The 70,089-nt window shown below is 50.8% G+C and overlaps 2 protein-coding genes across 2 annotated transcripts; one reads left to right on the forward strand and one right to left on the reverse strand.

Annotated features, from left to right (window-relative positions):
- The first annotated feature begins 1,068 nt into the window (after positions 1 to 1,068).
- LOC119695076 (gamma-aminobutyric acid receptor subunit gamma-4) lies at positions 1,069 to 38,558 on the forward strand. The gene is made up of 9 exons (XM_038122918.1): positions 1,069 to 1,401; positions 7,129 to 7,277; positions 7,480 to 7,547; positions 25,391 to 25,611; positions 26,003 to 26,085; positions 27,626 to 27,763; positions 29,214 to 29,366; positions 32,622 to 32,824; positions 33,939 to 38,558. The coding sequence occupies exons 1-9, from the start codon at positions 1,346 to 1,348 to the stop codon at positions 34,230 to 34,232; spliced, it is 1,365 nt and encodes a 454-aa protein (XP_037978846.1). The 5' UTR covers positions 1,069 to 1,345; the 3' UTR covers positions 34,233 to 38,558.
- A 25,617-nt stretch (positions 38,559 to 64,175) lies between these two features.
- LOC119695077 (zona pellucida sperm-binding protein 3-like) lies at positions 64,176 to 67,054 on the reverse strand. The gene is made up of 9 exons (XM_038122919.1): positions 66,677 to 67,054; positions 66,189 to 66,307; positions 66,002 to 66,105; positions 65,655 to 65,832; positions 65,456 to 65,576; positions 65,260 to 65,351; positions 65,008 to 65,186; positions 64,509 to 64,616; positions 64,176 to 64,309 (listed from the first exon to the last, which is right to left on the reverse strand). The coding sequence occupies exons 1-9, from the start codon at positions 67,052 to 67,054 to the stop codon at positions 64,176 to 64,178; spliced, it is 1,413 nt and encodes a 470-aa protein (XP_037978847.1).
- Between the last annotated feature and the right edge of the window lie 3,035 nt (positions 67,055 to 70,089).

The following is a 70,089-nucleotide window of genomic DNA, read 5'->3' on the forward strand; positions in this document are numbered from 1 at the left end:
GAAGTAAAGGCAACATCATCTGTAGCTGCTTCATTCCAGGGAAATGCCATCTCGGAGCCCTGGTGCCTGCAGCTGCCTCTTGTGGCTTTGGGGCCCACTCAGATCTCAGCTCAAGGGCTTAAGGTGATCATTGCAGCAATCAGCAAGGGAGAGAGCCTCGAAAAACCACCCAGCTGCGCTGCTGTTACTGCTGCTTGTGCTCCCGTGGCGTCCCCACCGCCACCCAGACTGGTCCTGGCTGCGAGGCACTGGGTGTGCCTGGGAACGGGGATCTCCCCACCCCGAGTAAACCAGGCAGCAGCACCAGAACGCTGCTGATGGAGAGCAGGGGAGTGATTTGCCCCCTGCTCGTGTGACAGGCCCAGGCGTGAGAGGAGAGTGTGAGCTCTCAGTAAAAGGGATGGTCCTGCTCTGGTCCAGAGGAGCTGGATTTGCCATCAGAATTACCAGAGCTCTGGGAGAGGCAGGGCCAGGCCTCCCTGGGGGCCAGCTCCTGCACCTCAGCCTGGGCTAAACACTAAGGGACAATTCTTGGTACCTCGTGTAGGTCTGACAAACTTTGTTCTGAGCAGCTCTCACCTAGAGCTCCCCAGGAAGGAATCTGTTATTCCTGTTTGCCACTCGGATGTCAGTAAAGAAATGCCCGAGGGCAGCTTGGCAATCCCCGAAGGCAAAGAGAGACAGGCTAGGAGCCCACGGCCCACCCGCGATCCCCAGCTGTCCCACAGCTCCTCCCCACACACGCTGCTGGCTGTTTTTGCGGGGCAGCAGCCCCAACAGGTGGGAAAGGACCCTCTCCGGGCTGCGTCTCGCTGGCAGCTCAGCCCAGCGGGGCCTGACGCCTTGCGTAATTTAGCAATAATTACCCACTCCTTCTTTTTTTAGACAAACACCCTAACTGTTGTACATGGGAAGGGGGAAAAAAAAAAAAAAAAAAGGCGAGTATTAAGAGAAATCAAACGCCTTGTTACGCAGAGGGGGAGCGAGAGCTGCTCGCACCAGCTGACGATGCTCGCTCCCCGGCAGCGCGGCTCCGGCAGATGCGCGGGTGCCTCTCGGCGCGCCCCCCCGCCGCCGCTCAGCCCCGGGGGTGCGGGGGAGGCCGGCCCCTGCGCGGGGAGGCAGGAGCCGCCGCCGGCCCCTCCCCGCCGCGGACCGGAGAAGAGATGCCCAACTTTGCGGTGCGCGGCGGGCGGCGCGGAGCGCGGGGCCGCGCGGGCGGCGGCGGGGCCGGAGCGCGGCGCAGCGGGCAGCGGGGGGGCCCCGTCGCCGCCCCCGGCCCGGCCCCGCGCTGAGCCCCGCTCGGCCGCCGCCGCCCCCCGGGGCCGCTGCTCGCCTCGCAGAGATGCCCCGGACGGTGCTGCTGCTCTGCCTGGCCCTCGGGCCGGTCCTGCGCGCCAGGTGAGTCCCCCCCCCCACCCCCGCCGAGCGGGACGCCCCCTCCCCGCCTCAGTTTACCCGTCGGGGCAGTGGGAGGGAAGGGGGTTGGAGTCGCAGCGCCTCTCGCCACGCTCGCCCGCCCGGCTCCAGCGGGGATTTGTCACCTCCGTGCCCCCGGCCGTGACTTCCAGCGGGTCCGGGTCCACCTGTGCAGCCCGGGCTCCCGCTCCGCATGCCGAATGGAGAGCACATCCCGGTTTCCCCCCCGCTGGCTAATCCTGCCGGGGGCCGAGCCCCTTTGGGGGTGCCCGGAGCAGGACCGGAGCGAGCTGGGCACCTCCGGGGAGCTCCATCCACCACCGGGGCATTCCCACGTGGAGTCGGGCTGGGTGGGAAGGAGCTTGCCTCCCCTTCCTCGCACTCCCTCCCGGGGCCCCCGAAGCCCCCGCCGGGTGTGCCGCCTGGCAGCGGGAGGGCAGCGCGGGCTCCTGCCCTGCCCTGCTCTACAGGTTGGCCGCAGGTCGCGGCTCGGGGAGCCCGGTGCCAGCCCGGTGCCCCCAGCGCGCTGGGCGAGGAGGAAAGCGGAGGCAGGGGCGGGCAGGTGGCAGTGCTCTCCCAGGGCCAGCCGTTCGTAGCGCTTTTCTGTAAACAGCGATGAAAGGGCCCACGCACAAGGGGGTTTCAAGTTTCTTTTTCCTTTTTTTTTTTTTCTCTTTTTTTCTTTTCTTTTTTTTTTTTTTTTTTTTACAATTCCTAGCCCTGCTGATGAGTTTAATGGCTAGATGGGGAAAGAACATGTTGTCAGCAGATTGTTACCCCCAGGGCTTGGGGAAAGAGGGATTTTACTGGCTGAAGCTAATTGGCAGAATAAGCCGCCTTAAAGCCGATCAAATCCCATTACAGATGCAGTCAGGGACAGGGAGCATGAATCCTGCTACTAATGGTCTGCCCTGCCAGTGCTTCCCGACCCCGGGGATGGGCACAAAGTCCGTCCCTGCCATGGTCCTGCGTGGCTTGGCCTTCCCAGGCTCGAGGAGCAAGAGCTGCCCCACTGCTCGTGCCCTGACACCCAGCCTCTGCCGTGCCCTGACACAAAACCTCCCGGGAGGAGATCCGTGCAGGTGCCAGGGGGCATTGGAGGGCTGAGGGGGGATGGATCCGTGCTGGTCCCGGTTCCTGTGCCCCACCGTCCTTGCAGTGCATTGCCACGAGCCCTGCGTTTCCAGAGGGTGAGTTGTGAGCTGCAGGATCACACGGCGGAGTAATTAAATCATGTATTCACATACCCTTGAGCGGGAATGTTCACCCCACAGCTGGCCCAGCCTCTCTTCTGCCCAGTGCCTCAAGCCTGCCTCTACCCTGCTTTGCCAGGAGCAGTGGCTGTAGAAGTTAGGGGGTGGGCATGATGGAGTGGGAGAGGAATCCTGTCAGAGGAGAAAAAAGAGCAAGTTATATCAGGGACTTGCTCTGCATTTGCTGCATTTTTCCAGGGTGCAGTTGTGGAGGGTGACTCTCGTCTTCGCTGTTCCTCATGGTGGGTGCTGTGGTGAGGAGCTCTGTGAACAGAGCTGTGTATGCGAGCTCTTCTCCTGGTACAAGCAGCATGACCCTTCCCCTGGCACTGGAGCAGGCTGGATGCTTTTTGCCAGGTGATTCAGCACTCCCCAGAGGGTGCCCCCAGCACAGAGGATCATTCACCAGCCTTTCCCAGGGCACTGCCTCGGCTGGGACCAGGGCAGCCAACTCTGAGCCCTGAAGGCAGGATCCCTGCACAGCATCACACCAGGTGCTGGGCTTGGCAGGTGGTTCAAACTGCACAGATTGGACCACCGGGGCTTTATGGAGTGTGTTGTCAGAGGTAGGAAGAGATGTGAGATGGGTAGGGGGCAGTTAGACCCCCCCATCCTTAAATCTTCTGCCTGCTTCTAATTCAGAGTCATCTGCCTCAACACCTCTGTGCCTACAACCCTAGGAGGCATTGGGATGGGTGAGTAAGGACACATTAGCATGTGGTAATTAGAATTGACCACAGTGCTTTTCAACCAAGGGAAATGTTGCTGTTGCATTTTGCTGCTCTCTTTTTCTCGGGAGCAGGGAAAGCTTTCAGCTGTGTTTGCAGCAGGGCTGGATGCAGCCCGGGGATCTGCATCTGTGCCGGGAGGTTTCTGCCTCAGGGCCACCACCAGCAGTGAATAACAGTGGGTGTGCAGCCCAGCCAAGCACCGCCAGCTGCCCCAGCAGGCAGGGAGCAGAAGTTTCTTCAAGGGCTCGTGGCTCTTGTTGTTCTTCCCTCCTCCTGCCAAGGGAACTCCTTGGCAGACAGCTTGGGCACAGGGGGCACCAGGCACCAGGCATCAGCTCTTCAGGTGACTTTCCCCAGCAGTGTGTGTTTGGAAGCCTCAGCCAAACAGGTGTCTGCTTGAGTAGGAGGGAATCAGGGAGCTGAGGCTCTGTCCTGCTGTAATGCCACGGGCTGCCCAGGGAGAATTGTCCAACCTCATCCATACGTGTGATCACATCCGAAAGGACACCTCCCTGCCGTGCCAGCCTCCGGCTCGGGGCACCAGCAGGAGCTGCCATGGCCCCAGCTCCTCTGTCAGGGCCAGGGATTTCCTTGCAATGCCCCCAGTTCTGCCCTGCTGTCACCCCCCCTGCCCACCTCCTGCCCACACTGTGGCTGTGTCCCAGCCCCCTGGCCCTGCTCTGAGGAGGATGTTCTGGCGTCTCAACGTGCAGAGGTGAGGAAACACGGCTCTGCCTTTCCCCCTGGCTGCACAGAGACAGATGAGAACTGGCTGTCCCCTGTCACCAAGCCAGCTGCTTTGTGCCTGGAGACGGAGCTGCCAGGCCAGCCAGTGTTCACAGCACGTTGGGGATCTCTGCAGGCCTGCAGTGTGACATTTCCATTAGCAGCTGGAGGGGGGATGCACGTGTCACCTTAACACCTCTTCTCTGTCATAGATCTTGGCCTCTTCCCTTCTCACTTTAAAGTGAGGCCACCAGGAAGAGAAACCAGGGAGGAGGTAGTGGCTTGCATAGGGTGGCATGAGAGTTACACTCTTGACCAGCAAGTGCTGATGTGTGTCTGTGTGTGCACAGGCACTCAGAAAAAGCATATTTTCTCCAGCAAAAGCTGGCTTGCTTATGCTAAAATGGCTTAGTATGGTTTAGTGGACTGGGATTAGCTGCATTAGCAAAAAGCGTATTTTTGGTAGTGTCCCTGCATCTGTAATAGGGATGTGACTCCCTGGAAATGCTACCCCAAGCCTTGGTGTGTTAATCAGTGACACTAAATGGGGGGAAACCAGAAGTCTGAGAGCAGGGTAAGCTCAGACAGGGTTTGCTCAGCCCCCAAAGGGATGTTTCGGTTTCTGTTGTAGCCTTACAGTTTCTCAGAGGACCAGGATTTTTGGCAGGGCAGGGCAACGTGCAAAGTTCAGTGCTGGCAGGTGACTTCAAGTAAGGTCAAGGGAACACGGAGAGAACGTTTCGGTGTAGCTGCTCCCTCTTTGCCAGAGGCAGCCTCCATCACCCAAAGCTCTGGCAGAAGGGAAAGCAGTTCGGATTGCAGTTCGGATTGCTTTCCCTCGCCCTGAGCTGCGCTGCGGGCACACGTTCCTGGCAGGAGCCGGGCCAGCCCCCGCTGTGAGCCCTGTGCCAGCCTGGGGTGGGCTGACGGTGCGGCCCGTGCCCCCTGCGGCTGCTGGCTGCCGCAGAGCTCCCTGCTCGCCCGCCCGTCGGAGCCAGCGCCGCAGCGAGAGCCCGGCGAGAGCGCTGCCTGGCGCCGCTCGGCTGGGAAGCGTCCTGCCAGCGCTGCTTAACGCTCCTTGAGCGTGGTGAGAAAGCGCAGCGCAATCAGACGGGAAACAATGCGCTGATGTAGCAGCACCTAATGCGCGGCGGCAGGCAGCCAGCTGCGCGCAGCAGCCCGGCCCTTGGCGGGGAGCACGTCCCGGCGCCCCGGAGCCGAGGAGATGCAAAGAGTTTTAAAGCGATTGTGAAAGCGAGTTTTGTCTGGGGTTTTGGAAGAGGAGCATCTGACAAATCGGCCGCAACGTGTCAATTTAATGCTTTTTCGCCCCCTCCGAGCGCCTCGGCCAGGTTGTGTGTGCCTCCCCAGGCGCTGGAGGGAGATGGGGATCTGTTAAAAACGAGAGCAGGCTCCCGGTACTAAAGTGATTTCAGCATTTATTAAAAGGAAAAGAAAGGCCTGAAGCGTGGGGCCCGTGGGCCGGGCAGGAGCGTTCCCGTCGAGGATGCTGCAGCGCCGGCGCTGGGGCTGCTCAGCGGCGGTGTAGCGATGTCCCCGATGTCCCAGCTGGAGCGGCACAGGTTCAGTGGGTCAGAAGCCCCTTTTTATCCCGTGTTTTGTCCCTTTGGATTGGTTTCTGTTTGTATCCTCCATTTGCATGAAGGTTTAAGGCTCTTGATTGGCCATTCCAGCTCTGTCCAGGCTGGCTCGTGTCGCTGGGGGTGGTGCACTTTGCTCAGGTGTTACGGTACCTGAGTACCGGATTTCTTATAACTACCCTTTAAACCCCTTCTACAATATAATAATCAAACTAACAGTACATGCTCAACGACCTATCAACTATTTTACAACAGTTTCTAACCTATTCTTAACAGATCCGTGGTGCCTGGTTGCACCTCGGAGCTGCGAGGCTCCAGCTGGGAAGTGTCAACACGGTGACAGCTCCCGCTGAGAGACCCTCCCTGTCGCTGGAGCAGGTGACACGCTGACATGGCAGACGTGGAGGGGGCTGTGCCGGCAGTGGAGCATCCTCTCCCACATATGGCTGTGGCATTCCAGGGACAGCCTTGTGGATGAGCTGCCCGCAGCGGCGGCAGGTGGTTAGAACTTCCCGGGTGACCTTGTGGACCTAATCTAATTAGACGGTTTAGGAAAACTCCTTCAGGAAAGGGAGGAGTGTGAAAGGTTTAGAGAGGGCAGGTTCGAAAGGCAGCGAGAGAAGCTGTTGCTAAGTGTCCAAAGGAGGATGGATACGAGCTTTCCTTGCCTGGCTTGGAACTGGGAGATTGGGAAGATGGGACATCCTTAAATGGGAGCTCACGCCACAGGCTGGGGAGGAAGGGTTGGTGAGTGCAGGGAATGGGTTGTGGCAGGTCTTGGCCTGGAGGCAGAGGAGTTTGCATAAGGCTTTAATTTCCAGGGATCTGTGCAGGGCAGATGGCTGGCTTCCTGGCATGCCAGACGTGCAGGATGCCTGTATGGTAGATTAGGACCTCTTTTCTCTGGAATGCATTTATTGCAAATGTCTTGCTCCCCAAAAACACTGTTTTGTCACTGTCTGTTTCCTCAGAGGAAGCCTGCTTCAGGTGTCAGCAGCAGGCAGAGTAGAGGAGGTATTTGAGGTGAACAGGCAGCTCTGGCAGCAGGAGCTGCTGGGTGGGATGAGCAGGAAGGCAGGGAAAACAGGGACTGCCTCCCACACCTCAGGGGTGCCTTCAAAGGGAGCTGAGGAGGAGGTGAAGCACTCCTGCTAGTCTTTCCCACTGGTGGCAAGGCCCCTGCATGTCTGGTGACCCTGAAGTGAGCAAAGGTGCCAGGTGCATTGTGACTTCTTGGCACTGTGGCTGAGAGGAGATCCCTGAGCTCCTCATGCTCTTCCTTTTAGCTGCACTGCATCCTCCTCCTTTGGTATCTCTGGAACACAGTTGTGCCCCGCTCCCAGGGAGTGCCAGAGAGCTGCCACAGCCACGTCCTTACCCTTTGTCTCTCCTCTCCAGGTGTGAGAGCACAGAGGAATACGATTATGATTACCTCAGCATCAATAAAACCTGGGTCCTCACGCCCAAGGCACAAGAGACTGATGCCACACAGATCCTCAACTCGCTGCTCAAGAACTATGACAACAAGCTGAGGCCTGACATTGGCAGTAAGTGTCCCCTGAAGCTCCCTGTGGCCACAAGTGGTGACCTGGCCTGGCCATATCTTGTGTTTTCCGTGCTTTGGTGCCTGCTGTAGGTGGGATTTCTGTTGTGGTAAAGCCATGCTCATCCCAGATGTTCCCCTTGTCTTCATCCCCCTGCCACTGCTCCTGGCCCTAGCTGATGGTGCCTGTTTTCTTGTCTTTCCAGTCAAGCCCACGTTCATTGATGTGGATATCTACGTGAACAGCATTGGGCCGGTGTCTGTCATCCAGATGGTGAGTGCTCGCGTGCCTGCAGGGCACGGTGTCCCCTCCCTGTGGTGTCCCCTCCCCACGGTGCCTGCAGGGCACGGTGTCCCCTCCCTGCGGTGTCCCCTCCCCAGCAGGGCTGGCCCAGCTGGGGCAGGTTGTGTCCTGCCGCCTAGACCTGGTGTGAAGGTGCTGTTGGCATGAGAGGAGGTTTCCTTTCCCTTGATGAGAGGTGCTCTGGCGGGCTGGGAGCGGGAGCTGGAGAGACCTGAGCACCATCTCTGGTGAGGAGCAAGGTTCTCAAGCAGCCTTGGTGAGCTCACAACCCTTCCACGGTGGGATGATGCTCTCTTTGGTCTCTGCTGGCAAGGGCTGGCAGACACTTCTGCCTGGTGGCTTTGCCCTCTCCTCCCTAGGAAGTGTGTGGGCACCAGGATACTTAGGGCAAGGTGGAAGCAGGGCAGCGTGTTCCAGGAGGACTGAGAGAGGTACCTGGAGATGGTTTCCATGGCAGTGTGAAACCTGGGTGCTCAGGCCTGGCCTGTGGTGCTGGGCAAGGGGAAAGCAGGAGGGCCTCAGGTCCAGTGTTTCTTTTTCATAGCGTAGCAACTTAGAGAGATGCCACCAGGACTGTGACAATTTCTCCTTATTTATGGCTTAGGACCCAGCAGGACCCAGCTGTACCAAGAGCTGTGAAAACACTTAACAGAGACACTCTTTGATCAGGAGAGGAATTGTTCGCTGTTTAATTTTCACAGGAAATTCCTTTATTATTATTATTTTCCCTGCAAAGTCATCTTTTTCCCCTTTTCTAGCAAGGAGCAAACCTGACTGCTGTCAGGTTTTGAAAGACTTCTCCAGTCCACTGGGCAGTGAGGTTGAGGGGACAAAGGGCAAGGTACAGCCAGGACAATTTGGCTTTTTTAATTTCTCCCAATGCAAAACAGAGCAGGAACAAAACCAGCCCTCTTAAACTGAAAAAAAAAACAAAACCAAAAACCAAAAACCAAAAAACCCAACCCAAAAAAACCCACCAAGTTCCCAGGATGGGCAAGTTATTTTTACTTTCCAAAGTACAACATTTCCAAGGAACAAACCCCTCTGGGGATGGAGGGATGGTACAGTAGCTGAAGTACCAGTTCCACTCCAAGGAGCATTTTGAAGCAGCCCTTCTGGCCAGCCACCACCGAGGATGTGCCCCTGGCAGCTCCTGCTCACGAGCCACCAGATGGGCACCTGCCTGGGCACTCACTCTCGCGACGAGGGCACCATCAGGAGGCCCAGCAGGGATGGCCTCAAGGCTCAGAATTTCTTTGCGTTGCTCCAGCATGCCCAGCTCGAGGAGAAGAACCACAGCCCGAGCTGTGTGGGTGTCACCCCCTGCCAGGAGCCCCTGCAGCCCATGGGGCTGTGAGGCCAAAGTGGCACAAGAGCAGCAGTGCAGGGGCTGGGTGTGCTCACCCCTGCAGGTGAGCCTGCACTAGAGCACAAGGGTCATGTTACAGCTGGCTGCTCTACCTGCTTTGCACTGCCCAAGGATGTGCCAAGAAACCCACACAAAACCCAGAGCACATCCCCATCCTTCTCTTTCCCTCTCATCCATTCCACCACCCTTTTCCAGCCCTGCTGGAAGCTCTGCTCCCCTCTCTGCCTCGGGAGCACTGCAGAGCCATGCAGGTGCTAGCAGCAGAGAGTGGTTTCTAAAATCCAGTCTGCATCCCGAGTTCATCTTTCCTCCTAAACAGGGATGCTGCTGCTAGGCTGGTTTCCTAAGAAACACAGCTTATGCCATGGTGATGGGGATGTGAGAACGTACGTCCGTCCATCCCAGGCTTTCAGGATTTTTGATCTGCTGGGCTAGCACCAGCCATAAATGGCTGCAGGTACAGGAGCTTCCAGCACATTCAGTATCTCCGGTAATTTTGGGAAAACAAGATGCCAGGCAGTGATAACAGCCCCCTCCCACTATGGGGAAAAGCTGTTGTGTGAACTCGGCCCTTACTAGAGACCAGGAAATCATGTGGCAGAGCTCAACCCATGTGTTCAGCTCTTTCTGAGAGTCAGAAGAAGCTTTTTCTCTTCGTGAAATGGGGCTCCACAAGTGCACAGGACCCCTGGGGTGGCTGGCACTCTGAACTGCCAGCATCTGCAGGGCTGTGCTGGGGAAACTCCTACCATGGGGCTGATCCACCCCTCTGCAGCCTTCCCGCCTGAGGAGGGGATTGCTCCTTGTGGGAACGGCCAGGAGCTGCTCAGGCAGGGAGGAAACTGCTCAGTGTGGACAATTTTGAGGGGTTTTATTGCATCAGTCACAACTGGCTGTGCTGTGCCTCTGAAGTGTCTTGGTGCTGCCAGTCCAGGGGTCCTCACGGGGTCCCAGAGGTCACCTGTGGTCTTGAGACTCCTCCATATGACACCTCAGGTAGACTCTCCAGGGATATCTCTATTTCCTTGTTCCCTTAGGTAACTTCCTAAGCTTGAACATGTGATGCCCTTGAACTGTGAAACCTTTTCCCATGAGATTGAGGTGATACTAAAGGTACTGAGGGCATCTAGACCCAGGTTTCAAAGCCTCAGATTTCTGCTATCTGTATCTTGTATACTTCCCCCTGCCCTTGGGAGAGGCTACATCCTGCTCCATGGCCTTCTGAAGCAAGAGGAAAGGGCAATGACAAAGCTGCCACAGTGTCACCTCTAGACTTGGCTGCTTCACCCAGTTGTTTGGTGTTTGTGTGCTTTTCCATGCTGATGAGGTGAATTAAGTCATTCTGTGGGTCGTGCCAGCCCCTGGCAGGCTGGCACCAAACACCTGATAGATGGGCTTTGCTGGGGACATGCCATTCCCACTCTGTCCCTGTTGGTACAGCTTCTCCCAGCCTGAGAAGCTCTGCCCTCTCCCAGCTGCCAGGCCCATCCCACGTGCCTCATCTTGCCTTTTTCCCATACACAACCTGAGGAAATGCACATTTCCAAGGGAAGGGAGCTAGAATTTGTCTCAGAGCTGGATGTCTCTTGAGCCCATGGTGACATTTCACCCTGGCACAGACAGAGAGGCTTGTGTAGGCTGGAAGGGCCACTGGAGGGGAAATGTCCCATTGATCTCTTTTACGTGCATTGCCATGACAGTGCCTTATGTAAATATTTCTCTCTCACACAGGCTGTGTAGAAGACACAAAAACCAAGTTCTGCTTTTAAGAGATACAGCAGCATTGCTGTGGTTGTTAGCCTGGACCACTGTGGCCTATAAATCTGCAGCTGAAGGCTACAGGATGGCCTGACATGCTGCTGGAGTAGAAGGCTCCAACTTCAGCAATCTGGTTTAAATCCTGGTCTCCTGTGATGCCCTGCTCACCCTCAAAGGGTTAATGTCTCACTGCTGTCTTCATCCTGCTGGTGCTCTGTCAGGGATTGGAAGCTGGCCTGCGTAGCCACTGCCCAGCCTCCAAATGATAAATCATGTCAGGATACAAAACTGATTCCGGTCCTTAAAAATGAATAGGTGATTTGAAAATGCCCTGTGCTGGGTGTGAATTCTGCGTCTCCCTCATCAATCACTTGTCATAAATAACATTAACATTCAGGAGTCAGCAGAAGGTGGGCAGCTTTGGAGCGGGAAGAAATGTAAAGTGATTTCCTGATACCTTCTGTACACCAGAATGGCAGTCTTGTCTCCAGTTTAGGTGGCTGAGCAGATTTTATTCTGAAAAATATTCAGAATATTCTATTCAGATTGTATTCCCTCTTTCTGAGGAAAAGGACCCTCTGTGCTCTCCAAGCAAAATGTGGCAGTGACCAGAAGCAGAGCTAGAAGATGGTTCAAGGATAGGAAGTGGGATGGGGGGAAAAGTGGGACCCGATGGTCCCACAGCTCTTTGCTCCAATCACTGCATGGACTGGGATTTCCTCCCCACCCCTGTGAATCTTTGGGTGGGATTGTGGCACTTGGCACTTCTCAGGGTGGTGGGAAGCTGTGTTTACACCATCAGGGGAAGGATGCCCTGGGCCACGAGCCCTTCCAGAGCTCTGGCTGCCACTGAGCAGTGGCCAGCAGCCCCTGGAGCCAAATGAGTTATCACCCATGGTGCTGCAGCTTCCCAAGCTGTGTCTGGAGCTGGATGCCCAGTTAGATTCCCATTAACACAGTGCTGAGGTGTCTCTGGCTTATCAGAAGCTCAGCCTGATGCAAAGACCTGCCTTCATTCCCTGAGCATGTTTGTGGGAAGAGGTGCCAGCGAGGAGACTTTGGGTTCAAATTTTTCGCTGACTGGTTGTTTGCTGGAGGGATTTGTTCCTGGTTTTGTTTTGTAATGGCTTTATTGCTATAGATTATAGCTTTAACTGGTGTCAAGGGCACCTAGAGCTCTGGATCACCTTCCTTTAGGGATGCTTAACTCTCAGGAAATGAAAGTAAAGCAGGTGCCAGCTATTGGGGCTGAATGTCTTTCAGTCCTGAGGACGTCCCTGAAGTGTCCATGAGGGACCGCATGACTGAGAGGAGGAGAAGTGCTTCTCTTCTGAGTCTGGGGATGGGGCAAGTCTTGCCCAGAGCTTCTCAGATTCCTCCCAGAGGCCAGAGCTGAATGTCCTTTTCTTCCTTTCTTACACAAAACCAGGAGTGAGGCTCAAGGAGCCAAAGACTGAGAGCATGGTCCAGACACTGTGGTAACCTCCTGGCAAAGGTGAATGGAGACATTTCAGTTACCCTTGGTTACCTGCTTCAGATGTCTGGGATCAGAGGCACTGCACTAAGGGCTGGTTTGGGTACTGAGGACTCCCCTGTTTGCTGTGTGTGAGGAAGAGATGCCCTTGTGTGCCAAATTTTGTAGCAAAACAGAATGACAGCTCTTTTGCTGGTGTTGTACACCACCTCAATCTCATTACTTAATGATAATAAAGATGGAAAGAGCAGAATTGGCCTCCATCATTCACCAGGGGCCAGGTTCTGCTGCCTCGGAAGTGCCTGTGATTTCCAGTGGGGTTTCTGAGCTCCTATCTCAATTGTTACAGCAAATTGTTTTCTTATCTCTGCCTGTGAGTGGAGGGCTGGAACCTGAAGAAGTTGATATGTCCAAATACAAGTGCTGGCCTTTCTCCCCTTGCCTCTCTAGGAAGGAGAAGCTGCACACTGTTAAATTCATAATTTATAAATAAATTCATAATGCGTTTCTACATTAGTTACCGCGCAACACACCACAAAATTGAGGATGATATTTTCCCACATCTGGAGTACTGCAGAAAGCATTTCATAGATTTGCACCTAGGGTGCATTTGTGGAGAAACTGTGAAAAAGGAGGAGGGAGGGAAGAGGGAAAAGTTTATTCGTTATCAGCTGATGAATAATTAATTTACAAACATTGTCTTGTTAAATATAAATTAAATCCTCATTTGACACACTTTATAATTTAGAAGTATAAGCCCAGCATGAATGAAGAGAACCCCCCACTGACTCCTTTCATGTAAATCCCGAGGAGGCAGGGAGGGAGGCTTGGCTTTCAAAGTTAAAGCTGACAAGGGCTGGTGCTTAGGAAAGGGGCTGATGCGACAGAGAGAGCTTGGGGACCTCGGGCACTTCATCTTGGCTCGTGGGAAGCTGGCTGAGCGGGCCAGGGAGGCAGTGGGTGTCTGCAGAGCCCTTCTCCCAGGCTGCTGCACACTGGGGGCTGCGGGTGGCTGAGCTCTGGATCGCAATCCCCGCCTTATCAGAGAGAGCAGCGAGGCAGCGGCTGCTTGGGAGCGGCTGAGCTCCCCCAGCAGCAGGAGCAGAGACCCCCCGAGAGGCTCTACAGGAGCTAAGCCACCCTTGCAGAGAGCCTGGGGCAGCTGGAGGCTGAGGAAGCTGAGCCACATCCCAAAAAGTGCTCTGTTAAAGCAGCTCGTGTGACAGCCCTGGGTGACAGCCCCGCTGTCCCGCTGCAAGGCTTGGGTTAATTCCTTCCTTTCTCCCTAAAAGACAGGGAAACCAAGATCAGTAATAATTGTCTGGCCCTGAGGAACACTTAAGTCTTGATTATACTTAGCTTTGGCTGCTTTGGAATAAGTAGGAAGGAAATGAATTGAAAATGGCACGCTGTTTAAAATGCTCGACTGTGTTGCTCTGGAGCACAAGATAAGCCTATAGGTAAAGGAAATTTGCTACCTCCCCCCTCCTTCCCTGATAATAATAGGTTCCAGCAGTTGCACAGCACTTCTCAACTGAAAGGACTTAAAAATCCTTCACAAATCATCTGTCTGGGAGGCAATAGCCCAAATGCACCCACTTTAGGGTGGATTGCAGTGCCGAAAGCACACTGCAGTGCTCTGCCGAGGACTGCACGCTCTCCTCGGCCTGCCCGGCGTGCAGGAGAGCTGGCCACCAGCATAAACCCGGCGGGTTCTGCAGGACACACTCATGGGCTAGGCTGGGCTTTGGTCCCTGATAACGATGTGGATCACAGAAATTTAAAGTGTTGGGAAGTGGTATTGTTCACTAACAGCCCCAGTGCTTTTTCTGGCTGTTATTTTCCGTGCCTGAGTGATGGCTCAGAGCTGGTGCCGCATTTATTGCGTCTTCACAAATCCTCGTGTGCTTGGAGAGTGCTCACATCTCCTGATTCCTTGATGTTCAGGAGCAGTCACTGTCCCCCTTGCTGGTGTTCACACAGCAGTGAGGTCAGGTACAGAAGGGCAGCAGCTCTCCTGAAAAGTTTGTCTTTCCCTACAAACCCTCCCCTCCCTGGCCACTGAGAAATGACACCAACCACGTGTGACTTGTGGGACAGACCATGGGCTGCAGCAAAAGGTCTAATGAAATAAATAAGTTGCTCCCATCCTAAACATATCCCAAGAGCTTCCAGAATTGTCAAAGTTTGCTTCCAAAACGGAAAAGAGCTGATTTATTCACTATGAATAATTCAGCCAGCTCCTTTTATTATCCAGAACATACACTAATCCCCTCCAGATATTTTCGGTGTGACATCCATGTTGGTATTTTATTTACAGGCTGTGCAGAAAACTCAAGGAGTCTGTTATCAGGGAAAACGAGTGAAAAGCTGGAGGTTTGCATCTGAAATTTGGAGCTAAATAAAACATGAAAATCTGGACAGTGGCCTCCTGGGGGCAGGGAAGGAGCTTTTCCTCGGAGGCATTTCTGGAGAGTAAAGCCCTAAAGTTAATTAACATCTGTGCTCGCAGCCTGGTGCTAAATGGGGAATGTGGCTGTACTTAAAGGTTTCTTAAACTGCAGCATCAGTGCTGGCACACAGGTGCCTCCCGCAGCCACAGTCGGGGCAGCCTCTGGCCCTCGGGCAGCACGGGATAAATCAACATCCATAATGAAGTAATCGGCTCCTGTAAATTCCTTCACGGATCCCATTTCCGCCCTTCTGCTGGCAGGAATGACTCAATCTCTCATTCATTTCGTGCCAGCCTTTGGAGAAAACTCGAATTTCTTCAGCTGGGCTGAATGCAGAAGGGATTTGCTGGCCCTGAAGCTTTGCAGGCAGCCTGGGAAGGATGCACCAGTGGGTGCTTCCCAAGGAGCTGCTGTGCTCGCTGTACCTGACCCGAGAGCATTAATTCCTCACCCTTACCCACAGAAAACCTTTCCTACAGTCTGGGGTCACAGCAGCTGCACCCAGTCCCCCTTCCCAGATGTTTCTGCCAGCAGTGGGGCTTCCTGCTTGTTAGAGGGCCACAGGGACACTTTTCCAGTGACCAGGGGAGTGTCCTTGCGGGGGTCTGGCCCAGGCTGGAGGGATGTCCCTGCCCTGGCCACCCTGGCTGCTGGCTCTCAGCTTGGCAGGGCATTAAAAGAGGCTCTGCTGCGATGCAGAGGCTGCATTGCTGCATGGTGGGCACACACCTTTGCCCACTGCACTGGAGGGGGTGCAAAGCGCTGGTTGCACCTCAGTCACCCAAAGGAGCTGCCCTGCAGATCCCCAGGCTGTGCTCATGGAGCGGGCAGGAGGCCTGTGTGTGTGATCCAGCTACTGATCTGTGCTCTGACCCTCATTAAATTGATTCTTCCAAGTCAAAGGGAGAGCGCTGCTGTGTCAAATTTGAAAGATACATAGACTGAGCTGTACCAATAGTTGTCACTCAGTGGGCTGAATGATTTTTAAGGTGGAGTTGATTTATGTGAACTGAAGGCCTTAGATGTCTCTGCAGGAGAGGATGGGATATTTCAGGTGGTGAGAATCAAGCCCAGGAGCTGGTCAGAGGCCAGGGTTTGAGGCCAAGGTTTCTGGTCTAGGGCAAACAGCAGCATCACAGGAGAGATAGGCTCATTCTCCCCTTCCACTTGGGACAAATAGCCAGAATTCTTCAGCACTTCCCAGGAGAAATGGGTTCAGGGACAATCAAAACATTTACATTTAGTTTCATCAGATTGTTTTGATTTGCTCTTCATATGGTGATAAATTCTGTCCTGCATAAGTAAAGCAAGAAAATGAGTATTTGGAAATAAACGTCAAAGTGAAGTGCATCAACTAGATAAGGGTAAAACGAAATATTTTGTTAGTTTACTGAAGAAGAAGAAGGTTTTGAATGAAATTATAACGTTGAGGTAATTCATTTTGGGGTTTGACAATTTTAATTTATTTTGAGCAAAACACCTTTTTTTTTTTTTCCAGTATAAATCAGTTCTATTTATTTCCTGCATTCCCAGATGAAGCCATCCTACCATTTCCCTTAAAAGGCTGTTGTGAAATCTGCCTGCTATAAATGTGTCACAAAATGGAGACCATTTCTCAGAATTCAGTGGTTGTGGGTGACCACAATCAATATGCTTCGAGGACCTCTTCATGCCTCAGTGCTAAAAGCAGAATATTCCAATTATTGCATCCCATCTCCATGCACAGGAAGGGTTTAATTGCCCGTGGTACAAAGTGGAAGCGAGAAGCCAGCGTGAGAAGCCTTCCTGGGGCTTTGCTTCTCCTCACATCTTTTCAAATTGCCTTGGTGTCTCTGTGGCTCCAGCTTGCTGAGATATGGTCAGGGAGCGGGCAGGTGGACACTGCAGCCATTTCACACCAGCGCCGCTGACTGCCCCACCAACCCCAGCTGCCAGCTTTCCAAAGCCCCAGAGGGATCCTGCTGGCTGCTTGGGGCACTGTGGGTGGGGGAATAAAGGGGCATGATGGCTGGAGACCCTGGCATAAGCCTTGTGTGTCCATCTCCACTCCAGAGAACTTCATGGTGAGGATTTGTGTGTTTGTTCCCTGACCTGCAGTTGGAATTTCTGTGTTTGTTCCCTGACCAGGAATGGCTCCAACCATCTGATCAGCTTTGTTCAACAGGGGTATTGCAGGTGGTGGTAAAGGCTCCCCCCAGGCAGATGCCCGTGGGAGGTGTGAACCAAAACACTCGGGAGCGTGGGTGGGGGAACACCTTGTCTCCATGTGGCTGGGAACAGGGGAGGTCAGAGTGGGGATTCTCCAAATGCTGGAAGCTTTGTTTCTGACAGTTCCCCTCAATCAGCTTCTCTCTCCCTCCAAATTTGCCACCTGTGATGCCTGCCACAGCAGACTGTGGCCTTTAGTCTGTCATTCTCCTCCACGGTCACCCAGAGCCACCTCAGTAGTGTTGTAAAGGCAAGGAGAGGAAGCAGAGCAGCAGGGTAGAGTGGGAGAAGCTTCAGGGAGCTGGGTTGGTTGTTCCTACAGCCATAGGGGTGAAGTTAAGATGATAAGTGGGTGATCCTCATTTGGTTCTTGAAAAGAAAAGCTGAAGGCAGAGATACCTGTAACATTCAGGATAAACCATTTCCTTCCATGACCTGGCATGTCCAGGGATTGCAGCCTCAGTCTCTCACATGACTCTGTACCTTGTGAGAAGGCACAATGGACCTCTCTCACAATGGTTCCTCTCTCTGGATCAGCAAGATGAAAATACCTCGCTGTTGCTGCTCTCACAAAAAGCCAAAGCCAAGTCCAGGTGCTGGAATTGGTTAGGGTCAGTTAAAGATGTGCTGTCCAGCTCCTCGGAACTTTGGACTAAGCCAAAGACCCCAAATTGTTCAGTTTCTTTCTGTGTATAATTCTGGGATAGACAAGATCTGCCAGAATATTTCTTACACCGCTGTGTAGAAAACAGAGCCTTTATATTTTTCACCACTTCCCAAAGATATTCTAAAGTCATCGAGGGGAGCTGGGGAAGGTCAAGTGGTTGAGTCTCAAAGGAGGCATCTACAGCAGACAGAGATTGTACAAAACAGTTTGGAGCTGGAAAAAAGGCTGGGAATATCGATCCCTCGTTTCTGATGAGAGTGGTTTGCACCCACCAGGTGCCATGGGAAGTGAGCAGCCCTCAGGAGCAGAGCTCAGCGGGTCCTGCTTGCCCAGGGCTGGTGACCTGACTGCCAAATGGCCACCCCACTTGGCCCCAAGTGTGGATTTGTGCCTGGAGAGGGGCACAGCTGGCCTGGTAACCCTTCTGCAACTGCACTCCCGCTGCTTTGCCTTCCCAGTACCCAACAGGGGAGGCAGAGAGAAATTGTTCTTTTTTTGTAACCTGATTAGTTTCTCCCAGCTGCTTTCCACAGCCTGGTGCTCCCTTGAAATCTCATTAGGGCTGGGCTGTGATTGTGTGGTGGCTTGAAAAGAAGAACTGCAAAAGGAAAAACAAAATGAGGCAGAGAGAAGGAATATCAAGGAACTGGCAGGGCAGGAAGAGAGAGGTGGTAAGCACAGCGAGGGGGCATGAGAGACAACATGAAACAGATTTCCTTGAAAGAGTTGGTGAAGCAGGGTATACTGTTCCTATCTCCTTCACCTGGGGCCAGGAGAGAACAGGGTCAGGAGTGAGGATCTCTGCAGAGGGCACAAACTGCTCCCCTTTTGTGAAAGCAGAACTTTCTCAGATGTTTTGAATGTCCTTTTTCACCTTGAGGGTGAGATTTAGACAGGGATTTATACAGGTGGTTTTTCTCCTGGCCAGTGCAGGCATTTCCATAGCATGGGTGGCATCCCAGGGACGTGGGTGCACTGTGCTTTCTCAGCCCAGGTCTGGGCTCTGCTGGATCCTCCACCCTCTCAACATGCTGCCAGCAGAGGTGGTTTGCCAGAGCTCAGTGCTTGCTGGCAGTGAGTGGTTCTCACAGAGCAGGGCTGCAGCAGCTGCTCCCCCAGTCCTGGGCAGTACTGCACTGCCCATCCCAGAGTTTCGTTTCAGTCACAGTGGGTGGCACGGGAATGGGAAATGCAGTTAAAGAAATTCCAGCTTCTCATCTGAATCTTGTCAAGCTGTTCTGGGGGAGCAATCGCAGGGAGTTAATTGTATGCAGTGAGAAGGTTTGTTTTCCAGCCCTTCCCAAGGAAATTTCCGTTTGTCTCCTCAAACACCCCGTGAGCCAGAAGGACAGATGAGCAACAGCCCCTGCCCGAAGTGCAAAATATTCTCCTCCAGTTATCCTATGTGCTTCCATCCTCACCTCTTCTCTTTCCCCACCTGCTTTCTTCTTCTGCACAAAGTTCCTTTGACATTGTAGGGAGCATTTAGCAGTGAGGTGTGACATGAAGACAAGACTTTGGACAAATCTGGCTTTGCTCTGCCCAGATATTTTGCAGAGACTGTGGAAACTGGGCTACATCTTTATTTGCATCAGAAGGTGCTTCCACGTGACTTTGCACCCAAAGCAGGTCTTCTCCTGAGAGTGGAGGAAAAAAATTCAATTTAAAAGGAGGTGGCTCCTTCCCTGAGGTGCTTTGCATAATATTTCAGTGTTCAGTACCTTCCCCTTTAATCAATTCTGCCCCATCTGCATAGAGCATCCCATGTCCACATCTCTGCCTTCTCAGTAATAACCTCATCAGGGACAGTGCAGACAGACCTGTGCTTCTGCAGAGCAGAGTCTGGCTGATGTCATGTCTCGCCTCAAGGACTTTCCTCAGTCCTCTGGGTAATGGCTGCTAACAGATGCTAAAACACACACTTGTAGGTCTTGTGCCCCTGGGGCTCACAGGGAGAGGCTCCCCATGCCAGCCTGTGTTCCCATGGAAAGAGGAATGGGCACCCTGGGGCTGCCTGGGAGGAGATAACAGCACTGCAGGGCAGGAAGGGATGGCACGAGGGAACATCTCTGAAGAAAGGATTTGGGGTGGTTGGCTGTCAGGAGTGTAAAACCTGCTCTTAGATGTCCCCACCTGCACATCCATGGCAGCAGGAAGGAGCAGAGGTGCAGGGAGCAGGCAGATGGGGCTCTCAGAAGGCAGCACAGTTTTGAAAGCCCTGTCCAGTTCCCATCTGCCAGCTCCAGGGGTGAGCAAGCCGTGACTGGGGGAGTTTGCATTTGACAGAGCAGCATTTATAGCATGACTTGTTTGACAGCTCCTGGCATGAGCGCAGGACATGGAGATGGTTTTTAATAGCACGTTTGTATTATAAAAAGAACTCTGTTTCAACTGAGATTCCCTGGACAGAGGCGAAAGACATTCAGGCAAGGACAGCACTGCCGGTGTTGCTGCAGAAGTGAAACAGATGGGAAGTTCAGTGTGTCACCTTGAAAACAGAGATCATCACAGCTCTGCTCCTGCTGTCCTTGAGAGCTCCCCTAGCCACTCCAGCACCATGTCTGGAAATCTCTCTGGGGTCCGATTTCAAGGGAAGAGGACCTTGGAGGTGGAATTAAACTTATATTCTCATTGTTTTGGTCGTTGTGTTGGAGAGACAGATCTCACCCAGAGCAGGGCCATGGAGGTGGCCACAAGTGAGGTGTCCCACGCTACTAATGGGAGAACTGGGAGAAGCCTGGCACTGCCCAGCCAGTCCCTGAAGTGTCAGTGTTGGGCACAGCACGTGCTGTTGGTACCTGTCCCCTCTGCTGGCTGCCCTCAGAGTGCTCACACACGTCATGCTCAGGAGCACATTCCTGCCCACCAGCTGTGGGGACAAGAACGGGTGCATTCAGATGTCAAGATTATTCTAAAATACAGTTCTGTTATTTGGGTTATTTATTTAGTCTTGAAGGCATCTCCAGACTTTTTACTATTGTTGAAAGTGTTGAATATTGTTGAATACTGTTGAATCCCATCTCCCTGAGGTGTGGAGACACATGTGTGGTGCAACCCAGGATTTGTCTGAGATGTTTGCAGGCTGGGAGGGTGTGTGGGGTGTCCTGGAGAGGAAAATGCTCACCTGGGCAGGGCTGGACATGGTGAGCACAGAGTGTCCTACCAGCCCTTGAAAAAAACCCACCCCATTCCTGGGCCTCCTGCAAGAAAGAACTTCTGAGAATTTCCTGAATTGCAGCATCCCTAAGAGTTTGCCTGTGACATTTGCTTTGCTTGGCTGTGTGATTGACAGCGTGGCCACCTCACATTCACGTCAGAGCACCTGAAATGCTGTCCCTGCTTCCCAGGAAAGCAGCCTGCTTTATTGGACTGCAGCGAGGGATTTGCTTGGAGGTGAAGAGGGAAGGGAGCTCTGTGAGTAAAAACAAATATCAGAACAATGAAAGCTAGAAAGTGACTGTCTAGGAGATTAATCTCTCAGCCCCACTGTCATTTAGGGTTTTTCACAGGGTATTCTGAGTTGGAAGAGACTAAACTATCTCTCCAGCAGAGGAAAATTGAGGAAGGTGTTTCCAGGTCTCTGAGCCCTCTGTTCAGAGGTTTTCTTGTTGCTGTTGAATACAAGTGAAGTTGCAAAAAACACATTTAAATACTTCATTTTATCCTAATTAAGGAGGCCATCTACAACATGTTTGTCTCATGGCTTTGCTCCTCTCTTTGGCATTTAGCAGAAAGCTGAGCTCTTAACACATAAAAAGCAGCTCATAAATGGAACAGAGGAACCACAGGGTCCCAGCCCCTCTGATTCCCACTAATTACACTCTTGAGAGGGGTCAGCTGAACTGAACACACAAACTTGCTAAAAGCCATTTGGAAAGGATGCTTTGGCAGAGCCCAGCTGTGTTTATTTGGTGTGTAAGGTAACCTGAAAACACACACTGTTTGTTTCAAATCTTGTCATGCAAACCCTGTGAGTTGAAGCTGTTGTTCTGAAACTCAGTAGCCCTAAATTACATTTGCTCTGAACCCAGGGTGGAACTTGGTCCAGAGCAGAGTTCCTAAAGCCAAATCTGCCTGGAAATATGGGCTCATTCCCCATGTGTGAGGGCAGAGCAGCAGAGATAACCCCAGGAGCAGAGATAACCCCAGGAGCAGACCTCAGGGCAGCACACGAGGGCATCCAGCTCTCCTGTGCTGGGGACAGGCTGATTTCTGAACAAGTCTCTTCTCTTTTGGAGTGAAAATGTTTGGGGTTTTCTTAGAAATTAATTTTCACACAGAAAGGTCATAGCTTTTGAAAACTGAAAGGCTTTGAGAGCACAATAAAATCTTTTTGTTGTTATTGTTTTCTTCCAATATGAAATACCCCCATCAGCTCCCCATCCTTTTATTTCTCAAAAATGTTCTTTTACAGAACACCATTCTTTCCTTTAATTGTTTTCAGGTCATGCCATTCTCTGGAACTGTGTTTCCACCAGCATCTGTGCTGCCCACATGAGGAAAACCAGGGCTGATCAGGGGTGTGCTGCAGTGCCAGGTGCTGACAGTGCCCAAGGGCCAGCAGGGACACGCTGAAAGGCTGGGTTGGAGCACACTCAGCCAGCAGAGGACACGCTGCAGGGCATCCCTTAGCACAGGATAAACTCATGTGACAGTATTTAGGGCAGGCAGCCCTCTGGGTTTGCCTCATGGGGACTTTGATTTATTATTTCATGACTGAAATTTGATGTAATATTGCATGTGTGCCAACATGTGTGTGCTACCCCACGTGTGATCCAAATGGTGTGGCCAAACTGTTAAAGCAATTCCTCCTTCCTTCGTTAGCTCCTTCTGTTAAAACCACTAAAAATGCTTGTGCCTTCACAGAGGAGTTAACAACCTCCATGTGCTGCACAGCAGATGGTACAGTAATGGTGGAGGCGTATTTTACAATAACCCTTTTCCACATGGGGAAATCGAGGCATTGAGAAGCCTCTTTCTGATGGCTGAGTGTCAGGGGCAGAGAAAAACTACAGGGGTGCAGGAGATGGAGAAACAGTGCCCTGAGTTTTAGGGGCTGAGCTCATCCTGCCAAACTCCAGCTGCTCGGCTTTGATCAGTGGACTCTCCCAAGGTCAGGAAGAGCAAGAGGTATTTCCAGAACACAACCTGGACTGCTTCATGTTGAGATCCCCCTCCAGCAGTCCCTACCCCCCTCTAAAAGCTATAGGAAACTCATGGCCAAGCACCTCCTGTTTTAATCACCTTGGCAGATGCCTACAGCTAAGCGGGATCTCAATAACACCCAGAGAGGGGTCTGAGCACCATCCCACAGCTGATCAGTGCAGAGCCCCAGCCATGCAAGGTTCCTCAGCATCACTGGGGGGTTCCTGGTGGGAATTGGTGCTGAATTCTTCAGGAGCTGCTGTGGTTTAACCCCAGTGGGCAGCTCAGCCACACAGCTGCTCACTCACTCGGCAGCATGGGGGAGGAAGTTGGAAGGGTAAAAGTCCTCCCAAAGGCCAGAACACTTTTGTATAAATCTTGCCTCAGATAATTCTGAAAGAAAATATATTTGTAAATGCCAGAATTTCCCAATGGGCTCCCTACAGAGAGGCAAGGGAGCCAGCTCAGCTCCTAAGTTCTGCCTCGTGAGTAGCTGTGCTAATAATAGCCACTGAAATGAGATCAAACCACAGGACAGTGACAATAACAGCTCAGATTTTTTACAAGAGCTGAATGACTTGTGCACCACACCTTTTGCAAAGGCTGGCTATGAATGGCACAAGAGGAGCTCTTTAATGCTGATCCCTCCTGAAAATCTGGGCTTGACAATAGATGCTAAGCCCCTGGGATAGCTGACCCTCCACTCTTCCAGAGTGTTAGCATTGATTATCCCAGACTTGAGTGCTGAACTTTAAGGCGGGATACAACTGAGCAGCCAGCCCAGAAGTGAGATGTCACCAGTGACTCCAGTGGGGAGTTAAACACTGATAGTGACATCAAACATTAATTCATTACTGCAGTTTAGGTTGCTTTCTCCTATACCAGAGATATTACTTAGGAGGAGCTATGTAAACTCACATGAACTCAAACGGGGTGTGCAGTGATGGGGGAAAATATGTCAAATATTGTGCTATTTTGGCCCAAACGCTGCACCAATGCTACTTTTATTTCACATTTTTACATGTCTCCATCACCACATACCCTATATCCGAGCAGTACCTGGTGTGATCCAGCACATTCAGGTGCTGGGATAGGCTCTCCCAGCCCCCTGGGTCTGGGCAGTGGCCATGCCTGTGCACTTGGCTGTGAGGGCTGCTGCTGTCCTTAACTCTGTGTCTGCTCATGTCTGCTTTGAATGAACTGTGGAGGCAAAGCCACCCCTCTGAACGTGCTGCACCTGTCCCCATTCTCCCCCCTTGGACATCCATTAGGACCCTGTCCCTGTCACCTTTGCTCATCCTCGTGTCTAACCAGGGTGGAGCCTCAGCCCGGAGAGTGACTCGGCTGCCTGATGGCAAAGCTCTTCCCTCACCGTGTCATTCCTGTGCGAGGGACATGCTGGGGACCCATCGCTCCTCTCTGCTGGCTGCCAGGGGAGGAGGATGGAGCGAGGCCCGTGCTGTGCCCTGCCCTGCCTGCCCCTCGCAGGACACGCTGTCCGGGGGAGTGCTGCAGCTATTTCAGCAGCGCGGTGAAGAGCCGGCTCTGAACCAGCAGCGAGGGCAGCGCGGGGAGGATGTGCTGCAGTCATAAAAATTCCACCGAGATAAATCAATAGAGGGAGGAGGAGAGTGAGAGGGAGGGATGGCAAAGTCAGACTTTCTTCATCTCTGCACACAAAAGAGAGGGAGGCAGTGGGGGTCGTTTGGGTTCAACAGGAGTGAAAGGGACCAAAAGTCACGTCAGGAGCTACCAGGAGCAGGTGACTGATGGTAGCATGCACTGGTGGAGCTGGATCTGGGGTCTGGTTCAGACAGCTGCTGAGTGCCAGACTTGTTCCTGCATGGCATTAATTAGCACCTTCTCAGGCAGGCTGAAAAAGAGTTTAAGGAGCAAACTGAGTTGCAGCAGTGAGCAGCAGAGTGGTGGGCTAATGGTGTGGGCTACTGCCAGTCCAATCCAGGCAGGAGCTGCCTCTCAGATCTGCCAATTATCCATGAGCTAGGACACACTCTCTTACCAAAACTGGAGGTCCTTATTATGGTGGAAAATCTCTTTTCTGTCAGTGAAAGACTCGGGATTTTTAACTGGTTTCACCCAGAGCACCATGCAGCCCCAGCTTTCTTTTCTAATCTCCAGCAAGGGGTATTCACCCAAGGAGCCAGAGTGCTCTGAGCTTTCAGATGAACCCTTTTCAGTCCTGTAGCAAGAGGTGGATTGCCACTAGATTTATGCACAGCACTAGTATTGGTCTCTGTACAAATGAGGAGTGTGGAAAAGGGCTGGGCTATACCCCAATAAAAACAGAAAGAGCTGTCTGCTTGCCTTCTCTGCTAAGCTGGGGAGCAGCTTTCCCTGCCTGTGATTGAAAGGTGGAGCTGAACTTCCAGCTGGATTCAGCCAACGTCCACACTGCCCCTTCATGCCTGTGCTTAAAAGGAGTATTGAGTTGTCTGCCAAGAGGAAGCCCAAGGTCTTGTTTGTATGGTCCTGGTTTCCCAGGCAAGGGCCAGGCTCAGCCCAGCAGTAAACACAGAGTCTTTGGCTCTTGCTGAGTGTGCCATGGATGTCCTGGCTGTGAGCTACTGGTGAGCCTGGAAAGGTGTCAGAGGCCACCAACATCTGCTCCCAGACCGAGAAAAGAAATGTTCTGTCTGTGCCTGCCTGCAGACCAGAGGAACAGGCTCTGCTTGGCCTGAATCCCTCTCAGAACATCCCATTCTTCCCTGTCCTTCCCAGGAATACACCATTGACATCTTCTTTGCCCAGACGTGGTACGACCGGCGCCTGCGGTTCAACAGCACCCTGAAGGCTCTGACACTGAACACCAACATGGTGAGCCGCATCTGGATCCCCGACACCTTCTTCAGGAACTCCAAACGGGCTGATTCCCACTGGATAACCACTCCCAACCAGCTCCTCCGCATCTGGAATGATGGAAAAGTGCTCTACACTCTCAGGTACATCCAGCAGGTTCTGCTGAGGGGAGGGAACAAAGAGATGGTCAAGTGGTTCCCTAAACTAAAATCCTTTAAATGTTGTCTTGGTCAGTCCAGCTGTTTTATTCTGTTAATAAGCATCTGGTTCTTTGTTCCCATAACTTCTCACTTTCATAAGCGGATCTGAAAAGTTGTCTAAACAGAAGGGCTTTTCGAAAGTGAAATTTACATGTTTTTCCTCACCTTGAAAATATCCAAACATGTATTTTTGGTTTGGAACGTTCCTGCAAACAGACTGATCTTCAGCAAATTAGTTCTCAAGGAAGTGAGAATGCCTTTGTCACATTTAGGTGTTGGAATTTAACCATCTTCACCAGCTCAAAATCTCTTTTTCTCTCTCCCCCTGTCTCAGGCTGACAATCGAGGCTGAATGTCTGCTCCAGCTGCAGAATTTCCCAATGGACACTCACTCCTGCCCTTTGGTTTTTTCCAGTTGTGAGTACACATATTTTAAAGATAGCTTTAGGAGGTAAGCAGAGAAACCTCAGTGGAGGTTTCTTTTCTGGGGAAGCCACCCTCCCTTTTGGCTACATTTTTTCACCTAATTTCTATGGCACCCTTCCTGACCCATTACCCTTCATGGCCTGAAGCCTCTCCCACTCCTGGGCTAGCAGAGATCGTCAGGAACAGATTCACAACATCTCTGAGTTTCTCCTTAATTTGGGTGAATGGTTGGAGGAGATTATTTCACTGATCTTCTGGGCACTCCAGACAGAACATTGCGAATTGCACCCATCCTGCCTTGCATCTTCCCCCTTCTCCCAGTCTCTGAGTGAGGTCTGGAAATGTTCTGCTCCAAAGGAAGGTTACTCAGACCTCCCCTCTCAGTCACTACTCATCCAGACTCTTCAGCAAAGAGGGCTTCTGATGTTATCACATCTCCTCTGGTAATTTTGCAGGAAGCCTTTCTGCACCAAGAGATCCCTGTCCTCGTGCGTGGGTGGGAAATCTGACTTAATCATCTGAGCTCGGGTTCTCCTGCTTCCCCTGCCACTGAAGAGATGCAGCTCAGAGCTCTGAGGTGCTTCAGGAGGAGGCAGCGTGCTGGGGAGATCTCATCCCTTCATCTCCCACCACCCCTCATCTTTGCTAATTAGTGGCGGTGCATGCCGTACATGCTTGATAATTAGAAACACACTGTTAGTTAGCTGCCAAGCTCTTACTCCATCCTCCTCCAAGGGACTTTCTCTCAGGTCCCAGCTTCACAACAGGGTTGTTTCTTTATCAACAAAGCCAGAGGCAGGAGAAGCAGCCTGCAGGGCCAGGTTTTCTTCTCCATGGAGAGTGCACCCCTTCTTTTCCATAGATCAGCTCCCAGGGCACGAGGCACAGGGAGCACACAGAGCAGCCAGAGCCATGCTGGCAGCTTTGTATTCCCGGTGCACTCATGGCTGGGATGGCACTCATGAGGCACCAGCTGCCCCAGGGAACTAAAACCCTTAAAGATTTCAGGCTGGTTGAGTCACAGAATTGCAGAAGAGTCGAGGCTGGAAGGGGCCTTTGGAGATCTTCTAGAACAGTCCCACTGGCAGGCAGTGTCACCTAGAGCATGTTACTCAGGAATGCAGCCAGGTGGGGTTTGAATCCAGAGTTTTGACTCCAGAATCATGGGAGGGAGACTCCACAACCTCCCTGGGCAGACTGTTCCATTGATCTGCCACCCTCAAATGAGTTCTTCCTCAAACCAGCGGAGTCCTCTTGGACCAACCCACATCTCATTCCCAGCAGTGCAGTCCTTAGAAAGGCTCTATTTCTGGCATTGCCTTGTTTCTGAAGCAGCCACAACGGGAGATGCAGTCCCTACTCCCATTCCATGTGGGAATGCCTCAGGGAATGTAAACAAAGGGCACCTGAAGGGTGCCTGAAGGGCTGGAGTTTGCAGAACAGCTCTGGTGAGATGCCCGTGCTGTTGCAGTCAGGGTGGTGCCCGAGGTGGGGGTAGATGGCATTGTGTGGCACTGATGGATTTTCCCAGATGGATACCCTCGGGAGGAGATCGTCTATCGCTGGAGACGCTACTCCATCGAGGTTTCTGACCAGCGCACCTGGAGGCTCTACCAGTTCGACTTCACGGGGCTGAGGAACACCTCGGAAGTCCTCAGGACCGGGGCAGGTGAGGCAAGGGGAGGCAGCCCGCTGGAGCACCACTGTGCTGGAGACCCGGTGGGAGGCAAAGCAGTGGGGAAGGGAGGTTACAACAGCATGGTCAGAGAAAAAAGCTAAAAATGAAGGGATGGAGCTTGGCTAGAGGGAGCAGAAGTGATAGGGATGAAGGGTGAGAGGAAGATGGAGCAAGGAGAGGAGAGGCCAGAACCACTGACAGCTGGGGTGACAATGCCAATGTGAATGAAGCTATCCCTAATTGAAAGGTCAGGAGGGAGAGGAGAGGGAACTTAAATCCCCTCTTCTTGCAGTGTGTGCACGCCTGTGTAATCTCTGGGTGATGCTTATGATTGGAACGGGGCTGGAGAAATCAGAACTTGCAGGCCTCGATCTTTCCTTCTGTAAACTCGTGTCAGGCTGATGAACGCCTGAACTGTACTTTAAGAGACAGGGACATGGCTGCATGTGTGAAGAAACTAGATAATGGAAGCCCTTCAGCTCCTCCTCCTCATAATAGCTCACATCCCCTTTCCTTCCCACTGACAACTGAGGAAAGCCTCTGGATTCCCGAAGGTGGGGTGAGCTCATACTTCTCAGCCCTCTGAAACAGCCAGGAGCAGTGCTTCTCCCACTCTGCAGGAAGCTGCTGCTCTCAACAGTGGCAGCCAGGGTAGAAAGGCAGCACAAACTGGGACAAGAAATGAAAGTGTCTTGAATGCACCAGTGGCCCTCTGATGTTTGTAATTCTCTTTTTTTGGTAATTGCTTGCAAGCTCCATCTTAACCCCAGAGCTGTCAGGTGGCTTTCTTCCAATACTCACTGTGAGCCTCTGAAAAAAGAAAGAACCACCACTGTAAGTTGCCAAATGAGCAATTAGGATGTACAGCACCACATGCCTTTTCCAGAGGCAGAACCAGACTCTCAGTGGAAGTGATTGAAGGACACCTCCTTTGTCACAGCTCAGGTAGTTCGTTAGCAAGCCAGGCCATGCAGCCTGTTACAGCCAAAGAGCTTCTATAGAAAAGAAACCCTTGCAGCAATCAGCTGAAGATAAATGCTGTCTGCAGTTCCTTCCCTGAAACTTTTCCAGACTCTCTGCTTTTCAGTGTCCTTAGCCAGGCCTGTACAAATGCAGCTTGGTGGCCATATGGACAACCAGGCAAACAGCCAGTTGGGCAACCATAAAGTCAGCTCTTAAATTAGTCACAAAGGCATCAAGCAGGACAGCTACAGAGCCAGCCATGTAGCCACAGAATCCACTAGCTACAAAACCAGACAGTCACCAAACGTACTCAGCCAGCCACGTGAAGTTAACAGTCTGGGCAGCTACAAAACCAGATGGACAGGCACTTAAAGCAATGAAAAAGCCTCATCAGAAACTCCAAATTCTGAAACTTTGCTGATTTTTCTGCCTTAAGAAGCCTCATGTTGTGGTGCCAATGTCTGTTGCTTTTTCCTAGGGGAGTACATGGTGATGACAGTTTCTTTTGACCTAAGCAGACGTATGGGTTACTTTGCCATTCAGACCTACATTCCCTGCATCCTGACTGTTGTTCTTTCCTGGGTTTCCTTCTGGATCAAGAGAGACTCTACGCCAGCCAGGACATCTCTGGGTAAGAGACAGGATGATGCATGTCTGATGCTTGTCAAACTCTGCCAGGCAAGCAGACTGGCAGTGTTGGACTACAAAATCTCCTGAAGCACTTTGCCATTTTCTAGCATTTTTGAGCTTACAAGAGAATATTCCACTCCTTCAGCTTCCTGTGTGTAACACTCCACAGCTCAACCAAATCTCCAGCTGTGCTGGCATGGGCTGCTGGATTACCTCAGGAGAGCACCTCACTCTCATGGCTTCATCTGAAACCCAACCACAGCCTTTTCTGTGGGAAATCTAGGACTTTTGAACAATTGATTAATATGATTAAGTAGAAGCTGTTTATTGTTTACATTATTCATATATTTACAGATTTTATAAACTACTAAGTACACACTTTTTGATTGGTTCCTTTTGTCTTGTTCACTCATTTTCTGTTTTTATTTCTTGAAGTATATGATTGGTTACAGTCTAGGTGTTTTACAGTCTTCTGTTATCTAGTTCTTGTGGTCTTGGTATTTGGTTTCTCAGCTTCTTCTTTCTTAATTTAGCCATTTTTTGTTCTAATAGTCTTGATGAATTCTTGAGGTTTTGATAACAAGCTTAGCAGCAGGTTGGCTGGTGCACACTATGGCCTAACCCTTGCAAATACATTGCAACACTTTTTCCAAGCTGACAATGGGATATTTTCATGCACCAAAAAGGAGAAAAAGGAGCTGAGCTGTGGCATTGCAGTGCTGCCCAAAGGGCTCCTGTCACATGCACATTTTCCACATTTCTTCACAACTTCTCAAGGCTTTTGTGTAGGGCTGCTGACAGGAAGGTTGTAGGGTTAATGGGCAAAGTTGCTTGGCTGCATGCACAGGGCCCCAGGCTCTGGCAGGAGCTGGAAGCCCTGTAGGTACAACCTTTTTCTGTCAGTCACCCCACAGGACCCAGAGAGTGACAACAGCTCTGCCTATTGTTTAGATTTTCTCAGCAAACTGCAGTGGCTCCTTGAGGCAGGAGAAACACTTCTGTTGATTGAATGCTGCTCTCATAGGTGCTGGGGACATCTTTGCAGTCTTTAGTACTTTTTGGCTGTATCTGCATTTTGCAGCAAGCTGTGATTCCCAGTGCTGTCCTTCCTATCAGCCCCACTGACTTTGCCTTTAATTGGAGGTAGCATTCCCAGCCCTGCCTGCAGGTCTCTGTGCAGATGGAGAGGAGAGGAGAGGAGAGGAGAGGAGAGGAGAGGAGAGGAGAGGAGAGGAGAGGAGAGGAGAGGAGAGGAGAGGAGAGGAGAGGAGAGGAGAGGAGAGGAGAGGAGAGGAGAGGAGAGGAGAGGAGAGGAGAGGAGAGGAGAGGAGAGGAGAGGAGAGGAGAGGAGAGGAGAGGAGAGGAGAGGCCATCAGCTATTCAGAGCCCATCCATGATGGCCATGTCTCCCCACCTCCCTCTCAAAATTAATTAGTTTGGTGCTCCTGGAGGGAGGAGGAGGAGGAGGGTGTCATTTCCAATGAAGGTGAGGGTGTGCCGTAGTCTGTGGCTGGTAAAGGAATGAACAGCAAGAGGAAAGTGTGCACGGCTCTAGTGACTGTCTCGAATAACAAAGGCAGGTTTCCCCAGGAGAGGGGCCCCTCTCTATGGAAAGGGACTACAGCCCAAGAAGAATAATGTATTCTCTCCACAGCCCCTGTTGTACTTAACACAAATGATCCCCAGCACACTTCGAGCCTGCCAGCCTACATTAGGGAGATGTACACTGGAGCAGTTCCACTGGCACTTCAAAACCATGGGAAGTCACATCACATCTCCCAGTGCAAGTACGGCAGGAAAACGAAAATCTTTTGCCATGCTCACCCCCAGAGCCACTGAGGTGACCTCAGGAAAGGGTGGCAGGTGGATGTAAGTGGATGCTAGAGAAGGAGGAACAGGTGGACTTCCTGCTTCTTCCCCACATCCTGAAAATCAGTGGATGAGATCACAGGACCAAGTCCTGTATCTGATCCTTTGTTGGCTCCTGACACTTAATCTCTGGAAGCAGAAACGTGAGCACTGCTGCTCCTGCAAAAACGATTCCAAGCCCCACTCATGTCAAAAGAAATTCCTTATCACCTCCTACACACTTGCCCTCTGCATCAAGGAATGGATAGATTGTGAAAAGCTGTCTCTGAAGAATAGCCAGGAGCAGATTGGAAATTTATGGAATCAGACCAAGGAAATAAAGGAAACCTTGTGGCTGGTATCTACTACAGGGCAGCCTGATGACCAGGGAGCAGAACAGCACTGACAGATTTTTTCAGGACATTTTCCAAAGAGCACAAGGGCTCTCAATCCTCAGGTGTAAGAATTCAGGAAAGGAAGGCAAGAGACCAGCATGGATGCGTCAAGAGCTTCTGGTCAGACTAAAGGACAAGAAGGAAATGCACAGGCAGTGGAAGCAGGGCCAGGCATCCAGGAAGAACTACAGGGACACTCCCAGTTGTGCAGGGATGGGGTTAGGGATGAGAGGATAGTAACATGGGCTTCTCCAGGTTTGTCAGCCAGAAAAGGAAGGTCAAAGCAAGTGGAATACAACTGGAAAACTGGTAAAAATTGATGAGAAGGAGGCTGAGGTACTTTTTTGCCTCAGTCTTCACTGGAAACGTCTCTCCCCACATTCCACAGTGGGTGGATTGCAAGACAAGGACTGGAGCAGCAAAGTCTCTCTCACTGCAAGAGAAGATCAGCTTTGAGACCACCTGAAGAACCTGAACATCCATAAGTCTATGGGACCTGACAAGATGCATCCCAGTGCATGGCTGATGAGGTTTCCAAGCCACTCTCCATGATACTTGCAAAGTCATGGTAGTTACCAGAAAAGGGGAAATATTGCACCCATTTTTTCAAAGGGTAGAAAGGAGGACCCCAGGAACTACAGACCTGTCAGCCTCCCGTCTGTGCCTGGGAAGATCATGGAACAGATCCTTCTAGAAGCTGTGCTGAGGCACATGAAGGACAGGAGGTGAGGGCAAGCCCTGCCAGACCAACCCAGCCTCATGCAGAGTCTGAGTTTTCCACTTATTTACCAGTCCACATTGATGATCTGTGTGATACCTGAGTTCTGAACATCATTCTTTTTCATAAAGCATTGTCAGAGGGTTCCTCAAGACCAGAGTCTGGCTGGTCGCAGAGCCAAAATGGGACCAGACAACCAGAGCAGAGGGGAAGTGGGGGTGTTCTGAGGGGTGGATGCGTGTAGAAGACAGATGTACTCCTTGTCAGTACTTAGGCCAGCTGTCTTCTCTCTCAGGTATCACAACTGTGCTCACCATGACCACCCTGAGCACCATCTCCCGCAAGCACCTGCCCCGTGTTTCCTACATCACAGCCATGGACCTCTTTGTCTCTGTGTGCTTCATCTTCGTCTTCGCCGCTCTCATGGAGTACGCCACGCTCAACTACCTGGTGGGAAACAAGAAACCACTGGAGCACAGCCACAGGAAAGCCAGGCTGGTAGGTCAGAGGGGCCAGCAGAGGTGGATGCTGTTACAACCCCAAGCTATTTAAAAATACCCTTCCTGAGCCTGCATTGGAAACTGCTGATGTGGTTTAGGGCCTGACCCATACTGAGTTCACCCAGTCTTACTCCACTCTGTGTGCTGGGTCTGAGAGGTGAGACACGACCAGAAAAAGCAGCTGAGGCTCCCTTAAAACAAGGAAGCCCCTGTCAGAGCCAGGTACCTTGTGCTCTCTTCAGAATTGCTGGAGAGCTTCCCAGAACAGTTTAGAATGACTCACATGACTGAATGTAAATGCCACTTTAAGACACCTCTATCAGTTTGATCTCTGGGTTACAGAGGTATCTTAGGTCACAGAGATGGAGAAACTGACCCTTTTTTGTGGTCTTCCATTGGAAGATCTCCTGAGTGTGATGATAGTGAGTCCACGTTGGCCATCATTCTCTTCATCCTTATCCTCTATCATGAGATCTGCCCTAGCTCATGGCAGGTACTTCTGGCACATGAACTGAAAGAGGCCTCTGACCTGGGGCAGAACTGAAACAGAAAAAGACATATCTCTTCTGGGCCAGGCTCATTTCCCAGCACATTTCCCATATCCCCCTCCCCTCACAGCCCAGGGTGGACAGAGCTCTTCCATGAGGCTCATGATGGGCCAAGAAGAGCCAGACACAGCCTTTCCCCACCTTTTCTCCAGAAACTGGCAGCAACCAGCAGACACATCTAGGCTGTGTGCTGTGTCTTCAGAGACAGCTGAGCTCAGGGAAATGGGGGAAGAGACCAGAACAGATCGAACAGGTCGTGTTCCTGCACTGACTATTATTGGCACAGACGGGCAATCAGTGCAATCAGACCTTTGCTGAGTAGGGCTGTGCCCTGGGGTGCCAGGGAGAACACTCACAGTCATGCAGGGAGCTGCCAGTTCCCCAAACATGGTGATTCATAACCAGGTGCAGAGACTGGGGATGATCAGTCATCCCCCTCCCTGAACTGCTCTGAACTGCACCCATGATGATCTGATCTGCTGCCAGCTGGGTGGGGGTTGGTGTCCAGAACACGTTTTACTGCCTTTTCCTCCCCTTTAACCTGCCTGCCTCTCCCCCTCACAGCCACCTGCCGGTGCACAGGTGATGCCAACCTTCACCACCATCAACATCAACCACATCATGCACTGGCCCCCCGAGATAGAGGAGGATGAGGATGACGAGCCCGGCTCCCCGTGCCTGGAGGGAAAGGAGTGTGAGAGGTTCTTCTGCTGCATCGAGGACTGTCAGACGGGAATGTGGCGGGAGGGGCGGGTCCGCATCCACATATCCCGCCTGGACTCCTACTCCCGCGTCTTCTTCCCCACCGCCTTCCTGCTCTTCAACATCGTCTACTGGATTGCCTATCTCTATCTCTAGCCCTTCTTTGTCCTCGGCTGGAATGGACAGGGCACCAGCAAGAGGGGCTTCTCGAGGAGCATAGAGAACAGCATCTCTCCTGTTGTAGTCAGCTGTCAGTCTGAACAACCCGACCTGGTGATTCCCTCTTCCTGCTCTCTCATCTCTTCTGAGAAGAAACAAACAGCTTTTTTTTTTAACCTTCTAACACATCTTTTTAGAGAATCTACCGTTCCCTAGACAGCCCTCTTTCCAGCACCACCAGCATTGTACTCCTTGTAAGATTACCCAAAAACATCCTATTCCCATCTCAAGCATTAGGGATTTTGTCAAAAAAAAAAAAAAAACAAAACAAAAAACAACAAACCTTAATGCATTTCATTTTTCCATCCAGTTCTACTCTGAAATTTCAAGGGAAGTGATGGCAAACGGAGTTTTCTGCATAGTTATTAAGACTGCAAAGGAAATAAAATACATCCTACGACTTCTGCACCACTTCCACCAGAACAGACTTTGTGGGGTGCTAGAAGCTCGGAAAGGTCAGAAGGAAATAGTGTGGACAAAGACAGCAGTGCAGTTTTCCCAGAGCAGCTGGGCTTGGCTGAAACATTTTGGGCCTGCCCAGACATCTGATGGTGGCACTGACGAGGATGGAGTTGCTGCAAGCCTCCCCCAGCTCCCCACAGAGTATCTCTGAAGCATTCCTCATGGATCACTCCAGGACACCCTCCCACTGAGGCACTGCTGATTCCCACCCGACGTGATGAAAAGCACTTCCAAGCTGGAAGGGCCCACCTGCCTTACAGGAGCAGGCTCTTCAGGGCCCACGGTGACATTTCCGCTGTGTGACCAGGACTCAGAGCAGGCTTTGCAGTTGGGCATAGCTAGAAGAGGGAGGAAGTCCTTGTGAGAAGGGCCAGAAGAAGCCTCCTGAGCCTGTTGTGAGGTAGTTCTCTTTGGCCTGTCTCACATGGGCTGTGAATCACAGAGGGGCAGTGCTGTCCCACGCAGTGACACTCGCTGATGCCTTCAGATCTGTGCTGGGTGGTCGGTGCCAACCTGGGGAAGAGGTAGAGGAAAGGGAACACACAGCTTCCAGTGCATTCCTGCAGCTCAGATGTGTTCCCTTATTTATTTTTTTTTCATAATTGCATAAAACAAGAGTTTTCACTCTAAATGGATGGCCCCTCCCAGTTGCCATCATCACTTGGCCTGTTTCCTCATAAAATCAGGAAATGGAGTGAGTTGTCCGTGATGGATTTTAAGAAGGATAAACGTTGTAAGATGGTCCCATCTTAAAGAGATGGAGAAATGCATTACACAGTTTCAGCTGGGGAGGAACTGCATAATAAAGAAGAGAAAACTCAGGCCCAAGGTCCATAATGTGTCAACTGGCTGCCTCCCCATTTACACCAGCTGCTGATGTGGCCCACAGCATGATTGTGACAAGCAGTGGGCTGTTAATAGTTACTTACTGTGTAAATTAGAAACAAAAAGATCTTTCTTTAAAAACAGCATGTTTTAGAAAAAAAATAGGACTTAAAAGGCTTGTCAGGAGAAGAAAGCTGGCATGGCTGCAGAGGAAAAGTTAGGAAAGGCTGGCTCACAGGACAGCTAACAGGGACAGGAGGTTTTATATATTCTTGGAGAGCAATTTGGTCTGGTTTTGAGACAGATTTTGACACTGTTAAATCTGATCCGAATAATGAAGTGTCATGTTTAATTCATTCACAAATGCAGCCTTACCTGGGTTCCAGATGAACAGCTAGAGCATCTTATTAAGTATACAATAGTACAACACTCAGCTAAGTATAACCTAATGGGGTCAGACCAGCAGAGCTCTGAAAGGGGAAATTGTGACTGTCTAACCTGTTACAGTTCTTTTAAAATACCAAGGAAGAGATAAAGGTTACTCAGAAGCATAATTTGCTTAGCTACTCCGACAGCTTTTGAAAGGGAGGAAAGAAATTGTAGCGGGCGGTTCTAACTGAGGAAATTGATTTAGCAAAAGAATTATTAAGGAGGTTCTAATTAGAGGAAATTAACTGAGGAGAGGGGGGGAAAAAAGAATTGTTAAGGAGGCTCTAATTAGAGGAAATTAATGTTTTAGAGAGAAAGACACAGAGAGGGAGAAGTCTAAGAAAAGAATCAAAACAACTTGCAGACAAGGGAAGCTGCTGGGTGACAGTGCCGACTCCCAGCCAAGCTGGCTGATGTTCTGCTCCCAGTAGCAAAGCGTTATTAGATGTAGCAACAGAAAAACCTCCTATGACTCAGCCCTACACCGACAGGAGCTGGATTAAACAGGGTCCTGTGATCTCTTTGGGGAGCCAAAAGGAAAGAGCATCCTCGATTAAAACTGGCTCACACGACAGGCTCTGAGTGAAGCACGTCCTCACATTCGGGGAGGCAGCTGTCGGGGCTGTGTGGGAGGGGACGCCCCGGTGGCAAGCCAGGGTCTGTGCCAGATACCTCCTCAACAGGATGGTGGCATGAACGGTGTGCAGGCAGTGGAGGCTGCACTGAGCACAGGGAGCGAAATGTGGAAGGGAAAAATTACCAGCCCTGTGCAACGGAGCCCGAACAGCTGCAATTTGCTGTAGCTTCGGAGCTCTTGGTGAACACATATGATTATCATGGGCACTGGAGAACAGGCTTCAGCCCTGAGAGCAGCAACTTGTTGAAATTAGACCTTTTACAAAATCAGCCAGGAGAGAAACGGGTGTACAAAAACCTAAGAGGACAAAGTAGACTTGAAAGATTGTAAGATTTCACCAAAGAAAGATAAAGCCAACACACACCTAGGTAATTTAACCAATGATGGAGGATTTGACAGAGGAAAATAGTCTAGCGTGGGCTGGAGCACAAGGAAGCTGATTACTAAGGCTGGGGAAGGAGGAGGGAGGGGGCTTTTTGGCTTAGGGAAGTCTGTGCCCATCATCCATAGCACAATAAATAAAGGCATGCACAAATTCAATCATGTTTTTTATTTTCTATAGTATAAAAAAAAAATGAAAAGAAAAGAAGAAAAAAAAAAGGAAAGCTAAGAAAAGCCAAAAAGGAAAATCTGCCATTCTTTTGGAATTACTTTGCAAGGCTCCAGTTTCCTTATAGAATGTTTTTTTCCAGCTATCAGAAAGGGACCCAGGGCACAGAGACATCCAGTAGCTGTGACTCGCCCTGCTCAGCATGGCCCTGGGAGTCTCTCTCTCTCTCTGTGCCCTTCTAGGCTGGCATTAGACACAGACCAAACCCATGGGGCTGTGCTGCTCTGGGCAGGGAGAACAGAGGCACCAGGGCTGCTGCAAAGCACTCGGGTTGCTTCAAACACCTGAGTGGCTGTGCTGCCACTCTCAGGGAGGTTTAAACATTCTTCCCTTCCCAGGAATTTGGTGGAGGAGCTGTCAGCCTCACAGCCAAGTGGGCACTGGGCTTCCCTCACCTCCTGCCTCCCCTTCCCAGGGAGCAGCAAGCCCCATTCCCACCCCTGCATATCCCCCTGCCACGGTGAAGACAAACACAGCCCAGGGCAGCAGGAGCAGGCAGTGACCTGTCCCTCTGTGCTGGGCGTGGTGAGGCCACTCCTCAGCTCCTGGCGCCAGTTTTGGAAGGGTCTGGAGCACAAGCCTGATGAGGGGAAGCTGAGGGAGCTGGGGGGGAGGGGGGCTCATCCTGGAGAAAAGGAGGCTCAGGAGAGACCTTATGGCTCTACAGCTCCCTGACAGGAGGGTGTCATGAGGGGTGGATCAGTCACTTCTCCCAGACCACAAGAAACAGGAGAAGAGAGAACATACTCTAGGTGTGCCAGAGCAGGTTTAGGTTGGATATCGGGGAAAAATTCCTCATTGGCAGAGCGGTCAGGCTGTGGAACAGGCTGCTCAGGGAAGTGGTGGAGTCACTGTCCCTGGAGGTGTTCAAAAGATGTGGAGATGTGGCACCTGGGGAGATGGTTTAATGGAGCTCTTGGCAGTGTTAGATTTACATTTGGACACAATGATCATAAAAGGTCTTTTCCAACCTAAATGATTCTGTGATTCTATCAATCTACTATCCTTGTACCTAATGATGGAGACTGGAAATTATGATCTCAGCATTCATGTCTTGTGGCCTTTTTTTGGAATATAAAAGGAAATCAGGAAGAAGGTTGATTTTTCATTTCTCTGCCTCCAATTCCTATTCTTCCCCTCCAAATTATGCCACATAAGGAACCATTTTTAGCCTGTATGCTCTTCAGGACAGGGATTCTGTTCCTGTGTGTTTGTGCAGGGGCTGGCACTCTGGGGCTTGGTCCTTAACTGAGATTTCTGGATGCTTCTTACTATACATAATAAACAACATTATACACTGCCCATGCTCACCACTGTCTATCTACACCTTGTAAGAGGGGTAAAAATTGTCCCCTGGCCCCTTCCTGATGGGGTTACTGGAGCTGGTTCATTTATTTATGTCCAGAGAAAACTATCTTGTTGGAAAGTAGGGGAAAATGTCACTGATGTTTTTGATGGGTGGTGGATATTTTTAGGTTTGTTGTTTTTCTTAGGAAAGGCAGAAGTTGCTTCAAGTCAGCGCTGCTCAGGAGCAGCCTCAGCCATTCAACGTCATTGTTTGAAAAGCAGGAGAAGGCCTTGCTTGTCCCCCTCCCTCTGTTGCCATTGTAAATAAAATAACTGATGTTTCCCCCAGTGTCTTGGGGTGGAGGGGGTTTGGCAGTAATATTTGGTGGAGTTTATTTCAGCCTTTCTGTATTTCCATTCGTGCTGGTGACTTTTGGAGCAATCGCAGCCCAAGGGACAGCCCCAGCTCTGGAGAAGGCCTCGCTCAACAGCCACCCTCTTGTCCCTGGGCCCACACAGCCACATCTGTGCCACTTCAACCTTTTAATCATTTTTTCCCCCTTTCTTCCCCACTTTTGGGTGCCAGTGGAGGCGTTGTTACTTACCACTGAGGCACAGGGAGGGAAGGTGCTGCTCCCTGAGTGCCCTGGGGCAGAGGCCCCTGGCTTGGCACCAGCCCACAAACGCAGCACCTCCACCTCTCCCTGGCACACTGTGCATCCCTCCAGGATTCAGCAGTTCCCAAAATGTTAAAAACATGAGGTCATGAAGGGGGAGGGAAGGGGAGAAAAGAAAGTTATATTAAGTCGTTACTTTTTATATTCCTAATATATATTCATTCTAATTTGTCTTCCTCTTAATGCCTCAGAGTTGTAGGCCTTGGGAAGATTGAATTTAAGGAGAAGGAGAGTGGCCAAAAATGTTCCAAGCTGTGTGCCTCAGGGTGAGGGGGGAGACACAAACACTCCTGCCTGCATGGGAGGGGATGGGATGGGAGCTGCCTCCCCTCAGGGAGAAATGGCCCCATCACCCAACACAACCTCGGGCAGCCCATGAAGGGCAGGAGGCACCTGCTGTGAAGGGCTGGGGTAGAACACATCAGAGTGGGTGAGGAAACCCAGGAACCCAGGGGAAATGCACTATTGCCTGCAGACCTCTAATAAAAAAAAAACTAAAAAAAAAAAAAAAAAAAGATTTTCTTAAATTTTTTTAATTTTTAAAGGATTGTGCTGGTAAAAAATGACTCAATTTTCTGCCAGAAGGACTCTCAGGTCTTTCAGGTTGGTTTTTTGTTGTTATTGATGCTTGACACTGTTTTACCCCTCTCTACTTGTTTTTTCCCCTTCTACCCACATATTCCAGAAAAAGTAAATAGTAGAGTCTGGGCCCTCTCTGTCCCAGCCACACTTCTGGCACCATCTGAGCCTCTATGAGAGTAAGAACAATGCAGGATGGAGGAGAGCTAGGAAGCCTCAATATCTGCTCTGAGCAGGTCGGCATAGCAACATCTCCAGGGAGAGCGCTCCATGGGGTAATTTCCATTCACTTTAAAGCCCACTTGGGCCGCTGGAGTGGTCTAAAAGGGACTCAGAAAAAGCCTGTTAATTAGGATTAGCAGCTTCAGGAACATCAAGCCACAGTGCTCTGAGCTGAGCCATTTAGCTGAGAGAACTCAAGGCTCTTTATTGCCTCCTTCAGAAGGCACAGCATACCACGTGTCAAGGCAGACGAATTTGAAATCAGATGGCAGAGCCATCTTTGAGGGAAGGGCCCCACCCTGGCTGCTGAATGGCTCTGCAGCCCCTCTCCTGTGTTCACACCCCTCTTTGCTGGGCTCAGGAGGCACAGAGCCCTCTCATCAACACAAATTGCACGGGGTGTGAAACCCACAGGGCGTGTGCTGGGTGCCCCTGGGTGAGGTTTTGGGATGATGCACGTGCCATGGATGTCTAAAGAGCCCCAAGAAAAAGCAGCCACTGTGGACAGGAGGTGGCAGCCATGGGTGTCACCATGCTCCTTCATGGACTCCTTAGAAAAACAAGGCAGGGACATTTTCACCGCTGCTGGGATATGACTTTTATTCAGCTGCCATAAGGTTCCTGCCTTTCATCATTCTGCTGCATGAGAGGCCCAAGGAAGGTGCTAAGTCTGTAAAAATGAAACCCATCTTTGCAGCAGCCTGTATCACACAAATGGGCAAAAACAGGCTGCAGGGAAAGGTTGAGTCACTGCCAGGCTGCCACTGGGCTGATTTGCATCTCTGGAGTGTTACTGACCCTGACAAACCTCCTCAGGAACTTTTGCTGCCACCTCCCCTTGCCAAATGTGTGGTGAAACACAGATGTCTCCCTCACATTATTCTGCTTCTCTGGGTGTTTTCACCTCCTCAGGGTAAAACACTACCTGAATCAGAGATGAGCTGAAGGCAGAGCTGCCCATCTGGGACTGGAGTACCAGTTTCCTGGTATAGATCACTCTTCCTGGAGAAATAACTTCAGGTCTGGTCAAAAAATGCCCGTGGCAGCAATTCAGTCCTTCACACTGCCATCTGGTTTTCAAGATCATGCAGTCCAGGCCTGCTGGCAGCCATGCTCTCAGCTGTGCCCATCACAAAGGAAAAAGTCCTTTGCCATATTGACTGCTGGACCAGGATCAGGCAGCTCTGAAACACATTTTAAGGCAGAAAGGGACCTATAGTCTCCTCCCATTCTAGCCACAGAAACTTCCAGTAACCTCAAAGAATATATATATATATATATATATATAGCAGCAGAACCTCACCAGGCCAGAAAGACAGGGAATGCCTGCCCAGGAGTTTACAGCCAGCACCTTGAAAATGTTCAGTATCTGCTGTGGTCCTTGCCATGAGGACATTCCATGAGGACCATCCTTCACCTTCTGTCACAGCCAGCCCCCCCACCAGCAGCCAACAGAGATCAGGAGCTCAGGGAAGGAAGTCAAGAAAATGTGTGAGAAGGAAAAGCTGTAGTAAAGATTTTTAGTCAGCCAGAACTGTCACACCTCAAAATAACAGGTACAATAACAATTCTAGGTGACTGAATGTCTGAGTAAGATCACACATTGGCCAAAAAGGTAGAAACACAGAGTTGAAGAATAGTTTGGGTTAGGAGGAATCTTTCAATTCAATCTAATCCAACCTCCCTGCAATGAGCAGAGAAATGTTCATCTAGATCAGGTTGCTCAGAGCCTCAGAACCTGACCTTGAATGTTCTCAGAGATGGGGCTTCTACCTGAGCAGCCTATGCCAGGTTTTCACCACTCTCATTATAAAAAAAATTGTCCTTGTGTCTAGTCTGAACTTACCATCTTTGAGTTTAAAACCATTATTCCTTGCCCCATTTTGGCACTAAACCAAAGAGCAAAAGGAGCTGCACAGCCCCTGTACCCCTTCTGCCCAGCACCACTGGGATATTAAAGCCTAACAGCTGAGTGGAAGAACATGCTGAGTTCATTCAGGCATTGCTCATTAGTTTCCCATGACTTCTCAATATCCTGCTACTCAATACATTCATCTGGCAGCAAATTAGAGATGAGGGAACAGCGTCTCTCCCTAAGTCAGCCAGAGAACACAAAACAACGAAGCAAAATCATAATAGGCAGGGAAACTTCTTGTGAGTCATCATCTTCCCTCCTTCCCCTCTCCCTTTACAGCTCTGCTGATAGCAGAACCAGAAGGTACCATGCCTGGTTTTTTGCTTTCATTTCACATAAGAAAAGGAAGAAAGCAGCAATTGGATCTTTGTGTCTCTACTTCAGACACCCTGTGCATGCTCTGCTGTGATTGATGGCCCAGTTATGCCAATTCCATGACATAAATTAACTGTCCCTTTCCCTCCATGACCAATAAGATCTTACCCACCCACAATCCCCAAAAAAGGAACACCAAACCAACAAAAAAAAAAAACCCAAGCAAATGGATTCATCAAAGAGAGCACCAGAGCAGTTGTGATCAGTGCAGAACAATCCAGGGGTGCTCCACATAAAAGGAAGCAAAATGGTCTCACGTCTGTAGAACAAAGAAAATGTTTTTGTCAAAGCTTCAGATCCGTGTGTTCAAACTGCAAGGCAGTTTCAGTGGCATTGGTTTTGCTGTATCCTACCACGTATTTCAAATTATAGCTTGATCATCAACTTTCACTGCTCAAAAAGAAAGATAAAAACTTGCTCTAGGCTGCTGTATTTTAAAGAACCATTTCTGATTTCTTTGGCCAAATTTTCAGAACAAATACATTTGTCCTTGAGATACTTTTTATTTGATCTGCATTGATATTCACAAAGCAACCCACTTCTCCCTGGCTGAAGGGACTGAAATGTTTGCTCCAGAGACTTCGGATAAGCCATTAATAAATGTTTCTGGGTTTAGGGGTGATAGGGTCATCATTCCTTGTGGACCTATAGGTGGCCAACATTCCTACAGGGTTTAGTACCTGAATTCAAATTCATTACCAGTGTATATGTATCTATTAGGGAAAAACTTGGCAGGTTGAAACCATCCCCATCTTTCATTAGCTAAAGCAATAGAAATATCTAGTTTGGAACTCTTGGAATCCAAAAGTGCAGGGAACTGAGTCCACATACACCATCCCACCTGTGAAAAGAGGGACGAAGAGAAGTGAGGTCTAGGAAGGGAACGCCATGAGCTCAGCTCATCCCTGGTGTCTGCCACCTCCTTTCTGCTCTGTGACTCCCTACGCTGAGGCTGCTGCCCTTGCAAACTGGAAAATCTGTATTTAGTGATGTGCAAAAACCATCCAAACACACAGGAGGCTGCTCACCCTGTTTGTGCCTAAGCCACATCCACACACAAAACCACTTTTTGACACCAAGTACCTCTTGCAGTGACAGCTTTCACTTGCTGATTGTCCCAGCTCCTCTTCAGGGGGGTTGGTTTTTCTGCTGACTCTTGAAAATACCAAGCCAGGAGGAGAGACCTGGAGTGCTGGAGCTCTGGAGTTTATGGACCATGCTGGCTTTTACCACCTTGGGCCAGCCAGAGGTCCAGGCTCTCCAGGAGCAGTGTCCCAAGGGAGCAGAAATCCATGAGTTTGCAGGAAGAAGGGAGAAAAGCAGGATGTGACTTTAGAAGAGGTTTTACTCCAAAAGGCAGCTGATGAATGCAGGTAAGTCACCTGACCTCACATGTAGTTCATGACTTTGGATGGGACAAGCATAGAGAGGAAAATTTAAAAAAATATTTTTAAAAAATCCAAAAATAATATAGATTTTCGGCCACCTAAAAATGTATCAGAACAGAAACAACTTCTCACTGTGATCAGATTCTAGAGCAAAGCCAGAACTCTCCTCAGAAGATCAGTTTCTTTGTTGGTGGCCTAAAACAGCTTCTGTGAGGATGAAGCACAAGGACCTCACTTTCAAGCAATTAAAAAGCCTCCTGACCCCAAGCCACCCAGAGCAGCTTGCTGAAACACTTCCTAGACCCAGGCCTGGCCCTACACAGTCCCACTGCATGGAGACAGGTGAAAATTGGTCTCCTTCCCCAGCAATCCTACTGTTCTCCCTCACTGGGCCCCAGAAAATGGCATTATACCCATGCTGCATTCAGACATCCTGCTACAGATGACCCCCAAGGGGTCTCAAGTGAAGAGGAAATAAATAGGCTGAGGCACTTTGCTTTTCCTCCGTACAATCCAGGGCAGCCAGGATGCAGCCAAGCTTTTCCTGCACCCTGAAATGGGAGAGAGCCCCTGGCAGGACCCTCATCTCTTCATCTCAGGGATGGCTTATTGCATGGGCAGATTATTCTACTGCAAATTTTATCTTAGCTAAAACTGGAAAAAGTAATCAAGGCAAATGCAACAGCTCAGAAGGAATCAGAGTAGGATTAGACATTTATATGTATAAGAATAGCTTCTGCACTTTGACTTGCTGTGATAAAAATAATAAGAACCTCAGTTTTCACGCTCCAGGGCAGAGAAATGATCTCTGAACAAGGTGTTAGAAACAAATTTCCTCTCACAACAGTGGTGCTCAACTGTCCAGGCCACAGCACAGGATGTGGGGACGAGTGGTAGCCACTGCTAGAGCCACAGCTGGCTGGAAGCCCCTGGGCTTGCTCAGGAGCTGCTGCAGCCACGAGAGCATGAGATGGGTTGCAGTTACCAGAAGTAAATGAAGCAAGGCCATCACTCCCTTTCCTCTTTGCATTCCCTTGCTAGACCCCATCCACACCAAACGAAGACCAGTGAGGTTGTGCGCTGGATTCCAGGGATCTCCTCACTTTCTCTGGCGTGTTGCTCTGCAGAGAGGGATCACTGCCACCCCTCGCCTCCTCCTCCCGCCAGGCTGAGCCTTTAAGTGGTAATGGCCTTAGCTGATTAATAAACTGGCTTGAGACTGCTGATCTCTTTGCACCATTAAACCTTTCCCCAGCGACTCCTCATTAATCCCTCGAAAGTCCTCCTAGATGAGGTTGTTGTTAGCACCATCAATCCTTTTTAAGGCCTCAGTTTGCAGAGGAAAGGAGCAGGGAAGTGCGGGAAAGGGTGCATTTGTCAGGGGAGCCATCTGTTCCCTGGGCTACAGACAGCTAAGGCAGAGCTCAGTGCCTGCTCCCAGGTGAGGGCTGGCCCTGAGCAGCACACACCATCCACCACAGGGCAGGGCAGCACTGCACCAGGCATCTGGGGGATTAAGGAAGGCCAGGAGAAAAAGCTGGCGTTTTTTTTCCCTAATTGCAGTGCCTTTGGCTGGGGCCAGAAGGCTCCAGCACACACGGTCACTGATGAGCTCCTGCTGGTACCTGCAGAGATGCTCTCAAATAAACAGGTCTGGGACAGCAACCACCCACAGCACTGCTACCCATAGACCTGAGCAAGCCCCCTTGCCTTAGCTCCTCTTTCTGATGATTAAAACAGCCACATCTTCAGCCAGAAGACTTGATTTGCCTTAATTCCTCTGGAAAGTGGAATTTGAACCACCCAGAGCCTAACTCCCGGCCACTTTCAGCCTCTTCCCTCATTGTCGGCACACTAGCACTGATTGGCTTTCCTTAGCTCTTCCAGGACTTTCTCACATCCTTAAATCTCATTACTGTGAGCCGTGCTTAGGGGCTTGGAAGGAGGATGGTGGCAGTAGAGGTGCTGAACTCTCCCCACCACTGATGGTGGCAGCATGGAAATCACATCTGCAAAACCACAGCCCAATGTTTCTGCATTTTAACCTAAAACCTCACAAATAATTTTCCCTCCCCTGTGTCTGAAAACTTGCAATTTTCGAACTCTGGGTTTTATGTCCATGTGAGCTTTTCAAATGAACGTTTTTAGATCATGTTTTATAGCTATGAGGTCATATAAGCCTGTCAGCTGGAACTAAGACACAACTGTGACTGCACACAGAGCAAACTGTGCCACTGCTGCTAATGATCCACTGGAGGGAGGGCAGGGAGGGAGAGATGATGCTGGTACAGAAAGTGTGGACAGCAGTTTCCTTCTGGAGCCAGTTGTGGGAGGGATGGCTGCCCAGTGTTCAGGCAACGTCAGAGAAAACAGCTTCAAAGCTTAAATTGGGAGCTTGATTAAACCACAATGCCATTGCTCCCAAAGTGTTGGAACCCAGGGCACAGGGAATGTTTCTCTGCCTGTCCTGAGAAGTCCTGATCCCCAGGAGAGCACTGCTTTTAGCCTTCGTCCATGGAGAAAGCTTCCAAGACTTTGGGATGAATTGGAATATCCGAGTGTGTGCAATAGATAGTGGTACAGCTCATCACAGGGTGAAAAACTTATAGAGTTTGGGTTTTTAGTTTGGAGGTGGATAGGAGACAAGATGGAGGATTTTGGGCGTTGTCTGATCTCCTTCTTGTTCTTCATCTGCTCCATTTCCTGCAGTGCTGGGGGCACGGGGTGATTGGTTAGAAAGAACCACAGTGCAGATGTGTGAACAGAGAAATAATTAGTTATTGGTAGAAAGGTAGAAATAAAATATATTCTAAGAGTGAATTTGACAAAATAGTTTCAAAATATCTTGAATCTGAGCGTCTTGTGCCTTTTGTTGCCTTTCTCTTTGTGTGCTAAGTCTGGAATGACATGCAGAACTGTTGATGAAAGAAAAAATAAACAACAACCTGAAGACTGAAAAAACCAAAAGTTGTGCTCATCTCTCAATCCTGGCACAGAACTTTTTAGGGATCTCCCCATCAGGGGATCCCAGAGGGGGTTTTTACACCAAAGCATGCCCAAGAGGAGCAATGAGAGGGAAAACCCCTGGCACTGGCAGAGCTTGGAAAAGGATTTCTCCATGCCTGGCCAAAGAGCTGCTCAGTGCTGTGCTCCTGATTAGGCCTCCCATGTCTCTGTGCTTCATTTGCCAGCTACAATTTGGAAATGACAGCATCAGTTCTGTGATGCTGGAGATCTGGATGTTGAGAATTTTAGACTTTGTCTGCTGACAAACTCTAACTCCCAAGAAAACACTAAACCTAAAACCATAGAGAAAACTTCCCAAATTAATTAATGACACTAAGATTACAAGTGTGTAGTTAATTAAAAAGTGTGTAATATCACAAAGTAGACAACTTAAAGTTTTAGAATATAATAATATATATAAAACTAAACCAAAAGTTTTAAAGCAGTAACTAATCCTTCTTCTTCATAATTTTAAGTAATTTTAATTAATTAAACAAAAAAGTCCACATTACAAACTTCAAGTAATTATTACATTAAAAATGAAAATCATTTAAGTATCATTTCTTAATTGAATAATTTAACCTTAAAAAACCTGATAAAAATAGTAAATCATTTTATAACTTATTAGTAAAATACTATAAAACTCACAACTTATAATATAAATTAAAAATAATAAACACCTAAATCTTAGTTTTATAATATAATAATGTATACAAAACTAAAATAAAAATTTTAAAGCAGTAACTAATCCTTCCTCTTCACCTTCTTCTTCATAATTTTAAGTAATTTTAAGTAATTAAACAAAAAAATCCACATTACAAACTTCAAATAATTAATTATTAAATTAAAACCAAAAATCATTTAAATATCATTCCTTAAATAATTTAACTTTTTAAAACCTGATAAAAATAGTAAGCCATTCCATAACTTATTTGTAAATGCTATAAAACTCACAACTTATAAATAAAAAATAAACACCTAAATCAAAATACAAGCTATCATCTCAAATACCTTTGATCCCAATCTCAAAAAAAACCCAAAGGAAAAAAAAAAACAACAAAACAAAACAAAAACTAAAACAAACCAAAAACCCAACAGTGTCCTTTCAGTGTGAGCCTTCTTCTGCCACAGAACATGTCTCATGATTAACAAGCAAAACCTCTCCACATCCCCATCAGAGGGCTGGATCTGTTTCTCTTCCCAGCCAGCAGAGCCCATGTGCTGCACGAGTGAAGCACCAGGTGAGTGTGAGCAGGAGTTTGCAGAGGCCGTGGTGGCTTTGGCAGTGGTTCGGTTGGCGCTGAGCTCACCATGTATAGCCAGCAACAGCTGGACTCCACGGGGGAAAAAAGGAAACAACCACACACATGCAAAAATCATCAGTCAGGCTCCTTTTAAATGATTAATGCAGTGCACAGATAAAGGCTTTTCAGCTCCCAAATCTTCACATGATTATATAAACCTTAACTCCTTGCAGCTACTGAGGACCTGTGTTTGTTTGTGGGCATCAACAGCTGCTGTGGTGTTATAAATAGAGCAGAGGGTGAGGATCCCGTGGGCAAACAGAGGAAACCCCAAATTGCTCAAGCCATTGAAACATTCAGGGAGATAAAACACTGCAGTTCTGGAGTGAGCAGTGCTCGAGGGAGGGAGGCGTTACAGCCACCACAAAAGTTGTTTCTGCTCTCTTGGGTCCATACAATTAATTATAGTTATTAATTATTCATGATGTTACATAAATAAGTAATAATTAGTGCCATAATCACCTCAGCCACTGAAGTCGTAGAATCACAGAATTATTTGGGTTGGGAGGGACCTTAAGGATGATCTAGTCCAACCCCTCTGCCATGGGCAGGGACGCTTTTCACCAGACCAGGCTACTCAAAGCCCCATCCAGCCTGGCCTTGGACACTTCCAGGGATGGGGCAGCCACAGCTTTTTTGGGTAACCTGTGCCAGGGTCTCCCCACCCTCACAGGGAAGAATTTCTTCCTCATATCTAATCTAAACCTGCCCTCTGTCAGTTTAAAGCCATTTCCCTTTGTCCCATCAGTAAAAATCCTTGTCCAAATTCCCTCTCAAACTCTCTTGGAGCCCCTGTAGTCTCCCTTGAGGCTTCCCTTCTCCAGGCTGACCAGCGTGGTCCTACTGCCCTGTTCCCCAGCCCTCTCTCTGTCCAGGGAGAACTTCCATGTGACCCCAAATTCATCCCTTGAGGATGGCTTTCCCCAAACCCATTGCCCATTTCTGTGCTGGTGACCCCCATGGGCAGTCCCAGGAGTGCTCACATTTGCAGCAAGATGCTGTGATTTCTTCCTCTCTTCTCCCTGGCTGTGGACATCATGGCCCAAGAGACATCTGAGAATGGAGGACATTGCACTGATCTGAGAGATTTTGTTTCATCTTAGGGCTTCACAAGCACTTACCTCCCTCAGTGAGGTGTGACCAAACAGAGGCCACTTCCCATCCCACACCCCCCCTCCTGCATCCACCCATCAGGTAAATCAGGAGGACAGGAATGCCCCAACTCCCCTCCAGCCCCTCTCCTATCCATCCCATCAACTGGCACCTTATGCATGAGGATTCAACTCCACCAAAAATTAACATATTCTGCAATGCCCACACCCTGGAGAAACACCAGCCAACTCACACCATCAAAGAGAGAACACTGAAACCCAAGGGTCAGCTCTTCTTCTCCACATCCAGCCTCTCCCACCCCACCAGGCAGATCCCAACTGCTGCTCACAACATCCAGGCCCTGGGGGTGACCCAGCAGGTGACACTGCCCAGCCTCCTGGGGACTTGTGTAATGGGGAAGTGTCAGAGATTAGAAACAAGAGAGCGGCGGCTGCAATATAAAAGCAAACTGAATAATTAAAGAGAGGAGCTGTTCCTTGCAGAGAACAAAATGAAAGAGTTGTGTGATTTGAGCAGAAGTGACCTTTACACTTCATTACAAGGAGGTGGCGTCCTTATAGGGTTATTAATATTTCCAGCTGAATTAGCTTGGGTTAAAAATGGCTCAAAGGAATGAAGGAGGAGAGGGAGAGTGAACAAAAATATATCATTCTGTCTTTTTCTCCTCCTCTTTGCTTTATCTTTTTTTTTTTTTTTTTTAATTTGTTGACTTGAAAGCAGAAGGGGCTGAGTGGCCATCAGGAACGAGGCTTCCTTAGAAACAGGGAGAGCTGCAGGGTGAGCTGGCTCAGGGATCTTCCCTCCACCCTGGCTGTGCTTCAGAAGAAGCCTGTGGTGCCTCTGTGGCTGTTTCCACGTTCACACCAGGGCACAGAGGGGAGTGTCACTCACCGAGCTGCAGACATGTCACAGAACTGACAGTCAGGTGGCTTTGAGCCAGCAGTGGAGCTCTGACATGGAGTCAGTAGGATCTCCTGGGGCAGACATGCTCCTGTGGTTACTGTCCACCACTCTGTGGGCCAACTGGTTCCCCTTGCCACAAAACATCAGTGTGGAAATGGACAACCCTGCTCAGCACAATTTAACCCACCCTGACACAAGGGACAGACAAACACCCTCCCTCCCAAACAGAGACAGGGCCATGGCCTCCATCAAGGAGGAGGTATTTTAGCAGAGGGCAGACCACAGAAATCCTGCAGAAAACAGAGCTGCTTCAGTTCTGTAGCTTCATCCAGAAGTTCATACCCACACAGGAAAGGACCTTCACCTCAGCATGTCCCAGCAGGTGCAGCCCCACAAAACCATGACTGCCAATAAAGCCCCAAAGCACTGAGTGAATTAAATGAGCAAAGTTAAGCTCAGCAAGCTGAACCTAAATCCAAGCTGCAATTTTGCTGCTCAGAGTCTCGAGGCGAACACAGTTGTGCTTTTTGCTCTGATCACTGTCTCATTTTAGTCCCATCACTGAGATGCAAAAGTGTTGTTACCTTGATAACACAGCCAGACACCTGCTTGTTTCTCCACAAGCCTGGCCCAAACAATTTCTTTTACTGCCTCTCCCCGCCCAACAATAACAGGCATCAGGAAAACCCACCAGAGCAAACAGAAGGGGAGAGAAACATGAAAGCAGGTGCACATCAATAAGGAGGGAGGGTGCTGTGCTGGAGCAATCGCTCCCAGGGGCTGCAGTGTTACCACGGGGCTCCTTCCACACCATCCTTCCCACCCTCCAGCAGGCCACCTTCCCCTGCTCCACTTGTGGAGGGGGCTCTTGCAAATGTCATGCAAAACCACAAATCAAATGAAGACTCGAGGCTTTTGAAGTGATCATGAAATGGACACGGTGGCAGCTGCTTCTCCTCCAGTGGCTGCTGAATCACAGCCCCTCACTTATTTATAGGCCTCCCCGGGGTGCTCGCAGGCGAGTCGATGACAAATGCCAAAGAACATCCACCCTCACCCCCACAAGGTGTTGTTATCCTGGCTGCAAAGGAGATGCAGAGCGAGGAAACAGCACCCTGGCAGCTGTGCCAGACGGGTGGAGGCAGCAGAGCACCCGAGACACTTCACCCGCCAGCCAGTGCCTCCAGCACCATCACCTGGGAGCTGCTCCCAGCAAGGGCTCTCACCCTCCAGGGTGTAGCTCATGTCCATTTCTAATTCCCACTATTCTTACCGGGAATTACTAAATCCCCATTGAATTTTGATGCCATCTTCACTTTGACAAAGGGCAACACTCCTGTGATCGCAGGAGAGAGCACAGTGGTGCACAGAGCAGATTTATCTGGGCTCTGAACCGATTCCAGGGAGGGAGCCAGGATGCTGATGCTCCAGAGGGAGAAGCAGAAGTAGATGCTGAGACCCAAAGTTTTCCCTTTATTGCCGGAGGCTATTGCACATGGGCCAGGCATTGAACAGTTCCAAGGGCAAGAGAGGGGAAAATTCAGACTTAATACAGCCTTGGTGCTAGGAAAAGGCATGAATGTGAGGTGAGAGGAAGGAAAAGGCTGAACCTTCCCCAGGCTGGGTCAGGGAGGTAGGAATACCTCTCAGGGAAAGCAAAGGTGAACAGTACCACCTTGTTCTGACCTTAAGAGCCTTCTGCCCAGGTGATCTCCACCAGGGCTCTGCTCCAGAGGGAGGAAATCATTTCCTTTGCCATAGTGCCAGGGAGCTCTCTCTGGGTGCATCCACAAACTCTGTACAGCTGACAAAAGCAGGAGTCAGGCAGCAGGATTTCCATTATCAGAGATGATTCACAGGCCACAGAGATCACAGCTTGCCTTGTAGATGTCACTGGGACCTGGCAGTCCAGGAAAAGCATCTTATTTATAAACTGGGACAAATTATGACTGCTGAGGTATAGCCCACATGGGAGCTGCTGCCTGCTTTCTGGAATGGAATGACTCTTTAACTGATCCATGAGGCTGCAGGGTCCCTCCCCAGGGCTCTCTGCCTGGGAAAGGGCCCCTGGGCAGGTGTGCAGAGCCCTGTCTCTCACAGCCAGACCAGGGCTTTCACAGGCTTCCTGGTGTGAGTTGCACTGGGCTGCTGTTGCTGGCTTTTAATTCAAGTCATCATTCATAGATTAAATCTGAAGTGGCTCTTTGGACTAGGCTTGTTTTCTGTGAAAACTGTCACACAGGCTGAAAAAGCAATGGGATTTACAGGGAACAGCCAGGGACTTGCTCTTGTGTGATTCCAGGTGGCCTCAGGAAAGCCAGGGAGCTGCTCTGCCAGGGAAGCTGGGATTGCTGTGGAGTTTCTGGGATGAAAATCTCTGAGGTCTGATTTAGGGCTGAGCTCACAGTGAGGCTAACAGGACCACTGACAAAGTCTCTGCCTCGATTCTTCAGTTTCCTGGTGTTTTTAAGTACACAGTTCCAGATCTAGGTGGAATTAGCTGATGGCATAAAATGTTTTTGAAGCATGAGCTGGAGTCAGACAGACATAAAGGTCATCTAGGTTTTGTTTTCTTTGTTTCAACTTTTTTCAGCCAAACCCATGACTGATCTGAAAGGACTAGAGGCAGCAGCAGTCCCACACACCTGGCTGAGATCCACTGGGAAATGCTGTGGAGCAGTGGGGAGAGAAAGAGGACAGAGTAAGGAAGAGAAGAGGTGCAGAAGAGTCCTTGCTAATCTCAACAAGCAAATCCCACTTTAACTCCACTAACACAGAAAGCAGTAACAGCAGTAGCTCATCATCTGAATACTGTGACACGAAATTTATCTTTTTTCATTGCTTTCACAGCAATTTTGCACTGTGTTTGATAGCTGATGTGCATATCCAAATTCATGCAGCCCCACCACCCCTCTCCCTCTGCCTACTCACGCTCACCCACGCTCTTCTGCGTGTGACTCAGGATGAAAAGGGATTTAGAAAGATGCAGGGAACGTTTACAAGCCACCCACCGTTTCACCCCCAGCCTGGATGGCCACATTAGCACGTCCAAATTGGAGGCAAACCCCCGGGACAGGCTTTTCTTTTGTCCCCTGCACAGTCAGGCACAGAGCAGAGCTGCTCGGCTCTGCCTCAGCGTTCACTGCTGGCCGGGCTTGCTTTAGAACATGGGGAAATTCCCAACTTCTTGCTCAATGCCTTGTCCATGTGTGGGTCCAGGAGCGGTCACTGCAGCAGGGCCCAGAGACCTCCCCTCACCCTAAGGAGGTCACTCGGTCACCCTGCAGTGTAGGAGGGTGGGGGACATTTGTAAAACAGCCACAGCCTGCCCTGTTCAGGAGCACCAGCAAAAACAGGATTGTGTGAAAGTCTGGGGCTTTTTCTGGGCTGGTTGGGCTCGGTGTGGAGGCTTGAGCCTGGGAATTCTCCAGTAAAACCTCTGCAGCATGGGGACACTGCTGCAGGTCCCACAGCACAAAACCAGCAGCAAAAGAAAAACAAACCCCAGCAGCAGCTGTCAGAGACTGACAGGGGACAAACTAACCAGATCTGGGTGACAAACCAAAGCCAGTCTCCCCCCTGAACAGTGGTGCTGAGAAGCCATTTAGGGGAGTGTGTCACCACTAACATCATCCTGTTTCCATGGAGACCAGATTAACAGAACTGTCGAGAGAAGCTGCACTCCTAATCTCTTCCTGAGAAAAGAGCTTGCTGATACAAGAGACTTTTAAACATCTTTAATCCAAATTCAGGGTTTTTCTTTCCATGTTCCCTCTAATCCTTCTGGAGGTTACCAGCCCCTTTCAGCCCCAAGCCCAGCACAATAGCATCAAGCAGTGCAGGCACACACAGCCTCTGCAGTCCCTTGCTGATATAAAATTTGCTATCTCTCTCCCCAAAATTTGGCTGTCTCAAAAATAGCAATTTTACCAGGCCATCATGTGCAAGGGTCCTGAAAATTGATGTCTTCATTGGTGCACTCAGCCTATTTTCTGGAGATGGAATTAGACCCTGAGGACAGGGAGGGAGGCACCTTCTTCCATCAACAAAAACATTTAGGTCCTGCTTTCTGCATTGCATGAGACACTTTCCATTGACTTATTTTCTCCTGAGCTTTTGTCTCTCCTTGGAGCATCCCAGATAAGATCAGGTCCCACAAGAACAGTGAATAATTTGCCCACTGGAATGGTTCACTGCAATTGCACAGCCTAACCTATGGATTTAGAGAATCACAGAATGGTTTGGGTTGGGGTTGGAAGAAGCCTTAAAGATCATTTGGTCCAACTTCCCTGCCATGGGCAAGGACACTTTCCACTGTCCCAGGTTGCTCCAAGCCCCATCCAACCTGGCCTTGGACACTTCCAGGAGTCCAGGGGCAGCCACAGCTTTTTTGGGTAACCTGTGCCTGGGTCTCCTCACCCTCACATGGAAGAATTTCTTCCCAATATCTGATCTAAATCTACCCTCCTTCAGCTTAAGGTTATTCCTTGCCAGAAATGCCTCTCCAGCTCTCTTTCTCTCTCCCTCCAGACCCCAAATTTTACTTCTATTTTGGGAAGTAGGAGCACAGTTACCCTGTTTATTTCTACCAGCCCAGCAGATTTAAGCTCAGCAGAACAAGGTTGGCTTCCCCTCCAGATCTTTTTGGCTTGGACTGTCCTTTTCCTGGTGGGCAATTCATATCTCCAAATGCTGCAGGAGCTCCCATGCCCTCCCTGCCCATCCAAGGCAGGCGTCCACACTTTCAAACCACCAGGCAGGGCCTTTGCCAAACAGCTTTTGTTGATATTTTTTTCCCCCCAGTGGGATTCACGCTGATTAAGCCTCCTGTACCTCTCTAAGTCTCCAGGCAGTGGGACACTGCCCACAGCCCTTTGTGCTGTCCATTGAAGGCACACTGAACACTCCACATGTGGCTCACAAAGCTCTCCAGCTGTGCTGAGTCAGAGCCAGATGTTCATTTGGAGCATCTCTACCTGCTAAGCTGAGCGAGGTATCAAAGGCTCTGCCACCTTCCTGTTGCTTCCACAGTTAAGAGAAATTTGACTCCTTGCTTTTCCTTGCCTTTACCCCAAAACCTTGTCAGGAGGATCGTGACACGGTTTGACAGTGCCAGAATGATGGAGAAGGAGTCAGTGTGACTGGGAAAATACAGTTCAATCTCAATTTCCTCCCTGCTCCCCTTGCCAGAGGGCTCGGGGATGTTGCGCACATCTGGAGGCTGAGCTGTGCCTTTGCACAGCCCTGCCCCAGGGGCCTGGAGCTTGTAGCTCAGCTGTACTACAACATCTCACCCACACCAGCCCTCTGGCCCTTCCCTGGAACCTGTGTGTGCTGCTGTCTTGGCACACAGCACACGTGCAAGCCTGAAGCTCCCCTGAAGCTCTGAAACAGGCACACCATGGATCTGGAAAAGGCCAGGCTGAGGCACATCTGTGCCCTACAGCTGTGGGCAATGAAGGGTTAGCTTCTCTCCAGGCTCTGAAGGCACATCTCTGAAGCACCAGGCTATTTCTGCTCAGCATGCCTGATTTCAGATGAGAGCTCTGCTGTGGGATAGAGCTGGCATGTGGGATAAGAGGGAATAAAATTATACACGGGGTATTTTGGTGCAGGGTTTCCTACACCTACTTCCACTGTCCTCCTCTGACTGAAGGCTGCATCTGGTTTGCTCATGGCTGGGCACAGAGGCTGCAGGGCAGCAGAAGGAGAGGCAAGGGCTAAGTTTAAGAAGGGTGCTGCAAAGGCTGGGTTTATAATACCTGCAGCTACAAGAGACTAACGTTTTGGTGGTTTGCTTTTTTGGGTTTGCTTTGTTTCATTTTGTTTTTGGGGGTTTTTTTCAGGCTTTTGGGTTTTTGGGGGGGATGGTTGGGTGGGTTTTTTTGGTTGATTTGGTTTGGCTTTTGGGGTTTTTTTTTGCTTGCTTTGTTTTGGGGTGAGGTTTTTTTGGTTTTGTTTTTTTGGGAGGGGTTGTTGTTGTTGCTGTTGGTTGTCCATATAGCAGCCCCTGGGCCCTGCCCTGTATCCACAGCCACTCTTGGCCAGGACTTCCATCTCCTCCATCCCACTCATCTCTCTGAACACACAATGCCCAGAACAGAAGACAGAACTATAGAATGTTATCAGTAGTGTTTTTATTATTATAACTGTTAACATTTGGAGCAAACAGGTTGCTCTGTCCCCACCACAGCCACATGCAGAGGCACGGTGGCCACAAGCAGGGACATTCAGGGAGGATGCTCTGCAGCGGCTGCTGGGGCCAGCTCTGCCCTGGCTCTGCCAGAGGAGGATGGGTGGCAGCAGGGGGTGGGGACAGAGCTGGCCTGAGCCCAGCACACAGCTGGCAGGGATGCCACCGCTCCCTCCCCGCTCTTCCAGGGCCGGCCGGGCAGCGCAGCGAGCGCTGTCCAAGGCGCTGGGGCACCTTTGTGGCGCACCGGGCTGGCTGCGGGGACAGCGGAGGGGACTCTGCTGAGTCGGCTGTCGGGATGATGTGGCTCCAGCGGGAGCTGTCACGCTGCTCCGCCAGCCTGGCTTGTTTTTGCTGGCGGGCAGGAGCTCAGCTAGGGCCAGGCCAAGCGAGGGGAGGGAAGCGGGGAGGAGAAGGGACAGGCGAGATAAATAGGTAGCGTGAGGGTAATAAAGGAGGACAGCTGGCCTAGAAAACTCGAGAGATAAATCAGCAAGGGGGAAAAAAAACTCCTGAAATTAATTCCAAAGCGTGAGGTTCCTGCTGAGCCCGCAGGAGAGAGGCACCTGGCAGCACCCACTTCATCTGTGGCGCCAGGCAGTCCTGTGGCCAGCACAGCCGCGGCAGGCACCTGCCCCAGCCTGTGAGAATGGATCTGTAAGGGATTTTTCAAATCTGATAGAAAGTTTACATCGTTTTGAACATGGGTATGCAAACACTGAGATAAGGTGTGCTGACTTAGGAAGGCTGTGGAATAGAGATGACAGTGTTGAGAGAGAGAGATGGAACTAGAAACAAGTTCCAAAATATGGCCTTGCCAAAAGACCAGATATTTTAGAGACTTAGAACTGTGAAGGATGAATTGTAGCAGGACCATGTGGGGTAAAAATAGAGGTGATTGATGTTAGAGGTAATAGCACTATTGTGTAGCAAAAGCTAATAGGCTGAAAAATATTTCTAGGGTATTGTAACCAGGAAATGGGTTGGTTTCTGACAGAATGGCGTTGAGTTTTACATCTCTTATGTCTTACCCATCATTGAGGCTGATAATGGAATAAAATCTTTTAAAATGCCTCTCAGTTGCCCCATCTCTGAAAAGCTGGGAAAACCAACAAAGCCCTTCCCAGCAGCAGGGCTAAAGCCATGGAAAAGCAGGTGGCTGTCCCCAGGAGCAGGGGACCTGCTTGGCAGGACAGGGCTGGCTGCTCAGCCCACAGCACAGGCTCACCAACCTGGCCATGCCAAGCCTCTGGTGCCTGGGTGATGCAAGCAGGGCTGAAGGGACCGGCAGGGACCGGTCTTTGCCTCCCTATTCCAGTACTTTCCTTACCTCGTCATTATCTGAGACTCCAAACCCCAAGAGAGGAACTGGGCAAGTGTCCCTGTACTGCCTCGGGGCAGCACCAAACCCCACAGAGCTCTGTGGAGGCCAGAGATGAGGCTTGCCACCCTCCCAGCTGGGCCAGTGTGTCTGCACAAAGCAGCACCAGTCACCCAAGCAGCTGAGGCTAAAGGATATTTCATCCTTCAAGTGCTGTGGGATGTGGAAAAACCGGGGATGCACCACAGCACAAGATGTAGGAAGGTTCATTGACCTCTGCAGTAACAGACACCCAAAAATGCACCCTGCTGACTCGAGCAGGATCTCAGGAGGTCTGTGGCCCAGGCAGAGACAAATTTCTCTCTCAGCTCAGCGTTTTTCCTGTGCAAATGAAGCTGGCACATAAACACACAGCATTGGTGCATTCACAGATGGCCCCAGCAAGCAAAGTTTCCCAAAGTTGCAAAGAAAGATGGAAGGAAAGTTAGAACAGGATGAAACAGGGGACCAGGGAGCAGCTTATGCTTTCCTGTTTGACAGAAAAACTACGAGAGAAAACAGAGCAGAGCCTTTATTCCCTTGCAGCCACCCTGTCCACAAGCCTCTCTCCCAGCACGGCAAAGGCAGCTCGCAATAATCCTCCCTCCAGTGCCTGGGGCCGGGCTTGGAAAGGGCAAACAGCCTCTACAAAGTCAGGGCTAAGTGGCAGCTTCCCATTTCCCAGCTCTAATTGCCGGCTGAGCAGACGGGTAATCTCCCCGAACGTGCTGCGATAAGGGTGCTGCTGAGTCCCGTAATTGCCTAAGAGCTGCCATCGAGGATGCCGGGAATTGCCCAATTATTCTTCTCAGTTCCTCCACACCCCACGTTTCCTCCCTCCCCCTCTCTAAGTTTTGTAAATCAGAAAAGAGCTGCCTTTTTTTTTTTTTTTTCTTTCTCTTTTCCCTTCTCAAAACAGCTGCCACAGGATTTCTCAGCAGTTCAGGAGGGATGAAGAGATTATATCGGGGCTGGCTAATCCTGTGTGGGCAGGGAGAAGAAAATGGGGGAGCAGCGGTGGGGTCCCAGAGGAGGCAAAGGCTGCACTCACAGGTGATGGTTTGAACAGAATTCCCCCCAGCAAGCCAGCACTGGCCCCGAGTACAAATCACACCCCATTTCCAGCTCCTCAATGGCTCTATTGAGCAACAAATCAGCTCCTCGCCGGAGCTGGCTGAAGCGTTCCCACTCTCACAGTTACCTTATTCAGTGCTGAGAAGTTAAAACCTTCCTGCCAAGGCCAGCAGGCTGGGGAGAGTCAAATATCCAAATCCCCTCAGAGCTCAGCAGTGAAAAACAAAACAAAACAAATGCCAAAGCCCACAAGACAGAAAACAAAACCCTGAACTGCAGATCACCTGCACATCTCCATTTGTTCAGCTGCTTTTCTCCAGATGATGCAGCGGGCCAAGAAGTCACCTGGTATCATCAGAGAGGCAAACAAGCCAGGCCACTGTCTAATCCAATGCTGATCTGCACACACAGGCAGCAGGACTCAGCTCCCAGCCCCTGGCTGTCTTTGCAGCTGTTTAAAGCTTGGTTTTGTCCCTAAATGCTTCATGACTGTCCCTTAGATACCGCTTTTAAGCCTCAGAATGGCAGCTCTTCTTTGAACTTACAACAGGCAGAAGTCTTCAATGCTACCAGAAGGACTGAGGGACTTAAAGTTCATTAATTTTTAAGGGATCAGGGTTGTTCTTCTGTAAAGTGTTTGTAGAAATTTGGATACAAACGCATTAAGCACACCCAGTCTGGACACCCAGGTGGGTCTGGGTTCTCTTTGGTGCTCTGCACTGCCAGCTCATGCCCTAACCCACCTGTAAACAGCAATAACCACAGCATCTCTACCTCCAGCACAGCTGGAGGTGGCTCTCCACCTCACAGCCCATCCCTCCTGTTCCCCCCCTCCAGACCTAGGAGGCAGCAGGTAGAACAAGTGCAATGCCAATTCCTGCACTGCTTTAGTGCTGGGATGCCTCAGTGTCCCCTCTCAGCTTGATGTGAGCGAACACTGACCCCAAAGCCACTGAACACAAACCCAGCCCATCCCACTCATGGCAGGCTGGAAAGAGAGATAAACCAACAGAGGATGGAGATTCTCAGCAAGGGGGGGGAAATGGAGCAGAACAGGAGAAAAGATGACTTAAAACTCCACAGTGCACCTTCCACTCAATGAATATCACACCCCCTGTGCTGCAGGAGAAGAGTCAGGGATCACTTAGGCAGATCTGAGCTGGAAGTTAATTTACTGAGTGGGTAATAGGCTGGTAAATTAGATAATATGTCAGATTTGCTGATCCCTTAATACCCACACATCCACTCATAGCTATTATACTTTGATGTAAGCTGTAATTGGACATACAAACAAAAGTATAACAATGAACACAAAACTATAATGATTAACAAGACTACAATTAGGTGGAACATCTAATTCATAGCTCTGGTGGCTGCTGGTGACCACCTGAGCAGCTTTTCTCACCAGTGATGTTCTCCATCTTTCTCCACTCCTGCTGTTACATGGTGGGGGCACAGTTAAAGCTGCACCCCATAACTTTAATAAAATTACGGATGCAGGTATTTGAGGGACTGTGCATATCCTCTATAAATAGAGAACCATAAAGGGCTCTCATGCAAACACATCCTTTCCCAACACATCCAAGTACAGTCTCAGAGGTCTCTCTGGGATGTATTTCAAAACAACAAACATTTTGTTCAGTGTCAAGACAAATGTCTTGGGTCTTCCCAGTATTACATTCACAAATAAATCCTTGTTGTTTCTGCACAACACATGTGGCAGCAGTGACAGTTTGCCATTTGTTCCCGTTTTGCTGGGCCCATACTCCAGGATCTAACAGAGCACAGCTCCATGCTGATTCAATCCCAATGCAATGATTTGGTTTATAGGACCATTTAGGCTGGACAACACCTCTAAAATCATCAAGTGCAACCATCAAACATTGCACAGACTTAAGATAAAAGCTGTGGTCCTACTTCTGGTGTGGTCATAAGCAAAATTTAGTAGATGCCACCAAGATAAGCAATACTTTTTTAATTAAAATAAATATTTTTAAAATACTTTGTGAGTTGAAATTATTTACCCAAATTACCTTTTGAAACTCAGTGGGTAAGGTGCCCTCATCTCCTTCCCTTTTTGTTGTAGTGGATTACAGCTGAGCTTGGGTACAGCAGAGAGCCATGGAAACATTATTCAGGGTGATGCCAAGTGCATTCACAGTTAGGCGGGGGTCCTTTCCAATAATTCTTTGACAATTTCAATAATTTAGACAACATACCAGCCAGGAGACATTGACCAGTTCCTAATGCCAAAAAAGAAGATTTTAACTGGTGCTCTGCTCATACAAATCACTTGTTGCCAGACTTAATTTATTTGCCAAAACCCCAGCATCCATGCTGTTTATTTAATACTCCTAATCCTGTTCCTGGGATGCCAGTCACAGCTTTCCTGGCTCATTTTGGAGAGGTGAGGGCTCACCTGTGAGCAGCCCTGGGCAGATGTATCTAGGAATGATAAGCAGGTAGATTTAAGGGCAGAGATATTAACCAGCAGCAACAGTTCCACAGGCCTGGGGCTTCACCATGGATTAAGGATCACTTGTTGCTGGCCTGTCTTTTTAATACCATTGGGCTCAGTTTCAGGAATCTGTGGAGTTAAGATTGCAACAGGCCCAAGAGGTAGTAGGATACATTGTGGGGGTTAAGGTGAGTTTTGCTGTGTTGATATAAACAATCCTAGTTTAAATTATAGCTCCAAGATAAACAGATAAATTATGTCAGATATATTCCTGTTTCTCTTCCCGTGTATTCCTCTCCTGTAACACTCATTGAACAGCTACCAGCCTGCTTAGATCTACACCCCATTTCAAAGGAGCCAGACTTAAAACTAAACAAGTAAATTTCCACTTCATTTTTGGGGGCTTGTCTTTCATATACTGTGCTTACATTTCCCTCTGCCAAATCCACATTAATGGGTGGGACTCCTAAATTTGTACAAGTACAGCTTGCTTTTTAGTGATTGTCATTGCATTGCACTCAGGCTTGAACATGATGACAACCATGATCACATTGATTTGTACAAAGAAAAGACCTGGGGGTTTTCACTCCATGCACCAGGATTATTGATGGATAAACTAGAGCTGGGCCAAAGGGCTGGCTTTTGGTATAACCCAGTGTGGGTCCTGGAAAGGGAAACAGGACAAGTCTCAGTGGGGAGACTCCAAACTGGTTACCCCTTCTAGTGAGCAGCTCAGGTGCATCCACCCAACCTTCATGTGGTGTTCAGCTCCACTCTTGTCTTTTGGTTGGTCTCTTTTCATAATGGGACGGTTTCAGAAGAGCAAGGGTTCCACCTGCAAGGCCTGGGGGTCTGTGGGAGCTGAGAGGGTTAAAAGTTGCTCAGTGAATATACAGGCAGAGCAGTCGTTTGGCTCAGGCCCAAGGATCTATTCCCTTGCACAGTAAGCTGTTCAGTGTGTGATGGAACATGATTCTTTGTTAGAATCTGGTTCCCTCATTAAAAAATACCCCTGGTCCCCAAAAGCCACCTCTGCTTCACCTTGGGTTTCATATGATGTCCCCTAGTCAAAGAGACACAACAAACAGCTAGTTCCACACTTACCAGGCTTCTGTCCATATTTTTCTTGCAAATTATCCAGTTGAAGAGGGTCCCACAGAATGGTTCTTGTGGTGCTTCTTTAGTTACCGGTCACCACGACCTTTTTATGAAAATCCTTTTGTCAGGATTTTCTTCTCCTGAGAAGCTGAGAGGGCCTCAGGAACAAGTGTAAACAATAACTATCTGCTGCTGTGGAATGCAACTGGTGCTTCCTTGATTGGTCAATGTGAGGTGTTTCTAATTAATGACCACTCAAGGAGGCAGCCGGGTCAGACTCTCTGGGAGTCACAAGCCTTTATTATTCATTCCTTTCTATTCCTGTCTCGCTTTCTGATGCACCTCTCTGTTCTTTCAGTATAGTTTTAGTGTGGCATTTTTAATATAATTTATCGTAATATAATAAACCAGCCTTCTGAAACATGGAGTCAAGATTTCTCCATCCCTCACCCTTGTCCTGGCTGCCCTGCAGACCACAGTTACCCCCTTGGGGCCCAAGGGACACTCCTATTTTAATAAGAGGGGCCACCTCAAACTACAGTTCACTCTCTTTACTATTCTCATCGCTAAATTCCCAGTCAAGGTCCCTTCCAGCATCTCCATCCCAATCTTCTGGGGATGCAATTAACTAATGGATCTTTATGGGACCTAGTATATCAGATCATAAATTCTAATTTGTCCTCTACTCTTTTTCCTTCCCCCCACCCCAGTTGTTTCTGCAATTGTTCTATTCAGAGATAACAGCTCTTTTTGTCACTTTCTTTGTTCAACCTCATCTTGTAACATTCTCATTTCCTTTTCTTTGTATTCCTTACAATGACACGCTGCTTCCAAACACATTTACAACATCTTGCATATTATTTCCTTTTCTTTACCATTTTTTCAGTGTCTCTCTCATGCAGTTTAACTGTTCCTCTATCTTTACTCCAATTATACCAATTTTTGGATGCTCAATCCTCAAAAAGTCTTGGAGAAGATCTTATTCCATGCCAGTAATTGAATCTGCCACCCTACTGACTGTGGCAATTTTGTCACAGGAGAAGAGCCAGCAATCACTCAGGTGATCACTGAGCTGGTGGTTAGTTTATGGAATTCTAATCAGCAGATTTAGGTGTGCAAATCTCAGTCCTGCATTCCACCTGCCTGCAGCAGAGACAGCCTCAAAGGCTGGACCCCACCAAAGGAGACAGGACAGGAGGATTTAGTGCTTACCCAGCCAGGCATGTCACTGCCCTGGCAGCAACAGGCCAGCATGTCCCCAGAAGCTCTCTGGAGACCAAAACCAGGGGAAGAGGAGTGCAGAGGCGTGGAGGGCACCCACACAAGTGAGGCTGTCCTTTCCTCCCCACACACATCCCCAGAACCCACAGCACCTGCAGCTGCCCTGGAACGGGATCTCCAGGTTTGGGACCTTCCCAGCTCCAACCATGGCCCAAGGAATGCAATCCTATTGCTGTGCTCATCCCAAAGCTCTCACATTCCATTAAAAAAATGGAATTAATTCCCATCCAGCCCTTTCCCATCCCTGAGGTTCCTCCAAGTTTTCCCCTGTAGAGAAGCCAAACTCAGCACTACAACCAACCAAAATCTCAGAATTCCAGCTGCCCTTTCATCCTTCAAGGGATCTTGGAGCATAATTCCTGCATCCCGCTAGATAAGGAAGGGAAAACAGGAATTCCAAAATCAGGCAATCATTTAGAACCTCAGAACACCAATAAACCCCTAAAACAGGAGCCACATCTTGCGTAGGATTCCTTTCCACGGACACAACCTTTGGAAAATCCACCCGTACCTTCCAAACCCAAGTGCTTGGAGGTTTGGGAATCACTTTCAGGTGGCAGCAGCTCCACGTCCCCAATCCCACCTCTTACCCAGACGATGGATTCCCACCCAAAGCTGCCTGGGGCACCTCCCACCCCACAGAGAACACCAGGAGGTGACAAATGCTTCTTCTCTTTATTGGGATCACTGGGACATTCCCAGAGGACAGAGCCTTTTCCGGCACATCCACAGGAGCATTCCCAGGGCACTCAGGCTCAGGAGGGTGGCTACTGTCAGCAGGAGCCCCTGGATCACCACAGGAATTCCACCAGCAGCACCTGGAAAGGACAAAACCCTCTCAGCATTCATTCATTAGCTTCCCATCCTCCAGCCAATCCTTGGGAATCTTTGGGAAGGAACCCATAGGGCAGCTCTGGGGGATTGTTCCAGAAAACCGCTTTGTGAAATCCCTGGGAACTCACAGTGGGAGCAAGCCCTGGGTGATGCCTGGAGACACAGCCCCACAAACACCCCTACCTTGGGGGGTGTTCCCAGCTGCTCCTGGACTTCCAGAGGGGCTCCTTAATCCCTGAGCAGGCTCCAGGATTACCAGGGGTCCCACAGAGACATCAGCCTCAGTTGGCCCTGAAGGAATGGAAAAGATGGGAATAAGTTCCCAGGAGAGAGAATACCTGCTTGGGCTGGAATTTGGGAATTACAGAAAGATGGACACCAGAAGAACAGAATCCCAGGGATTTTAAATGCATGGACATAGTCAGGATACAATCATGGAATGGTTTGGGATGGAAGTGGCCTCAAAGCCTATCCAGTGCCATGGGCAGGGAAACATCCCACTATCCCAGGTGGCTCCAACCAGGCCTGGGACACTTCCAGGGATGAACAACGGTGCCAGGACCTCCCCACCCGCACAGATTTTTTTCCCCCGATATCCCACTCTTTCCTTTTAAAATCCCTTCCCTAAGGACACCGGAAAGGAGCCAGGACTGTCCTTAAAGTGAGCCAAAACCCCGCCGGCCCGGCGGGCCCTGGGGACACCTTTGGGACACACCTCTCTGCCCGGGGCCGTCCCTCCTGACGCGCCTGCCCATCCGTGCGGCCGGGGCGCGGAACTCCCGGGAATCTCCTCTGGGAGAGGGACAGCTGCCGGTGTCACAGCAGCTGCAGATGGCCGCCGTGCCCTCCAAAGGTGTCCACCTGGAACAGAGTCACCTGTGACCCCTGCCGCGGGCGGGCGGGTCCCCTCCCTCCCCGCGGCAGGGACACTCACAGCCCGCTGGCTCTGCTGAAGGAACAGGCTTTGTTCCGGGCACTCGGGGCTTCAGCCGCCGGCGACACCCGCAGGTGGCAGCTGATGTAGAGCTGGCAGGGGAAGGCAAGGAAAACCCGTTAATCTCGGAGATTTTAGGGCTTTTTTTCCCCATGGATAAACGGAGAAAGGAGGAGGGATGGAAAAAACACTTCACCAAATTCCCGGTGTCTCCAGCGAATTTAAAGGCATCCACCAGGAACCGCAGCGACTCCGGCCGGGGCCGCGGGGACACGAAGGCTGAGCTGGTGTCCTCTGCCCTGCTGTCCACCAGGCACCTGGAGAACGGCAGGGGATCACCCGGGATGCCCCCAGGAGCCCGGGATTGCCCGGGCAGCCCCGGAGCCCGGCCCTACCCGGCCAGGTCGATGAAGGCGTAGCGAGGGGACACGCTCCTGTCGGGGGTGGCGGTGGCCACGCACTGATCCACGAAGAGTCGCAGGGGCACGTGGCCCTCCGAGGTGACATCGGCCTGGAAGCGGAGGCTGTCCCCAAGCTGGAAGCCATTGGAGAGCCTCTCCCTGCTCCACTCATCTGGAATGCAGATCCCAAGGAATGGGGTCACTTTGGGGAGCGTGGGACCTCTTAAATGTGCAGCAACCCCCGTGGGGTGGATTTGGCTCCACTGGGGCTCCCAGGATGTCCCCGGGAGCCAGCAGGAAGGGGGAGCTGGGGGACACGAGGCCACCAGGGCTGCACCCACCATCCATGAGGCGCAGGGAGAACTGGAGCCGCTCCTCTACCGCCACCGTGGAGCGGAACGGGGCCCACGTGGGGTGCACGGCACCGCTGCTCACGTTGCTCCTCCTAAAGGGAAGCAATGGGAATTGCCTGGGGTGGCACCGGCACCTCAGGGCCGTGGCAGCACGGGGACAGCCCCCACCACTCACCTGGGGTAGTGACACTCAATGGGGACCTCAGCAGGGGTGGCCCTCACGATAAGGGGGTTGCCAGAACGGGTGGGTTTGTAGAACAGGGTGGTTCTGTAGATCAGGGAGTCCGAGGTCACCTAGAAAGAGGATTTGGGAGAGGGGAAAAGTCAGGAAAACAAACTCGGCACCAGCAGGAACTGTGCTGGGACACAGAACCACATTCCCAATCCTATAGGACGCCATGGAGCTTTACACTGGCATCCCAACAAGGCTCCAGCTTGAAGGAGGTCACAGAGCCTCCAGGATTTAGGCACAGCACATCAGGACCCATTATCCCATCAATTCCTGCATCCAATCCCAAACCCACTACTGAGCATGTGCCTCATCCAGGACCTACACTCCCCAAAATCCACCCCTGCTTTGGGCACTCCTCACCCCAAACCCGCCAGCACCCACACCAGGGCACCTCCGGGGTGACACCCTCTCCTGGCCCCGGTGCCACTCACCTGCAGGGTGCTGCCACACTCGTGCAGCGCGGCCACGAAGGTAACAAAGGCCTGGGCAGGGTTTGGGGGCAGGGGCGGGCAGGAGGCCGTGCCCAGGCTCAGCTCCGCTGCCCGCACCGGGCGCCCGGTGCCAAAGAGGTCCCTGCGCACGGTGACCGCCAGCTGCCCCTCCTGGCAGCGCACGGCCACCGCGGGGCGCGGGGACAGCGCCCGCAGCTGCGACAGATCCACCCGCGCCCAGGGCTGCGACCTGGGGGAGTCACCCCGCAGCTGCCACGTCCCGGAATTCCGCGAGGGAAAACCCCAGGGATCGGAGGATGCGGCCGAAGCCAACACCCAGCAGAGCAGAGCGACCCCAAAGCGGCTCCCGAACCCCATCCTGACCCCAGGAGAAGCAGCGCATGGCAAACGGGCTGCTCGGGAGCTTTTTATGGGAGCGTCCGGGGGGGATTTCCCCGCCGGGGTAACGGGATCCAGCTGGGGATTCCACTCGGGATAGCGGGATCCAGCTGGGCATTCCACTCGGGATAGCGGGATCCAGCTGGGCATTCCACTCGGGATAACGGGATCCAGCTGGATCCCATCCCTCCCCCTGCAGCCGGGCATTGTCCCGTTTGTCTCATGTCCCGCTCGGCTGCGGTGGCACCACTGTCACCCGTGTCGCCCTCGCTCCCTGCGCCGGAGCCGATTTTGGCCAGCGAGGCGCTCTCGGACATTCCCAGGAATCCCCCAAAATCCAGGCGGTGCATTCAGAACTGGGGATGTGCCAACCCCACCCGGGCGCTTTGGGATCGGCCCGAGCCCGATTTCCCTGGAATTGCGCCTGGCTAATGAGGGCAGCATAACGAGTTCATTTGCATGGAAAGCAGAGGGACAGAGCCGGTCAGGGACCGGCCGGCGGAATCCAGAGATTAATTAGCCAGCGGGTGTTAATTGCGCTGATCGGCACCGCCGCTGGTGGGCACAGGAGGGTGACAATGGCCCTGTGCAGCTGCGGGAGGAGCTGGAGACACTCAGGAGAGTGGCATGGCCCGGCCAGGTCGTCCCCGTGCCCTGCGGGCATTCCCGGAGAATTCCCATTCCTCATCCATAGGGATGGGAGAGCTGGGGGGGATTTTGCCCTCGGGATTTATTCCTGGTGGGTTTTTTTTTTACCGGGAAACGGGGCTGGAGCATTTACCTCCCTCTTCCAGGATCTGTGGGACGGGTTTGGGATGAGGGGACCCACTCGGGTCGCTTGTAGGGGATGAGTGAAGCTCTGACCCAGCCCAAATTCCTGGTGGAAATTCTCGAGTCAGGTCCCACCGTCCCCTGCAGCGTCCACGTCACTCCCACATTCCCACATCCCCTCTGGCACCATCCCGGTGTCCTGGCATTGTCCCGGGTGGTTTTAGGGATGATGAATAATAAATGGTGAGACACAGAAAATGTCTCCAGGCCTCTCCATGAATTCTGCAGGAATGGGGCAGCTCCCAGCTCGGCTCATCCTGAAGCTGCCCTGGAATGTTTTTTCCAGGGTGATGGGGCTGCCTGGGGGGCTCCAGAGGGATGGGAGGGGAGGTTCCTGCATCCAGAGGTATCCATGGGGATGGGAGGGGATGTTCTTGCATCCAGAGGTATCCATGGGGATGGGAGAGGATGTTCCTGCTTCCCACAGCCCCATTCCCCATCCCAACACCAGGAATGGCCCTAGAAATCCAGGATTTGATCCACCCGACCTCTGTGGGACCCAGGTCTCCAGGGATGGGTGCCTGCTCCCATGCCCCTCATGCTACTCCACAGGGGAGGATCCAGGATCCCAAAGAGCCTCGCACAGCCCCATCCCACACTTTCCCACTCCAGCGTGGATTTCTCGACCCCTGGGACAGCTCAGCACTTTGCAGGTGAAGGTCCCAGCCCTGCGGGTCACTCTGTGGTCAGTGCCACAGCCCTGAGAGATCGTCCCCCTGGCAGTGCCTCCAGCTCCGGAGCAGCCAAGCCCTGCACAGGGGCTCGCTGGGGGGGCTGCCGGAGCAGTGCTCTGCCCAGCACGAAAAGATCGCAGCCCTCTCATCCCGTACAAACACAGCTGAGCCCGGCAGGAGCCGAGCCCTCCCGCAGCCCTGCCCTGCTGCTGCCCGCAGCCCAGGGGCGCTTCTGCACCGCTGCTCCGGAGAGCCGGCCCTGCGCTGCCCCTCTCGCCACGCGGAGCCGAGTGCTCTTCCTTGTGGATGTCACACTCGGCTGACCCTCGGGAGCTCCGCGGAGCCTCTCCACAGCTGCTGCCCGTGCAGAAGGCCGTGTGCGGGGCAGCGGTGAGGCAGGAGACCATATGCTCCAGCACGGGGACGACGAGCTGCTCACTGAGACAGCGCGGCTGCGATGAGCCATTGGCATGACTGATGGCACCAGGACTCTGGGGGAGCAGATTTGCACAGCAGATAAGCCCTAATGAACACAGAAATAACTTCCCGTGATGAGGGAGATGTACAGAGTTCCAAAAGCCACGGTCCTGCGGGGAAGGAAACACTTGATTGCCAGCAAGGCCCCGGAGCAGCACCCGGGCAGCAGAGCTGAGAAAGTGCATCTTCCTGCTGGCCTGGAGAGCGGGGAATGAGCCAACACTTCAGTGGAGGAGGAGGAATAAGAGCACAAGGGGTGGTAGTGGGGCAGAACATGCTCACAGGGGTGCCCTGCACATCTGCCCTGGTGCTGCGGCTTCACTGCTGCAGAGAGAGCCAGAAAACTGCAGCTAAAATGCATCTCCTGCAGCACCCAGAGTCCCCTGCAGAGGGGAAACTGAGGCACGGAACCAAGGAGTCATTCCTGCAGAGCTGGGCACTCCTCCTCTAGGGAAAAGAAAGCTTTGAAACTCAGTATTGGTCTCTGCAGCTCACAAGCTGCTTCCCATAAGGAAACTCTTGTCACCTAATATTGGCTTGAGCCCATGCCACAGCCTTCCTGGGAGGAAGCTTTGCCACAGGAACTGCTGCCGAGCCACCTTGTATTAGGATTTACTACAGCTCTGCCTGGAAGCCTGCCCTGTGCTTTCTATTTTTAGCTGCAGGCAGACCTATTCATATCAGTCAGTGCTAAAACTCAAATCCTCTCACAGCTTTGGTGCAGTAATTCAGGGAAATGCATGAGGTTCTCAGCTCTGAGGAGAGCTCACCAGGATAAATAATAAACCCATGAGCTGAGTGGTCTCAAGGCTGGGGGGACACAGGGTGTGCTTTGCTAAGGCATTCTCATCACACACATTTATTCCACAGGATCACACCAGTGCTTAGGTGCAGAGCAAAGCAGGGACTGGAATGTGATTTGCCAGCTCATAAACTGCAAGGAAAGCAGGAGAAAGGGCATGAGAGAGAGGAACGGTCCAGGGGAAGTGGAAACATCTCCACAAGGTTCCACACCAGTGGAGGTTTCCCTGC

This window comes from Motacilla alba, chromosome 4A (genome assembly GCF_015832195.1).
Source record: "Motacilla alba alba isolate MOTALB_02 chromosome 4A, Motacilla_alba_V1.0_pri, whole genome shotgun sequence".
NCBI lineage: Eukaryota > Metazoa > Chordata > Aves > Passeriformes > Motacillidae > Motacilla > Motacilla alba.

Coding starts and splice junctions, on each gene's coding strand:
- LOC119695076 (XM_038122918.1), top strand. CDS start 1,346: ATGCCCCGGACGGTGCTGCTGCTCTGCCTGGCCCTCGGGCCGGTCCTG. Junction 25,612..26,002: donor AAAGTGCTCTACACTCTCAG/GTACATCCAGCA, acceptor CCCCTGTCTCAG/GCTGACAATCGAGGCTGAAT. Junction 32,825..33,938: donor GCCACAGGAAAGCCAGGCTG/GTAGGTCAGAGG, acceptor TCCCCCTCACAG/CCACCTGCCGGTGCACAGGT.
- LOC119695077 (XM_038122919.1), bottom strand. CDS start 67,054: ATGGGGTTCGGGAGCCGCTTTGGGGTCGCTCTGCTCTGCTGGGTGTTG. Junction 66,308..66,676: donor AGTGTGGCAGCACCCTGCAG/GTGAGTGGCACC, acceptor TCCTCTTTCTAG/GTGACCTCGGACTCCCTGAT. Junction 66,106..66,188: donor ATTGAGTGTCACTACCCCAG/GTGAGTGGTGGG, acceptor GCTTCCCTTTAG/GAGGAGCAACGTGAGCAGCG.